Here is a 60948-nt window from a genome sequence, read left to right as displayed (position 1 = left end):
GAGTTTGACTTTTGGGGCAGGGGGGGCACAACATGTTGATGACCCCGAAATGCAGAGTCAGCAATAAAATTAAGTTACAAGAATCTTTATAATAATAAGTTGACAATGAGCATTTTTTTGTTTCCAATCATTCTTGAGGGGAATTCTGAATCAGGCTGCTTAGGCAATACTTTTCGCCAAGATTGTCATCCATTGGATATGGTACACCCCCCGGTAGTTACCCCAGTCAGAAATTGTATCCACTGGGCGAAGCCCTATGGAGGTAGATTTTTGTTTTTATCATTCAATTTTCAGGCATGAAAATGGGTCAGGGGTTAAAAAGGTGAGAAGGGTGTGGAGGAAACATGTTCCAGTACACTGTACACCCCAACAAAATATTGAGCTCTGTCGACCCACACTGTGTTTCAGCAGGGCCGTGCAGAGACCGGTGGAGGGGCGGTTGCTCGTAGATCAAAAGGAGCACATGAACAAGTATTTAATACACCTTAAAACAACATAACTTCAATTTTAACCAGCTTTAGATAATAATTGGCTGCGACTGTGACATACTTTAATTGGGAGGGGGTAACAGTGAATAGAAATCAAAACTGTCATCCACACTTTCTGGCTATGACTCAGTCAGTCTGCCTCTTTCCTTCCTTCAACCTCTGCATCAAAACTTCCTTCCTCAACTTGTTCATCTGAGAACAAACCACATCAGATGGTCACTGAGCCACCAACAGCACAGTTTTCTCAAAACTATTATTTCATAATTATCCATACTTAACAACTCTAGCACCTAATGATTAATAAAGCAATGACATAAAATTTTATAGAAAAATAACATTGTAATTGTGTTTATAATTGTATTTAATACCCGACTATCCTTGCAAACCTGTTCTTACCAGGTCTGCTATTCACCCAGCTGATGAGGTATCCACTGCCTTTAGCAGCCTCATCAACTCCTTTTTTTATCCCTCAATCTCCTTTCCCTACGAGGCATGTCTATGTAATGAAATATAAATATTAAAAAAAAAAAAAAAAAAAAAAAAAACAGACTCCCCGGTGGCTTTTAGTTTTAAAGCTTTCTTAATTTCTTTCTTTCTCAATAACGATGGAGGTAGATTTATGTTTTTATTATTCAATCAAAAAACAAAATTACTTCTATCAAAAACAAAGTTGCTTCAATCAAAATACAGTTATACTTTTAATCCCAAAAAAGTCACTTCAATACAAAAATTGTTTTTGATTGCAAAAATAAATTTGAGACAAAAAAAGCATTTGAAAACTATTTTTCTTGATTGAAACAAATTTTTCCATTGAAGTAATGTTGTTTTGCGTTTGGGCCACATTTTGGCTAGGACATTTGTGTTTTTATTATTCAATCAAATAAGTTGCTTCAAACAAAAAAATATATATAAAAAGAAAAACTTTGCACATGTGTCAATCACCGTTTAACAAAGCCTGAGAGGGTTTGAGTAGACTCAGTATGAAGCATTTAATAAAGCCAAGCATTTTCTTACTATTTTATTCTTGTTTAAAAATAATTCGGTGGGGCAGTAACATGTTTAAAACTGATCATAATTCTTACATTTTGAAGTGCTTGAAAACCATTTATAAATGATACTTTGGTGAAAAAAAGTGAAAAAACATGTCTTATATATATGTATCTTTTTTCCAATGTAAAATCCGAATAAATACATTGAACACACACAAAAAAATGAGGGGGGGGGGGGGGGGGCGCTACTTCGCGGTTTTCACTTATTGCGGCGGGTTCTGGTCCCCATTAACCGCGAAAAACGAGGGATCCCTGTATTTCTGAAAAAGCTTTAAGAAGCAAGAGTCATTCCCACCACTCGTCGGGCCGGTGTTGTGCCAACACCGGCCGTCAGCTCAAATTCTAGCCGAAAATAACGCGTCTAAGGCGGACGACGGGAGCGATGCGATGCGAGGCGACCCCTGAATCCGAGAGCATGACGCTTAATTTGACTCAACAGTGTGTTTCTTTGTTTATATTACCGCTAAATACACAAGCTTGACGCCAATTTAACGGGAGCTATTTGTTTTCATGGGAGATTTGGCTAGCTCTGGCAGTGTTCAACGCAAGCTGCAACGAATGGCATTAACTTTTTTAAATCGCAAAATGTGAAAACGATTGAAACCATTACTCACCAGATTCAATCTGCTGGCAAATACAGGCAAGTGTGTATGCTGCGCTCTGGTCTGCCCCGGTGTGGATAAGGCCTGCTTTTTGTTTTCCCAGCTTTGCAATGCAACCAAAGGCTCGCCGAGCACTCCTTGTTTCACGTAAGGAGTGCGCGCGTTTGGAATAATGGCACGCAGCTTGGGCCGATGATTGGTTCTCGTCAGCGAAGCATATAGAAGGATTTGCTGACTGTCCGTGTCACCTTTTTAAAGAACGGATCAGTTTACGTACTAAGTTAATCACATGATGGTAATAATAATAATAATTAAATAAAACCTCCCGACCCCCCCTCCTCCTCCTTCCAAAGAATTTCTCCTCGGATCTACGCAATTCACGTAGGTCGCCCTTTTTGACTCCAAAACGGCGAATTTCGCCGAAAGGTGAGAGATTTTCATGCCTGAATTTTAAAAAAGTTGCTTCAATTAAAATATGTATTTTTAATTAAAAAAAGTCGCTTCAATCAAAAAAAATGTGTTTAAAATCAAAAATAAATTTAAAACTAAAAAAAATGCATGTGAGAGCTATTTTTCTCTTATTATTATTATTATTATTATTCATTCATTCATTCATTTTACATGCCGCTTTTCCTCACGAGGGTCGCGGAGGTGCTGGAGCCTATCCCAGCCAACTACGGGCAGTAGGCAGGGGACACCCTGAACTGGTTGCCAGTCAATCACAGGGCACAAGGAGACATACAACCATTCACGCACACACTCATACCTACGGACAATCTAGAGTGTTCAATCAGCCTACCATGCATGTTTTTGGGATGTGGGAGGAAACCGGAGTTCCCGGAGGAAACCCACGCAGGCACGGGGAGAACATGCAAACTCCACACAGGAAGGCCAAAGCCCGGGACTGAACCCTTGATCTCAGAACTGTGAGGCAGATGTGCTAACCACTAAGCCACCGTGCCACCTTATTATTATTATTTTATTTATTTATTTTAATTGATTGAAGCAACTTCTACAACATTTAGGTCATTTTTGTCTTTATTTTTCATTCCAAAAATAAGTTGCTTCAAAAAAAAAAAAAAAAAGAAAAAATAAATTTTCAAAAAGAAAAATCACTTCAATCAAAAAATATCGATCATATAAAATGTTTTTGAATGCAAAAAAAAAAAAAAAAAAAGAATTGAGATTAAAAAATTTGGTTTTCAATTGAAAGTTTTCATTGAAAAAGTTTTCTTTGATTAAAGCAATCCTTTTTGTGTTTGGGCCATATTATGGATGGGACATTTGTGTCTAAATCATTCAATCCCCCCAAAAAGTTGCTTCAATAAGAAAAAATATTTTCAATTAAAAAAAAAAAAAAATTCATTTGAAAAATAAAACTGCCCCTTCCCAATTTTTGGGGAAAATTTTATGCAAAGCAAATGACAGTCCAAGGTGCTAGTTGCATGATCTGTTCAAAAAATAATAACAATAAAAATATACTTTTTTGTTCATTTCATTCATTTTTGTTGCAGTTTTATTGCTTTACAACTTATATATATATAGGAAAGTCAGTTTAATGCAATGACACTTTTCGGCCAGTAGGGGGGGCTGGCCCCCTTCGCCCCCCTTAAAATCCGCTTATGTCTCTAATATTTTCAAGTGGGAGAACTTCCGCAATTAGTGGTTGACTAAATACTTATTTGCCCCACTGTAGTTATGTGTGATAGACTACTAGAGCCAAACAGTGATGTCATTAGGTTCATTTCTGCAACCATTTTACAGATTGAAATTCTAATTTAAGTAAATTAATACACTCTTCGTTAAAGGTAGGTATATTTACAATTTTATTCCGGTATTTTATTTAATATCACACTTTTTAAAGTATTTGGACGGACAGCAATTTTGTTTGATGTGTGCATGAAAATAAGACAAACATTCAACAAGCATAGGTTTGTGCTACTAAGTGGAAGCAGGATATAGAGTCAAATTAAACAGTCTGACTTTAATATCGTCTATCAAGGGTAGAATGTTGAGATTATAGAAATAATGACGCTTCCTCTCAGAATACATTAGGTTTATGAAGGTATTGCACACACCTCTTTGTGTTTTTCCCTATGTGCCAGCATCATCGTCTCTAAAATACACACTGAATGAGTCATCGACCAAGGTTTTCAGTCATGACAGGCAACAGGTGGACTGTTCTCTGCCATGTATTCTGTGTTCTTTCCATCCAATGGAACATTCTCAGTGTGTCTCTCATAGTCCCTATCAAACAAGTCTGTCTGTCAACCTGCCTTTATCACAAGTACGACACCATGACTTACAGTTGAAGTTGAATGTTTACATAAAAACATTTCACTTTTTCTCTCTAAAGTCAAATCAGACTAAACCTTTCCTGTTTCAGTACAGATAGAATTACCCTAATTATTTATTTTTCTTAAATGCCACTATAATGAGAGCTAATTTCTCATCGAATTTTAATATTTTCTTAAAAGATCAAAAGTTTACATAAATTTCCTCAGTTTCGAGTACCATTTCCTTTGAACTGAATGACTTCAACGTTCAACGGTCAAACATTTTGGGTAACCTTGCACAAGCATCTGACAGCTCACTGCTGGAATCCTGGCTCAATCCTTCTGACAGAACTGGCGTAACTGAGTCAGGCTTGTCAGTCGCACTTGCCCGCACAAGTTTTTCTGCCCACTCTGCCAATCTGCCCACAAATTTTCGTTGGGATTCAGATCAGAACTTTGTGATGACCACTCCAAGACATTGACTTTTTATCCTCAAGCCACTTTTTGACCATTTAAGCAGACTTGTGGAACTCCACGATTCTCTGACCTCCTATTTCGATTGACCCCACGCCAACTCCCCCAAAAGCGCATACAGTGGTACCGCTACATACGAATTTAATCCATTCCATGACCTGGGTAAGTAGAAACGTATGTCGAGCAGGATTTTCCCATAAAAACACATTATAATTCGATGAATTTGGTCCACAGCCCAAAAACCTAAATCTTTATTAAATACTGCTGGTACAATTACAAACAGCAATTACATAAGCAAAACAAATAAATTATAAATACAAATTGGGGTAATAATGTAATAATAATAATTATGTAACGAATCATGTTCTAACGTGGCAGTTGTGTTTTGCATGCTGTTCCTGAATGCACCGTTTGACTGAGATGATATTGAGCTAAAAACATATTTTGGGAGACTAGAACATAACGAAACTAATGCCAATTTTCGTCTGACGAGACAATAACGATACGGAAATGCGCCATAGTTTCTGTCACATATTTACAATGTTTGACATTTTATGTGTAGTTAGCCTGCGTTGTAGCAGTGTCTGTTTGTGTCACTAATGTGATGTGCTGCACCCCCCCACCCCAACTCACCAGCGTCCTCTCCAGGCTTGCTTGTTTTGAAACACACACGGTAAGATTTGTTTTCTTATCTTGGCAAGAGAGAATATGCAATGCTGCTTTAGCCTGTAAAGGTCTGTGCAGAGTGATCACACACTAAATGTACGTAAATTGTAGCGTTAGCATTAGGCAAATGCTAACGGATAACGGCATAAGGCTAATGCTAACGGCGAGCGTTCTCTTGAACTCTCGTACTTTTTTTTTTCTTTTTTTTTTACATGCAGTTCTTGACTTCCAGGTGGGTATAATCAGAGGCGTAGCAAGGGTCCCCGGGGGCCCCAGGCAACAAACAACATGGGGCCATTCGAGCGTGTGCAAGTAAGGGGGACAGTTTGACTTGGAGCAATAGCATATTTAATAAAAGTCTAATAACGCGTCGCTCTCATGGAGCGCTTTTTAAAAATAAAAATACTATTACTACTACTAGTCTGCAGTGCTTCTACTACATTAGGACATAAAACTACAGTAACATAATACACTCACCGCTGTCTTGCTTCCTTTCTCCTCTTCTGCTTTTTTTCTTTTTTTTTCGCTTCCAGAAGGATAACTTCTCTTCATTTTGCCAATTAAAAATAGGCCAGATCGCCACCCACTCTCACTCTGAGTCACGTGACACTCGCACAGTATAATGAACACAAAGGTGGGGGGGTGCAAGTGCGCGCTGCGTGCACGTACGGTCATCTTGGCCATAAAAGTGGCGTAAACTAAGCACTTTACAGTGACTCATATGGATGTACTTACATTCGTTCATGGACGCACACATTTTAACAGGTGGCCGTCCTCTGCTCGAAATGCGCACCTTACGCCTATTTTCGCTCCCAGAATACCCAGCGCTTGTGACGTAGGACAATAACATACCCAAGGAACCTTGCTAAAAGGAGTATTAAAATTGCTAATAAAATTGTTTAGGATTGTTTAGACCCAGTAATAGACTTTTTCGGAAAAATCACCATTTTTTTCCGTAGTCACATGAATAAAAAGGTGGCCTGTGAAGATCAACGTAAAACAACTCGGCAAGGACTTTCCAGAGAGTACTTGGTGAGTCACTCTTTAAACAATCATGTGGTATTAATAGCTGATTGGACTTTCTTAAACATGTTTAATTTAAGTGACGTGGTTAGTGCTGATTGGGAATGATAACAGAATCGTTAGATAATCTGCCAAATGATTCCATGGTATTGAAAAACTCCCTACACTTGTCGCTGCGACAATGCAATAGAGCTGCGTGTGCTAAATCTGTTGGCCCTCTGGGGCCCCTGCTGAGTGGGGGCCCTAGGCAATTGCCTGGTATGCCTAATGGCACACGACACCTCTGGGTATAATTCATTGAATATAATGTACTGTTTTCCTGCTGAGTGTGGATTATCACCAAATTGGCGTTGTCCTTGTAGATGCTACAATATGCTCGTCTGTCAATCAAAATAGTTGAAAACCTTTTTTTTTGGGGGGAGTAAATTTTTAAAAAAATTACAGACGAAAACATTTTTAGTAAACTAAAAGTAGTCGAGTAAAACTAGACGAAATTAGTCTTGAGTTTTCGTCAACAAACACTAGACAAAAACCAAAACATTTTGAAATGACTAAAATATGACTTAAAAATAAGAATAATAAGTATTTTTGTCCAAAAGATTGTGACTAAGACAAAAACAGCGACACTGTCATATATCGTCGTGGTTCGAGCATGTTGTCATATTTTGAGACAAAAGAAGCCGGATGTCAAAAGGATCAGATGTCAGATTGATTCCAAACCTGCAGCAATTTATTATTGGAATGATTTATACGAAAATATTGAGTGGAAACATACCTTGCTTTTGCCTGGAAAATATCTATTATGAAATAAAATTTAAGAAATCACACTCAAAATACTTCACAAGAGTTATCCTATAAAGACAACAATGGTAAAATTTAAAATTAATATTGATACGTTATGTTCTTTTTGTGCAAATGCAGTGGAAACAGTTTCCCATTGTTTTTGGGAATGTACTTACTCTCACATCTTTTGGGTTGCCCTGAACAATTTTATCAACTCCAAAGTTGAGCCCTCATCAAAAATAGTTTTTAGACATACAGTGGGGAGAACAAGTACAAATACCTGTTCTCCCCACTGTATTTTGTTTGGCCTATCCAACATTGAAGAACTAGAAAAGAATAGAAATTGTGAAGCGAAATAGATAAAAGATATGTTATAAGTCATTTTAATTTTGGCAAAATTTCACTTTCACTCTGTAAAATATGTAAATCAAAGACCACATTTTCATGTTTTTGAAAGAATGTTTTCTTTATAGTGGGACGATTTAAGTTTCTCCTTGAACCCCAAGGCAATAAGGACCAAGAGACTTTGCAAACAATACAGCTTGTGTTGAAAATAACCCAGACCCTTTTATTTATTACTCTTATTTTGTTGTTGTTATTGTAAATTTGCTCAGTGTGTGTGAATTGTTCACCCATGTTTGTAAATTTGTATTTGTGGTGAATAAAGTTTGAAAGATTAAAAAAAAGGATCGCATGCCGATGCAAAATTTTCATTTTAATTATTATTATTTTCAAACACATTTTAACCAATGCAAGAAATATCTTCAAATAGATAAACTAGCTTAGCAAGAGAACTAGCACCGTTAAAATAAGTTTAAAAAAAAAAAAAATAGAATAAGCGGAACATTTCTCATTTGATTAAAGGGGAAGGAATTTCTGAAGTACCCTGTATTTTGAGCTATTTATTTCCGGTAAAACCGGAAGTGGATCCGAGGGTTATGTGTAGGTGACCGATTTGCAGATAGCTGAAACATATTGAAAATATTATCGCACCACAGAGTAAAGACAACCTACTTTAACAAATTAAAGGTCATACTCCATTAGGATACCATGGGAGCTCACCTGGTCAGGCGATATATCACCGAGACCGACACCGAACCAGATCCGGCGAGGAAATTTGAGTTCGACCCCCAATTCGGGTTTCCCGAGAGGAAAGAGCGAGGTAAACACGAATATAGTGTACGATTCGCTTTATGTATGAAATGTACAACGTAATCTCGCGATAGCTCGTATGCTATCTTCCTTTTACCGTTTATTTGGGAGTGTACCACAAACTGCAATTTAGAAAATACTCTTTCGTAGAGTGAAGTGTAATCTTTTAAGTTTAACTTTAAAAATGATAATAGCTGCAATATATTGGTTAGTACTATTTTGAACACTGCTATAACATGTATTTGTGTATATCTAATCCTGTATTTATACAGGATTAGATATACACAAATACATGTACCGACATGTTTGTCAACCCAAATAGACATTTAAAACGCTATAGTGGTCGAGCAGATTTGTTCAAGGGTTCAGGGATTGTCTATCAGGCATGGTTTGCTTTCTCAGAATGAACAGATTCTGTTTTCCTTCAAACTTAAAAACTCTTAACTAGCGCATTTCTCTGCAGAGATGGTGGCGACGCAGGAGCAGATGAACTTGGCCCAGGTGCCTTTGGAGCAGAGGGACTATTGTGCTCATCACCTCCTAAAGCTGATGAAGTGCAAAAGGGACAACTGGCCAAACTTCCTTGCCTGCAAACATGAGAGACATGACTGGGACTACTGTCAACATCAGGAGTAAGTGTGGCCCCTAAGGTTTAGGGCTTGTGAAAGTTTGTATATTATTTCTCAAAGCTTTTAGTAGGACTGAACAATATTGGGGAAAAAACTATCATTGTGATTTCTGGGGGGGGGGGGGTGCTGGAAGCGTTCCTCAGACAGTTTGGTCCATATTGACATGATGGCATCACACAGTTGGTGCAGATTTGTCGGCTGCACATCCATGATGCGAATCTCCCGTTCCACCACATCCCAAAGATGCTCTATTGGATTGAGATCTGGTGACTGTGGAGGCCATTTCAGTACAGTGGACTCATTGTCATGTTCAAGAAACCAGTCTGAGATTATTCCAGCTTTATGACATGGCGCATTATCCTGCTGAAAGTAACCATCAGAAGTTGGGTACATTGTGGTCATAAAGGGATGGACATGGTCAGCAACAATACTCAGGTAGGGCTGTGGCATTCCACTGATACTCAGTTGGTACCAAGGGGCCCAAAGAGTGCCAAGAAAATATTCCCCACACCATTACACCACCACCACCAGCATGAACCGTTGATACAAGGCAGGATAGATCCATGCTTTCATGTTGTTGACGCCAAATTCTGACCCTACCATCCGAATGTAGCAGTAGAAATCGAGACTCATCAGACCAGGCAACGTTTTTCCAATCTTCTATTGTCCAATTTCGATGAGCTTGTGCAAATTGTAGCCTCAGTTTCCTGTTCTTAGCTGAAAGGAGTGGCACCCGGCGTGGTCTTCTGCTGCTGTAGCCCATCTGCCTCAAAGTTTGACGTACTGTGCGTTCAGAGATGCTCTTCTGCCTACCCTGGTTGTAACTGGTGGTTATTTGAGTCACTGTTGCCTTTCTATCAGCTCGAACCGGTCTGGCCATTCTCCTCTGACATCAACAAGGCATTTCCGCCCACAGAACTGCCGCGCACTGGATATTTTTTCTTTTTCGAACCATTCTCTGTAAACCCTAGAGATTGTTGTGCGTGAAAATCCCATTAGATCAGCAATTTCTGAAATACTCAGACCAGCCCTTCTGGCACCAACAACCATGCCACGTTCAAAGTCACTCAAATCACCTTTCTTCCCCATACTGATGCTCGGTTTAAACTGCAGGAGATTGTCTTAAACCATGTCTACATGCCTAAATGCACTGAGTTGCCGCCATGTGATTGGCTGATTAGAAATTAAGTGTTAACGAGCAGTTGGACAGGTGTACCTAATAAAGTGGCCGGTGAGTGTATATTGCCAAAAATTCAGTTTTTGCATTGGTTGCACTGGTGCACCAGCACAAAATTTAAGTGTACTGTGCACACACATTTTTCCTTGCATCACCTTTCACACCATACTTTTAATCTAAACCCACCAAAACATTCATATAATTCATTCATCTTCCTCAAGAGGGTGCTGGAGTCTATCACAGCTAACTCCAGGTAGAAGCTGCCCTGAACTGGTTGTCAGCCAGTCACCATTCAAGCTCACACTCACACCTACAGACAATTTGGAGTGTTCAATCAGCAGGAACCCCGAGAAAATGCACACAGGCACGAGTAAAACATGCAAACTCCACACAGGAAGACTAGAGATTGAACCCACGATCCCAGAACTGAGGTGGACGTGCTAACCAGTGTGCTACCAATTCATTTAAAACAAGAATAACTTGCTTCATTGTAGGGCTGAACGATATTGGGGAAAAAACGACATTGCGACTTTCTGGGGGTTTGCAATATATTGCGATATTAAAACTAGAAAAATTTTGTTAGTTATTTGGTTGATTCATATAATACCGTTTATTCCAAGCTAAGGGGTTTAATTTGTGAATGATGAAGATTGCTGAATATTGAAGCCAGAGGTAGGTATTAACGTAATTATTTACGTAACGTTTTGAGAAAAATGTACTTTTTACTTGAATAGATTACTCCGCTACTTTGGGCTACACTAAAGTCGTTACAATTTTCCTCTTTATTCTACATATTGATTTATTTTTGTCAGAGATACCAACAGTAGCTCCACCAGTTTCACCAATGAGATGTCACAACAATAATCACGACTCCACTATACGAGACTCAAGCTTGCCGTTCTTCTATCACGCCAGTCTGTTCAATTACGTCATTTTTAAAGCACCGTAAGAAATTTGTATTTGCTATATGTGCGGACAAAAAAAAACATTTAACATTGTAAGCAGTTACAGTGTTACTCATTACTTGAGTATTCTCTTCACCAAATACTTTTTTTACTTGTATTTACATTTTTGGGGGGTGATTACTATTAACTTAAGTACGAGTAGTGTTATTTCAAAATAATATTACTCAAGTAGAATTTTTGGCTACTCTGCCCAATAATAAAAAGGTAATAAAAGGGATCCAGGAGGCCATGTCTCTGCACACTTGCTTTTATGACGCCCAAAAAAATTGCACGACCTGCAATAGTACTATTGCACATGCGCACATTGCGATGTTCAAACGATATATCCACCATTTTGGACGTCTGCAACTTGATCCTTTTCGTTGTCTTCTGTGAAGTTTTATGGCAGTTGGCTGTCTCGTAAGGCTTACAGTAATTACTAAAGGAATTGAATAGACAATGGAGACATGCGTATAGCCATAGACTTAATTATGATATTGACGGCGCGGTCGTCAAAGCTGACCAAGTGTAATCACAAAGAGCTTTTTTTGTTGAAAATTCTTGTGAATAAATGCTTATATCCCCAAATTCTATATAGACATGAAGGTAAAACAGTCTCGATTCTTGGTTAAAACAAAACAAAAAACAAAAAACGTGCAGGTAGCATTTATTTTACGCAAATATCTCGAAGTGCGATGCTAGCCTGTCAGGCAAAGTGGCGGCTGCCATATGTAAACAGAGCTTTTCCGGTGAAAATTCTTGTGAATAAATGCTTAAATCCCTGAATTCTTTATGGATATGCACGTAAAACAGTCTCGATTCTTGGGTAAAAGCAATAAAAACCGTGCAGTTAGCATTTATTTTACGTAAATATTGCGATCTATGAGACTAGTCAGTAAGAAAATTAGCGGCCGTCATATGTACACACAGAGCTTTATCCGTGGAAGATTGTGAATAAATGCTTAAATCACAAAATCCCAGATTTTTTTTGAAAAGATATGGACGTAAAAGTCGATTCTTGGTTAAAAGCAAAAAAAAAAAAAAACCTTCCAGGACTATTCATTTTACGTAAATATTGCGAAGTATAATGCCCATGCTGTAGCGGCTAATTTCTCCCATTGATTTTTTTCATGTTTCAAATGCATGCGTGGTACGAAAAATTTAATAATTACCTTGAATCCTCGAACAAATCACTTCGGAGGCAATCCTTCCTGTTTGAATGCGGTACAGCTTCCGTACTTTTTCAACATAAATCTGGCGTTGGATTGCTGCATGTGTCGCTGTTACAGACTACGAAGAACTGAAGCGGATTGTGGGATTGCCCCGTACTTCAAATCCGACCCGTCAATATCATTATGAAGTCTATGGTACAGCTTTACGGACCATGCTTACTCAAGTTTCTAGGACATATGATTGGTCAATGATTATTTGCTAAAAGTCAATTCCCAAAACATGTTTTAATTGCAGCCAATATGCTGCATTCTTTGTCTTCAGCTACGTGATGCGGATGAAGGAGTACGAGAGGGAAAGGAGACTCCAACTGAGGAAGAAAAGAATTGAGGCCCAGGCTGAAGCTGCATAATAGATGACATCTGTCCCCTTGTCTCTGTATATAACTACACTGTTTGCATTAAACAGTACTGCTTAAAATGTCACAATCTTGCTCATTCATTAATTTCAAGATTCTGGAATTTTACATTGCGCTTTATAGCGTGATTCACGTTTTTTTTCCTCATTATTTTTATGGTTATATTGGCAAGGTCAGAGGTTTATTATTGTATATCAAGATTGGGTGTAATACTCCTTTGTAGCAAAAGCAGCAACTTTGTTCTTTTGTGGTATAAGGACATTAGGATTTTGACCGATCATTTGCTGCCAGCCTCCACCATTTTCTTTGAGCAACTAAGTTTGAAAACTAGTTTATTTTGTTAATTTACAAAACAAAGTCACAGGATTATTCTGTGCCAAGTAGATAAAAAAGGAAAATAAAAAAAGGTTGCAAAATGTCCATGTAGGTGAAAAGGTTGTCCTATTTCTTGGCAAAGCTAATCTTCATGGCACAGGTGGCGGTAATCCTGAAGCCTTGCAAGGCATCCTTGGCCACGCCTGCCTGCATTTCACCCTCAAACTCCACAAAGGCGATGTCGTGCTTCCCGGGAACCAGACGTACCTCCTTGAAGCCCGGGAACCTGGTGCCACAACTGACGTCAGGCACTGTCGTTAGCACATGTACGCAAATCTGACTTACTGGTTGAAGAGCATTGACAGCATCATCTCGTTAGTTTCCTCAGGTAGATTGCTCAGGAACAGTATGTAATTTGGCGGGTTGTCAGGAATCTGCCGAGTTGGCGCATGCGTGCAAAGTTAGCCTTTGATGCAGAGACAAAACAACAAGCTATCGTAGCGGCAATGTACCTGCAATGTTGGAATGTGGACTGGAATTGACGGCATCTGAACACAAAGGAAACATTTTTTAAAACATTTTTCAAAAAATGCAAATATTTCCCGTTTTTAACCCATTTAAGCCTTTTTTTTAAATGCATAAAACTTTTTTTTTTTTAAATCTTAGATTTTAAAGCAATGTTTACTATAACAGAAGTAGCTGAACAGGAAAAGTCTGACCATAGCAGCTTTCTTGGCGAGAGCGGCGGCCTCCTGAGGTTTCTTCTTCTTTTCTTTCTTCTTGTCTCGGTCGCCGTGCGCTCCTTTGACCTTGGTAATGACCTCAGAATCCGTCTTGGCATACTGTATCCTCTGGGGGAAGGAAGAAGCAAGCGTGTGGATTAGAGCTGAAACGAATACTCGAGAAACTCGAGTTTAAAAACTGATCCGAGTAATTTTATTCACCTCGAGTAATCGTTTATTTTGACAGCTCTAAGAATCACGTTTTGCTTGGACTACTTTTAATGCGGGACAACGCGCTGATGTCACGTGCTTAGAGGAAAAAAAAAAAAAAAAAGTTACTGCAACCGACAGCCGCTACAAACGATGCCGACGTTGCTAAATACTAGCCCGCACGATGCTACGTTGGTAGGTAGCGTCTGATGAGTCTCATAGAGACCACATGTATGTTGAACTAGATGCGCATAGACAGACTCGGCCGTGTCTGGGCAGCGTTAGTAAACAGCCGCCATCTTAAAGCAGTAGAGCGCTAAGCGCTAATAAATAAAGATTTAATATTACTGTCACTAACTCAAGTAAGGTTAGCCCTGCGGAGGGCTAGGTTTCTATTAATTATGACCACTGTCGATGCGTGGCTAACGTGTCTTACATACAGGCTTTAACATAACATAGCGTTGTGGAGTGATGAGGGTGTAAAATAAAAACTCAATAATGCTAACTATCAATTTTAGCTCAGTAGTCATTGCTGGATAAAACACTAAGTAGCACTGGTCCCTAATGTGCTCCAATACAAGCCTGTATCATACTTTTGTTTTGAACACTGCAAAAACTCAAAATCCTATCAGGACTTACAGTTTAGACTAATTTAAAACTTAACTAGAATTTAAAAATGGCTTGACACAAATAGAAATTCAATTGAAACACGTGGGAAGTGATGTGTGTTATCAAGCGTAACAGCATTTTTGGGTATATATATATATATTTTTTTTTAATAAGATCTTAAGGTTTTTTGAGTGAAAGCAGTGAATTAGTCTTATTTTTAAATTCTAGTTACATCTGGGATGCAATTGCTGGCTGTTTTCAACAATATACATCGAAAATAAAGACATTGACTGAGAATGGTTCAAGATTAGATGAAATGTCTTGTTTTCTCATGTATATTTATAATTGCTCTTCACCTAAAAATATATTTGTTTTATCCGATTACTCGATTAATTGATAGAATTTTCAGTCGATTACTCGATTACTAAAATATTTGATAGCTGCAGCCCTAGTGTGGATTAAATCGTGCAAGGGAACGCAGGCGCGGCGACACGAACCATGGGTTTGTTGTAGAAGGGGAAGCCCTGCAGTTGGCGCAGGGCATTGGTGGCGGCGGCCAGCTCCTTGAACACCACAAAGGCCTGTCCCCTCATCTTCATGGTCTTCATGGCCACGATCTCCACAATCTGGCCAAACTGCGAGAACAGCGCGTACAGAGAGCGCTTCAACTCTAAGCAAAATTTAAAAAAATATAAAAGATGTAAGCCCGTCAGCGGTAGTGATGATAACAAAGGATGGAGCTATCGATTAAGTAATCGATTCATCTAGTGTTGCAACGATTAATCGATTAACTGGAGTATTCGATTAGACAAAAATATTCGAATTAAATTTTGTGGCTTCGAGTATTCGTTTAATTAAAGTGGTGTTGTATTGGTTTATTTTGAATGTGTTTGCATGTAGTTTTATTGATTTGGGTGGCAACAATGAATATGATTTAACTCATTTCTAATGGCTGAAACCAGCTGCTCCCTGTTAAGACCAACATTAGCCAAATTTTTGTTTGAGCTAGTGTTTTTTAATCCCATTCATGATTTAGTTTATAGGTATATTTAACCATTTTTGTGGGAATATGTATCTGAACCATTTGTTAAGAGTATTGTAAAAAAAATTTTTTTTAAAAACCTAGCATTTTATAGCATTAAAGCTAGCGGACTTTTTCTTTGCAAGTTAGCCAATGGTTCTTTTGTTGTACGTAGATCTTCATAAAAAAAAAAAATATATATATATATACCGTTTTAGGCTCAGCTCTGGTATTTTAATTTTTCATGTTCCTTATCCGATTACTTGATTATTCGAACTAACTAGTCCACCGATTAATCGACTAGTAAAATATTCGAAAGCTGCAGCCCTAGATTCATCTTTCAATTAGTTAGAATAATTGAGTAATCGGATTAGGAACTTTAAATGCGTTGCAGAAATAAATTTAGGAGATGTAAGACAAAGGTTTTGAATACAAAATAAAATTTCCGAGTGTTTCTTCAAACGATGTAGAATTGCACTTTCATTTCACAAAAGCAATAAATACATTTAAAACTAAATTAAAATACTTGATCTTAACCTCAAACGGTACGAAAAAATATATAAATGAGGATCAAAGTACAACAAAAGAAATGGGTAACTTGCTTTGCAGAAGTCCACTACCTTATATATAAAATGCCCTTAACAATACTCTTAATAAATCGTTCAAACACACACACAAACTGCTAAGTATACCTCTAAACTAAATTACGAATGCATAAACAATCATTAGCTCAAACAGAAACTTTTTGTATGTTTTAACAGGGAGCAGTTGAATTCAGCCATGTTAGATGAGTTATGGCATATTTACTGTTGCCACTAGAGGGCAGTGTATCCACTCAAATCAATAAAACTAAATGCAAACACTTTCAAAACAAACCAACACCACTATTTAAAACAATCTTCGAACCAGCAAAATTTGATTTGAAGCTTTTTTCTCATCAAATTACTCAAGTTAGTCGATTCATCGTAGCAGCACTAATGATAACCCAATCATTTCTTTCAATATTCGTGTGGCCACAAACGGTTTTGATAGTCCATTCATCACCTATTAATTTTTCCATGAGTCAACCCATTATCACACAATGTATTTATCATCAAGGACTACAGAAATTAGCATATTTTTTTCCATTTTGATGTTATTTTTTTGATTAATAAATTAAAATAGAAAATTTAAAACAAATACTGGTTTTCCCTTTTAAAATTTAAAAGAAAAATGTTTTTTGTACGGCCTGTTTTTATGTTTTGAAAATACATTTTAAAATCAAATGAAAAATGATTTTTTTCCCCAAATGTTTTTGCATCTTTTTAAGTTAAAAAAAGTTTTTTAAAAATTAAAATATTTACTATTAACTCATTCAAAACTAGGGCAACCACAAATCATTTTCCCATTATGATTATTTTTGCAATGAGTCGACTCCTTAATATCATTGACAAATACAGAAAAAGGACAATATTTACAGTTCTTCCCAATTTAAAAAAATTATAAAATATAAATTTGAGAATATTTTACAATGAAATCAGACATGAGCATTCATTGCCAGCACCTTTCAGTTCAAATGCAATCACGCACACGCAGAAAAACAACACATTTTTTAGGTCAGTGTCTCTAAACAACTCATCAATTGTCAAAATAGTTGTCCTTTAACTTAATACTCGATCAGTCACTTGATAGTGGCAACACTAGTCAGAACGTACCTTCTTTCTTCACTCTGTCGTTGATATTGTTGATGTAGATGGTGTGGTTGGGCCGGATATCCATGGTGGAGTCCTAAATTCGTGTCACATACACGAAAAACATTCACAAACGGGTTGATCTGTTTTCAGTGGTCAAGCCCATGCAATTATGATGTGAATTTAAAATGAACGTAAAACAGTTAGGTTTAATTTCTCATTACAAAAGAATGATTTGTTGTAGAACAATAAAAGTGGTGGCTGTCAAGATAGATAAAACACGTTAGAGTTCAGATTAATTAGAACGCACAAATATAATTAACGTGCATGTTTTAAGTCCTACTGAACAACACTTATGTAATGTTAACCGCATTCCGCGCAAAACAGAATAAAAGTGATTTCATTCCATCTCAATGCGCCATTCCCACGTCCATTCAAACCGCTAGCCTAACCGGTTAGCTTCTAAGCTAAACCACCGACTTTTTACAAGACGTTTCCAACAAACTCATTTAAACTCACCAAAGTCATGACAGTGTTTCATAATCAAACCAAATCGTGTTATTTGCTTATAATGCACAGATATGAGGAAAGTAGAGGGGGCTAAAGACGTTAGACAACCTACCTCTTTCCCAAACTCACACACGCTACCAAACAGGAAGCAGTTTGCTCTATTATTTTAATTCTGTAGTGCCACCAACGGGAGAGGAGGTGAACTACAAGCTTATCTAGGCGAACCTTTTTAGACCGCCTAGTCTCTGTCTTTTGTTGTTCTTCTTGAAGAGGTCACTAACTAAAATACGTAGGTTCTTCTACCTTATCCGTGAACGGACCAGAATGAAATTTGTTAGGTTCTCATATACGCATGCTCAGAGTTTTTGTTCTTTTGTCACAGGGCAGATTAAATTAATAATTGTAGCATTAAGGTCACTCTCATACATCATCAGCAACTTCATTTTTGATATATTAAAAAAAAAAAATGCACAAAGTAATGTTTCAGAAGTGAAACTAAGTTTATTGGACTAACGCAGTGCTTCTCAATTATTTTCTGTTATGCCCCCCGGGAAGACGTAAATGTTTCGCGACCCCCCCCCCCCCCCCCCCAAACTCTCTGCCGCCACTGTAAATAGTATAATTTGTCTATAAAATTACTATTACGACAAACATTGTGAAGAAAAAAGTAACATAGATCAACTTACAATAAAGTGCGCCTTTATTAACATTTTGTTTGTAACAAAAAAGACAAAGCGCATAAATTTGCCTAAATTAAAATAAAAAAAAAAAAGCCACTGTAAAAGTACACTGACACACATATTTGACCATTCGATACTGAGAATGTAATTAAATCAATAAATAATAATAAATTAAAATTGATTTGCATCATTAACGCATGAGGACAATATGCCCAAAAATGTGACCAAAAAAACAAAAATGAATAGAAGAAAAATGACCGTGTCATTGGACCGAGGGACAGTTTTTATTTTTGCTGCTCACAGTATCAGCTCCTTTGCAATGTTTGCAATGATGTGGGGTTATTTTGCACTGGGCATGCTAACAGTGCTTACTGGTTTACTGATGTACCACTGACAAAGCGGGACAATTGTTGGCAATATTCAGGACGTTTTAGCTGAAAAACAGTCAAGCGGCTTATCAATGAAATTGGAGTCTAACGTATTTAATTGATTTGGCTTCCCGCTGTTCGCTACAAACATTTTTAGACACAGTAAATAGAGTGGTCTTTCCCCCTCTCCCTCTGTATTAAAAGTCAAAGCCAAACAGCTCGAAAACAGCGCATTCTTGGCGGCCGGGGGAGAACCACAGGTGAGGGCGGTCGTCATGACGATGCCAAGCTGAAAATGGCACTTCTTAGGCGGACAGGCGTCACGTGAGAACCGGAGAAGACAGCGGGTCGTCGCGTGAGCCCAGTGTTCGGCGGCCGGAAAACAGCGCACAGCTTTTCATGGCTCTTTGCTCTTGCTTGGTTCAAAAATACTGCGCACACTCTGAAAATAAGAGCACCACTGTCACCCACTGAGTGGATGTGCAAAAGTATGTTCCCTGAGCTCACATGCGCCACCCCCGGTATCGTTCTGCGCCCCCCTGGGGTACTTTGAGAAGTACTGGACTAACGGAAGATGTGGAATATGCAGCAAAACAAAATTACTTAAGTGCAAAAATTTGGCCACTGTTGTCATTTTGTTGATCTGAAAACTGGTAACTTCTTAGGACTGATTAATTTAATTTGAAACCAAAATGGCAACCTGTTTCAATTTTTTTGTTTCAGGTCTGATTAATTGCATTAATTAGTTGCGGACCTATTGTTGCCTCTAGTTTCCACGAGAGCCAGTAGAGGGAGCCAGGCAGTCATAGTTCATTTTGAACTTACGGAACACAAGCTTTTAAAAATATATTTGAGTACATGAATTACAAAAATATTCAACTTTTTAATTAAAAGTAAAATTCATGAAAAAATCTAAAAAGTGCCACCAACTACTGTATTTAATTATGGTAATGTGAATAAATGTAACTCATTACTTTCCAACCCTGCTTTTTATTAATAAATTATTCATTCAGATGAATGGATGTGAATAACAATTCATACATTTTATGAACATCAACACCTAAATCAGACCTGTATCTAGGTCAGAATTATTTCAATGACCCAGTAAATTTAGTTGGCTTATTTAGTGTTTGCATATGAAAAAAAACCCAGCAATGTGTTATAAAATTTCACATAGCATTCACACCACTTATCCTCACTTGGGTCAGGCATGTTTTTCAGTCAGTGTAGCTCCAGTGTAGAATTAAAGGTGAAACAATAGGAGTTGATGCTCTTAAGTTTTGGGTAGACAGAGGAAGGTTTGCTACGATCAACGGAAGCGGATTTGGATGAAAGTGGTCGTCTACAGGACAAAGGGCAGGATGGGTGATCGGAGAGGAGGGTAATCACGGAATTCCTTTAGGTAGCTGCGATGCTTTCCCTTGGCCCAAACGGTCATCTGAATGAAACCCACCAAAGTGAAGAAGGCCACAGGAAGACACTGAGTCATCACCATGAAGCCTAGCCAAGAGCCCAGCTGCAACAGGAGGAGGAACATGAACATCAGTTTCTTGCTGTCCCTTCACTATGTCACATTAAGCATTTTAGAAAAAAAAAAAATACACACAACCTCATAAGTGTAGTTGGGACAGGAGACCAGTAGGAAGATCCAGGTGAAGGGATTCTTTGTTGGGTAGGGTATCTTCCTGGTCTTGGAGCCTAAATACGGTAATGATTAAAAAAAGTATATCCATTAAATTTATTTCTACTGTTACCTGTAAAAGTATTTATTAGAGGTGCATGATAATTATCGGTCCGATAATTATCGGTTCGATAATAGGAATTATGACGTCATCCCAATAAATCCGATAACAATATATGTTATCGGGCCTATTAATAATATTTTTGGCACAGTGTCGGATTGTGATGTGTGCGTTTGTTTCCACTCCTGTTTTGCCAGTATGCAAAGTTTTGTTACTGTTCTAGAGGCCGCGTTTTTCCTTCACTGAGTTATAAACCTTACTATGTCAATTAGCAAATGTTTGCATTTTACAGTGTTATGTTTACAAGTTCTTCAGAGGCCTTTTGGTTATTGATATGTAATTGCCAGGTTAAAGTTGTTTCATGGACCAAGACAACAGAAGTCTCCTCTCCTGTTGCACCAAATGTTTTATCTGCTGACAAAGCACAATACCAAATTGTGTTTATGTTTGTTAAGCATCGGTGCTCACTGTTCAGGGGAACACATCGTCAATGATATTGACTGATTGATTCTTGATTGACTCAAATTATATTTATTTGAAAAATTAATATGGACAGTTTATTTGAAGTCAAAACTGTTCTTGTCTTAGTTTTGTTCATTATAATAATGTTCATGTCATCATGAAAATTCTGGTTCGGTCAAAGGCAAATCTATATTGAATCAACCACTAGTATTTTTTAGCTACATTTATTAAAAAAACTCAGGTGAATATACATTGAAAAATATTATAGATATTATCAGATATCGTATCGGTATCAGCCTTGAAGAGCAGGAAGTTATCGGTATCGGTTTCAAAAAAATGGATATCGTGCACCCCTAGTATTTATTGTTCAGCAGTTTTATAATAATAAGACCAGTTCAATCGCATATCAACATGTTGAATCTGATTTTCAGAGTTAAATTTAAATCGTTGATTAAAAAAAAAAAAAATCATGTATTTATTTATTTAAAAAAATAGGAAAGTAATACGTTTTTTTTTTTTTATTGTTCAGTTTAAAAAATATATAATTTTAAAAAACGGGGGAAAAAAAATAGTAATTTTTTCCCTGATTTCTGCTACAAGAAACAAAGTCAATGCACATGATTTATTTTTGTGAGCTACACAAAATTATGTGGCAGGCCGGCTCTGGCCCTCGGGCCTTAGGTTTAACACCAGTGTCCTAAAACATGCTGACATACACATTATTATTATCAAAGGCCAGCCACAGCACTCAAGAAAAAAATATTGTCAAAAAAGCCCCTTTTGCACCAGGCGTTCAGGTAGAATAGTGTGTGTACCTGGCGGACGGAGGTTGCGCAGTGCGATGTGGATGGAAAAGTTCCCAATTTGACCAAACTGAGGAAGACAACATCTCGAATCAGAAACTTGTTGATCATGTCATTAATTGAGTGGAAGGATTCTTAATTTCTTACTAGGAATAAGATGAGGCCCAGTCTGATCTGTTGCTCTCCATAAACTGTACAAATAATGAAAATAAACATGGAGATTGACGTTTCAGAGAAACATTTATGCATGAAAGATAATGGACAGTTTGTATGAGCAGTGTATGCGCACTCACTTGGTGGCGTATATAGCGGGTGATTGATGTAATACGCCATCCATGCTGCAAAGCCCCAATAGTATGTACAATTCTGGAGAAAAAACATTTATTGTTAAAAAGTTCCTCAAGTTAACTGGGCACAGAATTACAGCATGTCCCACGACAAGATGACTCATAGTGTTACCTTAAAGATGTTGCGTAGTGGCATGGTTCCATGAGAGAAGCGATGGACAAACAGTGTCTCCAACAGTCTCTTGACGTAGTGGAAAGAGTGGCACATGCAGGCCAGACTGGGAAAAGCAAAAGCTCCGGATTAGCAGCTAATTGAAAAGCAGATGTAGGCTCATGGCCCTATTGTCATGGTAACACAATGCCCTATGTATTCATATCATGTCAGACGGCTAGAAGTTCAATTTAAGATAAAAATTAATAAATAAAATAAATTCTTTCTCTTACCAACTACCACAACATATACTTTGTGAATACGATGCATATACATGGCATAGCAGCAAATGAGTTAAGATATATTTTCTTCAATCAATCAATCATCAACTCAATCAAATTTATTTATATAGCCCTTTACAAAACCCGAAAGCCCCTCAAAGTGCTTTACAACAAAACATGGCTCAAGATACATGAAAATATTATACAATGAATTAAAAAATAAAAATAAAACAAAAAATAAAACAAAGACAGCGCATCGCGATAAAAGTCCAGCAAATAAAACAATAAAACCGATAAAATCCAAAGACACTAAAAAAACTAAGTATTTTCTTCAATACTTACTGCACGACCCAGTGTTTACTGGTGGTAAAATCATATTTGGGAGCATAGATGAAGGGGACCCTGAAGTAGAACATCAGGTAAATGACAAGAGGTCCAGTGTACTCTGTCAGGAAGACCTGAAAGTCACAAGATGTTTCATCACAGCGAATAGAGTACTAAAATACACATGTAGCCTACACATTTATATATGGCGGAAAACACAGACAAGACTGAAAAATCAGTTTTCTGCTCTTGCACTCCTCTTTAAAAGAAACTGCTGTATTTTAAGCCAAAACAACTGTTTTGTTTGTGTTTGACAGAACAATATGTCTATATGCTGCCATAGCAGATTCATGGCGCATTAAGCCCCTGAACTATTTCTAATTTGTCCGTTTTACCAAAGAAACCCCCGTTTACAGACGTCGCACAACAACTTTTCATTCAACCCAGCCATAAAACGAAGGTAATTAATTCTATTTATTATGTAAAATCTCTGTCATTTTTAGCTTTGAATAGTTAATTCATGTATAATATTTTGTTTAAAAAAAACAATTATTCACTCGCATATTTTAAACTTTTAAACAAATTACGTCACAATGAAAAAAATGGTGTCTTTAAAAAAGTCACGGATATCTACCTCATAACTATCGCTTAATTGCATTTTTTTTTTGTTACTGTCGCATTTTTTCCGATATGTTAGATGATAAATAATCGATCCACAGAAAAATTGAAAAAAAATTAAAATGTTTAAAAGGGTAAATATATGAGAAAGAAAATCTCGACCACTCCTTTTTTTTTTGTTACTTTCGCATTTTCCCCGATGTTAGATGATCAATAATCGCTTAATTGTATTTTTTTTGTTACTGTTGCGTTTTCCCCGATATGTGAGATAAATAATCGATCCAAACAAAGAAAAATTGAAAATAAACGTTTAAAAGGGTAAATATATGAAAACGAAACTCTCGACCACTCCTTGATGTCTGCAATTTCTGCATTGCGACCCTTGTTATATTACTATGCTTCACCCATAAAATCCCCCAAAAATCCAGCTGTGGCCATCCATTCACAGCTGTGTCTTGACACTCGGTGATACATGCTACATGGAGTTTTTGGATCAAAACAAGGTACCATAAGTACACGATAATATCTCGTTAAAGTCATGGAGTCTTTAATTGTGCTCTCGCGTGCTCTCACCTCCAGATACGGTCTCGCTGTTTAAATTTTTTTTTTTTTTTTAAATGCCCTCCTGTTCCATTTTTTTCCCCCAGAAAATTGAGATTTTAAACTTTCCAATGATGTTTCACACATGCATATCAGACAATTTTGAAAGTTGGCCAAATTGGGGTTCTCAGAGCGGAACTTCAAGTCACCTGACTGTTTTCTGCCATATATTAACACTCAAGTTTTCATTTTACTTTATGAAGTATTTTTATTTATTTATTTTCCTTTTCAGGCGTGGACAGGCAACAATCCAAACGTACAGCATTCATTTGTGTTTACATTCAATTAAAATCAAAAAGATAAAGGGCTGACGGAAGAAGCCAGAGCTTCTTAGTATGAGTTCCTACACTGTTACATTATGTTGAAAACTTCTGTTTCGCTTCTGTCCCGTCTCTTCTTACTTAGTTATGAGTCTCAAGAGAGACTTGCCATTTAAAATTAGCCCCCCATCGCAGTACTGATATCATATACAGTGCTATTACCGCCTCTTTAACAGGCTAATTACGACAACATTAGAATCCTTGTGTACATTACATAGCAGAGATTCTCCTCCAAGTCTCGGAAGAGGCAAAACATGAACTCCAATATCATCTCTCAACACTACTTAACCATTATTTGACTTTGAAATTAGTCAGACTCAGAGCTGTTCAGGATTTCAGGAACCTCTGCTTGGTGGTTCTCCGCAAAATCCGTACTTACCGTGACCCAGCTTATTTGAGCCCCCAGGTCTCGGAAATAAAATGTTGCTGTGGTTCCCACTGGAAGCTGTTGCAGAACATCTTCATCCTTTAGAGATTTCCCCTCTGAAACATACAGTTATTTTAGTTGACGATGGATTCTGAGTGAGTTTGGAGTGTGGAGAAAAACGAAAAAAGTTTGGCTATCTTACGATTGTGTTGTCTGTTGTCACAATTTCAGTTCCATCGCTACTTAACACGCAAAGAACTAGTGAAATAAGTAAAAAGAAAAAAACCCCTGCAAAATCTACATTATCTGCAATACGAACATTAGCTCACGCTGTAGCGTTGTGAATGGTCTGCTACATGGGAATTTAATTTTAAGGTTTATATTTATATACGAATGTTTTAATGAAGAAAAAAAAAACACTTGATTTTCATTTTGATTTCACTACTTAAATATATATCCTATTTGTACAAAGGGATGTCCCCGATTCGATTACGTGATAGGAAATCGGGCTTGATCACATCATTTTTAGAAGATCGGAATCGGGTGATAAAGATTGTTTTTTTAAGAATTGTATTTAAGGGCTACGAAGCAAAAAATAATAATAATCAAGATGTACAAGTATATTGTCCCAAAAAAAAAAAGAAATTCATACTACTTAACATTACAACACTACAGCGGAGGCAGAAATAAAATGGTAGAAAACTTTGTGCTAGCTGTCACGAGACGTTAACATGGCATCATGCAAGCATGATAATGTCTGAAGTTTAGTATGTAAATATTTTACATTTGTTGTGCTTTTTTTCTCCTTAATAAGATGCTGAGGAATTGGATCAGTACTCTGTATCGGCAGATCGGCAGAAACAGGTGACTCGGACGGGTGTGCAAAATATGTGATCGGGACTATGTAATGTTTTACATGATAAGTTTTTAGATAATTATCACATTCATACATGATAAATGTTCACATCTTAAAATGATGATTATCACATTTTTACATGGTAAAGTTTTGTTTTGCATGATAATTATCACATGATAGGTTATAACATATTTATAAGCTATAGAACATGTAAAATCGTGGTCTAGGCTGTTTTTTTCCCCTTGGTTGTGTTCATAGTTTGTTAGTTTTACAGTAAACCTCAACTGGGAGTGAAAATTAAACAGCCTGAAACAAGTGTGCGAGTGAGAGCAGTTATAACAATGAGTTGTAGCAACCATTATAATTGCATTAGGAAAAAAAAATCCAAACTCAAAAAAAAAAAATTGTACAAGCCCTCAATGTGTTGTTGCTTTTCACCAAATGACTTTATTGATTATAGGATTACTTTGAAAAAAAAACACAAATGACTTACTCGGGTCCAGACGAATGGATTGTCTGGCTGGGTACCACTGAGGATCTAAAACAGAAACAGACAGTCTGAATATTTGCTTTCTCTTAATTAGGATGTATGAGCCAATAGCAAGAACACTCACGGCTCTTGTGGAACATGGACTTGATCTCCCCAATGGTGGCATTTGGTTCCACCTACAGATAAACAACATGACAAATAAATTGACAAAAACACACAGAGGAACAGACAACAATCCAGTTTTCCATTCATGACAGTGATTAGCGGTAAATTTAGCTCTGGCTGTGCCCACACACAACCCGTGAAAGTGAGCAATCCAACAGCTGGTATTCGGGTTTCAAGAATTCTCCAGCCACAGCCAAAACACACGGCATTGTGCCAGGCTGATACCAACCAGCTTGACGAAATAGGAACCCCGAAAACAGCAAACACACACACAAAATATTGTGGACTATTATGAACAACTCACTGGCTATACTGTTGCTTCCATACGCCACCAGAAAAAAAATGACACACCTTCGAGGATTTTACAGTCTTTTGTGGTCAATGCTCCCAATAGTTTCATTTGATAACATCATGATCACAACTACAATTTTTTCTGGTGACACCAGTGAAGTTTCATCAGTATTATCTGTCACTACTGTAACATTCTTCCCATTTAATCTGAAAAATATTCATTTTAACGCTGAATAATAATGGTATTTTTTTTCAACTAAAATAAGTTGTACACATATGCTCTTAAATTAGAGCACTATTACTCTGTTGATTTCCTTTGGCAAACCATCATATATCTTTAGCTATTTAGATTCATTTGAGGCCTATTCTGCACTGATTGCTAATACAAAACACTGCCTCTTCAAATGAGGTGGGGAAAACTGGTTCCCCTGGCGATGGCGACAACCTGGTGGCGTAAAGTTATTTATGCCTGATTGTTTAATTGTTTAAGATGTGACATTATCCTATCGAAATTAGAGTTTGCCTGATTTTTTCAGTTTCAGTACAATCACTGGCTAAATGTTTGCCTTTCTATGTTTGCTGAACCTCCTGAGCCATCTCATTAGCAGACTGTAGCCCAGTTTTGATAAACTGTGGGGCTTCAATTCTGTCCACATCATTATAAAGACCCAGCTCCATTTTAAGCAGGTTGGCATTACTTAAAAAAACTCCCCCTTATGGGTTATGTACAGTATTTGCGATGCATATAATAACCCCTACACCTATCTGGGCCTCATTACGTGTACAGATCAAGGCTGTGTCACGTAAACCCTGACTAACATGCTAAAACATTAAAAAAAAAAAAAAAAAAAATGCAATTCTTTGTTTATCTGGCTTGCACAAGATGGAATAGTATTAGGAAACCATGCAATTAGCGTCTCTGTGTGGCTTGAAAAGCGCTCTAGAAATAAAATGTATTGTTATCATTTTTAATATTAATTAGGCTTCGGGGAGTAAAGATGACAATAAACCTCCAGCATATTACAGCGGTATGAAAAAGTATCTGAACCTTTTGGAATTTCTCACATTTCTGCATAAAACAACAATCATGTGATGTGATCTTTGTCAAAATCACACAGATGAAATTACAGAGTCAGCTTTAACTAAAACCACCCAAACATTTATAGGTTTTCATATTTGAATGAGGATAGCATGCAAACAGTGACAGAAGGGGGGAAATAAGTAAGTGAACCATCTGCCTAAGAAGACTTAAAGAGCAATTGAAACCAATTTTTACTGAACATTTTCAGCCAGGTGTGTGCCCAATCACTGATGAGTAGTTTAAAGCTGCCCTGCCTACTATAAACACACACCTGGTAAGAAATATCTTGATGAGAAGCATTGTCTGATTTGCATCATGGCTCACTCAAAAGAGCTGTCTGAAGACCTGCGATCAAGGATTGTTGATTTGTATAAATCTTGCAAAGGATACAAAACCCTCTCAAAGTCTGGATGTTCATCAATCGATGTTGTTTAGAAATGGAGAGAGTTTTCACTGTTGCTTCTCTCCCAAGGAGTGGCCGTCCACCAAAGATGACGCCAAGAGTTCAGCGCAGAATATTCTGAGAGGTAAAAAAGAACCCTAGAGTGTCTGCTAAAGTCTTACAGAAATCACTGGCACCGTCCCATATCTCTGTGCACACATCAACAATATGTAAAACTATGGCCAAGAATGGTGCTCATGGAAGGATTCCACAGAGGAAGCCACTGCTGTCTTAAAAAAAAAAAAAAAAAAAAAAAAAAACATTGTTGCTCGTTTAATGTTCGCAAAAAGGCACTTGGACACTACACAAAAGTTTTGGTAACATATTTTGTGGAATGATGAAACCAAAGTTAAATTGTTTGGAAGTAACACACAACATCATGTGTGGAGGAAAAATGGAACAGGTCACCAACATCAACACCTCATCCCCACTGTGAAGCATTGGAGGTGGGAGCATCATGATTTGGGGCTGTTTTGCTACCACAGGGCCTGGACAACTTGCAATCATTAATGGAAGAATGAATTCAAAGGTTTATCAGGATGTTTTGCAGGAAAACCTGAGGCCATCTGTCAGACAGCTGAAGCTTAAAAGAGGATGGATCCCGCAACAAGAAAATGATCCAAAACATAGAAGTAAATCAAGTTCAGAATGGTTTCAGAAAAACAAAATGCACGTGCTGGAGTGGCCAAGTCAAAGTCCTGACTTGAACCCCATTGAGATGCTGTGGCATGACCTAAAGACAGCGATTCATGCCAGACATCCCAGGAATCTGACTGAACTACAGCAGTTTTGTAGAGAAGAATGGGCCAAGATTAGTCCTAATCGATGTGCAGAAGCAAAAGCGTCTGGTTGAAGTTATTGCTGCCAAAGGGGGGTGACATAATATTAAATGTGATGGTTCATTTACTTATTTTCCCCCTTCTGTCATTGCTTGCTCACTATCCTCATTAAAATATGAAAACCTATATATGTTTGGGTGGTTTTAGTTGAAGCAGACACAGTTTTATCATCTGTGTGATTTTGACACGGATCAGATCACATTTGATGGTGAGAAATTCCAAAAGATGCAGATACTTTTTCATACCACTGTAGATCTTGCCTATATACTGTAAGTATAACACCATTTACCATTTACCATATTGAAACAGCTACAGTAATGAAATTAATAAAAACAAATAATAATTTCCAAATAACAGCTCTTTCAAGCTGCCTCTCTGAAGAAATTTTAAAAGCAACTCCATAGATTGATCAGAAAAACTGAAGAAGCCTTGCATAAGAGCAGCTAGCCTCAGGTGACAGGGAAGCTAGTTGTAAACATAGCTAATGTAACTCTACACATCAGCAGGCAATGCCCATCCAGGACTAATTTACAAACCTGACAACTAACTACAGTTTATACTTCTGTAAAAAATCATACAGGCATGTTTCGATTTCAAATTAACCACAATATTTTAATTAGTGGACCTGTCTGTTGAAACATTGTATATCATTTTGGTTTATGTGTACCATTGATGTTTTCTTGAAATAACATCGAATAATAATTCATAAATTAAATTGAAACAGATAAATTCCTCAATTTTCTCAGAAATCAGAATCCCAGAAAGCCACAATGTTGGACAATAGACCCTCTGCTGTTGAAAAAATTTAACGTCACCAAACAACAGCTACTGTGTATGCAGCAATTCATATCAGCAGACATGTCATATATATTGACATACGTACATCACCAATTTCATTAAAGTTGAGATGTTGTGGTAAACATACTGTAAATAAAAATATCATACAATAATTTGCAAGTGATGTCCAAACTATATTTAGCTGATTACACTACAAAGACAAGATATTTAATGTTCAAACTTGACAAACTTTATTTTTTTTAGCAACTAATTGTCAAAAAATTTATCACTGCAACACGTTCCAAATGAACTTGAAGAGGGTCATGTTTATCAGTGTTTAGATCACCTTTTCTTTTAACAACATTCAATAAAAGTTTAGAAACTGAGGACACTAATTGTTGAAGCTTTGTAGGTGGAATTATTTTCCATTCCTGCCTAATATACAGCTACAGCTGTTCAAAAGTCTAAGATTTCTGTTGTCGTATTTTCTATTCGAAGTTGTTATTTACCGGTAACTTAAGTTTGATGTTCCAGCCAACGTGGTCACAATCCCTCTCGATTAATTGTTCTGTTTTAATTTTTATTTCACAAAGACAATATTCATATTTAGCATATCATATTTACACTAATTGGGGAACATTAAACATATTCTTTCCAAATTTGGGTTATGTTTGTACCTCATCTATACCTTACAACATTTCGGATATGATCACCATGTGGCCAGAACTCCAAGCAGGCAGAGTTAGGTCACATGTGAAAGTGTGGGTTTACAGTTGCACACTTTCTGATGACGAGTGAGGCAGGTTCACCGTGTTCTAGAAAAGGTTTGACTCTTACTGACATAGTGCGATATTTTTAAAACACAGAGGACTACCATTTGTGTACAAAAAGCATTCACACACATAGCCCATGCAAACAATTATACATGCACAGTGTGTGATACTATATGCAAAAAGTGAAAATAGTCTGAGATGTTGCAGCTCACCTTGTCCAAGAAGCAGAGCTTGTCCTTGGTCTTGGCATCAAGTATCTCCACCTCAAAGAAAACAACAGCCTTTTTAGCTTTTTTAGCAGGTTTGCGTTTGACCGGCGCCGGGGCCAGTACCGGTGCAGCCACTGCCCCGTTAGCCGGCTTTTTACCAATAGCAGCCTCAAGTGCGAGGGCATCCATGTCAACAGTCCACCTTCTGGACTCACTTTATTCTGTTTACCCCACTACCCAAGTGTCAAGCCAAGAACCACTCTGAACCTAAGAGGAGAGGTGCTACACTCAGCTGTGGAAATAAATCCGTCTGCCCCATGCTTGGTGGAAGCCACTCCCTCTTCCTCCTCTACCTCATCCAACCACCCGTCCCTCCCTTGTTGGCCGCCCCTGTCTCATTCCTTCACTTCTGGCCAACGGCTTATTTTAACTGCCAGCCGACCCCTGGAGAGTGGACACATGTGCCTGCATAGTTGCACATTCAGAATAACTATATGCAAACATCTTGTCGTGGGTAATTTCCCAAGCAGGCACCCTCTTACAGAGCTGATTTGATTATGCATTGTATAACAGCGCTCTAACTATTCCATCAAAAACACTCAGTCTAGCCTGTGGCTAACTGGTTAGAAGGGAGAAAGGTGTTATGACAACCAACACCGTTTGACCCCAGCTCTTCCTCTGCCTGTAGCTAAATATAAAATCAACTGCTAACTCTGCATAACCCGCTTGCCAGTGAACCCCCCCATATGTCTATGTGATGATGTCATTAGATTGGCACTGCCATTTGTCTAAAAAACACTTCTTCGGCGGGCTGTGTTGCTTGAATGGTGGCTTCGAACGCTCTTTCAGTCACACACACAGAGGGATGCCCTTTCCTGCCACCCAAGGGTGATAATACCGAAGATTTTCCTAGCTAAGTGCTAAGTTCGGGCATTCCCTTTGGTGAAGCACACCCTTGCCTCTCCACACTCTAATGATCAACAGTTGTGAATACAGTTGCTGTTTCGTATTGGAAGACAAACAGTTAGACCTCGCAACAAGGCGCCCCAGATCAGAAATGTTTAGGTTTGGATCTAAACCAGTCAATGAACAAAGCACTTTGACCTGTGAGCGTATTTTTACAATACAGTGGATCCCCACATATTTACTAGAGGTGGGAATCTTTGGCCACCTAACGATTCGATTACGATTCAGAGGCAACGATTCGATTATAAATCGATTATTGATGACACCCACAACCCCCCCCCCAAGCTATTAGCTGCTTTCAATGTTCCGTACATTAGTTACAAAAATTGTACAAAAAGCCTCTCAAGCTTAAATAAACGACTATTTCAGTATCAAGTTAACAGCTCAAAACATTAAATAAAACACTCAAGTCCCCATTCTGTATCAGCAGCTTTAAACTACATTCAATTAATTTAATGTTGTGAATCAACCCTTAAAATTGTTAAAATTGCTCCCGTTATTCCATAATTTCCCTTCTATCTACTTTAGACATGTGAAAGTTTTAAAACCGTTTTAAAGATTTTGCCGATTTAGGAGTATTTTAGATAAAAAAGTTAATTAGGTTCGCTACAACACAGCCTTCTAGAGACGTCTCCTGCTTTAAGATGGCGGCTGGTTACTAACGCCGGCAAGTCTGTCATTTCGCATCTAGTTTTCAATACATGTGCTGCTAACGCCGTTGAGTCTGTCATTTTGCATCTAGTTCTATATACATATGATATCCATTACCTCCCGTAGCATGATATGGACGTAGTTTGTAGCGGCTGTCGGCAGCAGTCAGGTATTATTGCTTTTTTATCTCGCGGCATGAGTTGAACCAGAGCTGTGAGTTGAGCATTGTCATTACCCGTGTAATGACAAGCATGATGTTTACTCTCGGGATGCAATGCAGTCCATTCTTCATTGCGTCCTGAAGACCGCGCTGACTGTGTTTTAGTTCCGCTTTACTTGACATATTTCCATAATCGGAATTTGGATGTTTGTGAATCGTTCTCGAATCTTGCACGGCCGAATCGCGAATAATCCAAGAATCAGAAATTTTGCACACCTCTAATATTTAGAGTTAGAGTAACCTTTTTAATTTTTGGACAATTTTTGAAAAATGTCTTCATATTGTTTCTCTTTGGGAGGGAAAGAAACCTGTACTTATAGGATCTTGATACCTGGTTATTAAAGAATGTTTAGGCTTTTAAAACGTGGGCATTTGGCATGGGTAAATTCACAAAAGTTCCATTGTCACACAAGGACTAGATTAGATTTACATTCGGAGTTATTGGTGAATGCTTCAATTGTTGTTCTCATGGAAAAGGGGATGAGGTAGATTCATTTACAAACTAGCAGAAAAATGTGAAGCACCGCACTATTATTGTCTGTAGTCAGTTTGCTATCTAACATTTTTGATGATGGCGCATTAACAACAAGACTGTTTTTTGGGGGGAGTTTCTTTAAATAAAAAAAAAAACAAAAACAAGAAATGACAACTTAAAAATTCCTCTAAAATCTTTATATTTTAAAATCTTTACCTATTTTGACCTGGAGAAGCCCTGGGAATGCTGGTCTGTACAAGCTTATTTTTGGATATTTGTAAATGAGACATGTAAGTAGATATGTGCCGATTAGCCGGTTTCAAGGTATACCGCGGTATGAAAACTTTTTCCCCCATCGAAGATAACAAAATTGCTGGTATGGGAATACTTCGGCTACAGAATAGTTACAGATGACTGCAGCTTAAGGGAGGGCCAACCGACATGTAAAACATTATTTGCGGAGGGTAGCTGCCGAGGATGCAATACCTCCAGTATGATTTCATTTACACAAAATTAAAGGATAGTAAACACTGTCATGAACGTTAACTATAGCGTGTTTGTCTAGCTGTGGTAAAACGTGGTGTTGTTTTCTCTAGCAACTGTCTGTGTTGAGAAAGATAGTGTGTGTATAGTGTAACATGATATGAGTCATACACACGTGCTTTTTATAGAAAATAATTCAATTATTTTTGTTCTTATGGTAATAATGTTGAGCTGTGGGTGTAGGCTTACCTAAATACTGCATTTATTTGAATTTCATTTAGAATTTCTTTTTTATTTTTTAAATGTTAACATTATATTGATGTTCCAATTTGCTAATATGTTTTGAAAAATAAAAATCCTGCTCAATTGATTTTTTTTTTATGATTTAAACCCAGATAACTCTAACACATTTTAGGGCTGTAATTGCAGTACCGTGAAACTGTGATATTTTGGCTTAAGGTTATCATAACGTCAGATTATCATCCCAGCACATGCCTACTTGTAAACCCTTCAAAGTTTCCCCAAATGACGGCCAAAATGAAAGGGTTGAGAATTTGTGTATGGAAATATTTTTACATTATACTGCATCATACTAACTTGAAGCCAATTTGTGATGGGATTTTCTATAGACAATTTCACACAAGAACAGTCCCCAGGCCTTTTTTCCCCACACAAAAAGCCAATATCTGTAGAACCCATCATGTAAATGTACACATTTTTGCATTGTACATCGGTTGAGGTCGCCATCCTTACCACACTTAGCATTTTTAGGGAAACTTACCAGATTGCTCGTGACAGGAAAAAGTCACACATGACTATCATTAAATTGGGGTAGGTCGAAACGGAGACAATGGAATGGAATGGATTAGTACACACATAGTAATTGATTTTTTCTTTCTCAACACTTCGACGATACAAAGTTTTGTCACAATGTGTATTTATATAAAATAGCACTCAGTAGCACAATCTTTTACATGTATTTTGGTGTTAGTTTTGTACACAGACAATTCTACAATTACCGTACTTGCTAGTTTTATACATATATTGGATAAAGTGACAGTGTAAAAGGGTTATGGTCCCATGATACTGTTCTCCAAGCCAAGCATCCAAGCATGCCCATGGCCACTTTATACCACCCACACCCTCTCATCCTTGTCTATATAAAGGCTCATGCTAATAGCAACAGTCTGTCTCACTAGGGCATGATGAGCTAAGAGTAAAGAGAGGAGAACTGACTCCAACGCCTCTCGGTATGGTGAACACAAGCAAAGATGAATTCATTTGCCAGAATCGTCTGCCAAGGAAGTTGCAAGGTAAAATACCTGTCAAATCATTGCTTGTGTAATGTTGTTTAAATGTTGGGAGACATTTTTTTTTTTAGGGAACCATTCAACAGAGTTGCGCTAAAGTGCAAGGTAAAAGAGTAGATAATAAAATGGAGCCCCTTAGCACAGTCTGGTGGAAATCTGACAAAATAGAAATACATACAAAATTTTGGAAAAATGATGAATTCATTATTAGTTGTTTGCAGAATGTGTGGAATGGTATGAATGTTTTTTGATCAACTGTAGCAAAATTAGTACCTATTAGCTTCCACCAGCAAACATGAGGTTTTTGATTCCGTGTGAGATAGAAGAACAACATGGCCTCCACTTTAGGAGGTTCTCTAAATAAAATATTGTGGTAGAAATAAAATAAGGAGATTTAGATTTACCTTTTTTTTTAACAACCAGTGATTATTCATAGATACCCACCTCCCCTTTTTCTTTAGCTTTTTGATTAAAGAAGGTAAGGTTACATTGCATATTCCAAGGAGGTAACAATACATTGCATATTCATGCTTCCACCAAAAAGTGCTCTGTAGATGTTAATATGAACCATAATGTCATTTATTTAAATTGTCTTCTTTTTCTTTTTTGAATGCAACTGCTTGTAGGTGCGGGTGAGGGTACTGAATATTTGAATCACTTTCAAGATCAAACTATCAAAGTAAAAGAAAACAAAGCAATAAATCCAACACATCAAATGAGAACGTTTTGTTCATCAAGTCCAGATAGAGCTTTGTGCCGATGTGCTGGTATTTTGGAGTACATTTTACCGCTTAACATTTCTGTATAATTTTATGCTATTCTACACTTTTTCTATCACAACCACAATAATATACTTATTAAGCTAACCATTATTATCCTAATGAAGGTGGATTTAATTTAAATGACTCTTAGGGTGGGTCTCATTCACATTAAATATTCAGGGCTATCTAATGTGATGGCAGATGATGTTTCGAATACAATCCCTCTGAACCTTCGCATTTATGTTTGTTTGTTATTGTCATTTATACTGAGCATTCGCTTGTTAGTAAGAAATGTAAACATATACTCCCACCAGCCACTTTATAACGTAAACCTTAGTAGTAAAGAGTCGCCTTCAGAACTGCCTTAATCCTTCATAGCAAAAATTCAACAAGGTGCTGAATACATTCCTCACAGAGTTTGGTCCATATTGACATAATAGCATTGTCGGCTGCACACCTATGATGCAAATCTCCTGTTCAACCACATCCCATGTAGACGGCATTTGAGCACATTTGACACATTTGTCATGTTGTTGTTGAGCCTGTGCAAATTATAGCCTCAGTTTCCTGTTCAAATTAGCTGACAGTAGTGACACCCAGTTTGGTCTTCTGCTGCTGTAGCCCATTGATTATTTGAGTTACCGTTACATTCTCATCCGACCTGTGGCATCAACGAGGCATTTTCGGTTTCAACAGCTGCAGATTGTCTTGACTAGGCATGTGCCGGTATGAGATTCTGACGGTATGATAACCTTAAGCAAACATATCCCGGTATTACGGTATCACAGTATTGCAATTAAAGCTCTCAAATGGGTTATTTTGAGATATCTGGGTTTAAAAAAACAAACTTTTTTTCCATTGAACGGGATTTTTATTTTTCAAAACATTAGTAAAGTGGAACATAAGTATGTTAAGTTAAAATAAATAAAAACAATAACAATAAGTAATATTCTAAATAAAATTAAAATAAATGCAGTCATTTAGATGAGCCAAAACCCACAGCCACAGCTCAACATTATTACCATCAGGAAAAAAAGATAATTGAACAAATTTCTGTAAAAAGCACATGTCTATGACTCGTATCATGATTACATTATACACACACTCCATTTCTCAACACACATAGTTGTCAGAGAGAAAAAAAGACACTAACACGCTGGCGTTAACTCTCGTAGCTGGTGGGAAACGTTCATGACAGTGTTTACTAACATTTAATTTTGTATAAATGCGAAATCATATTGCCTCCTCGGCAGCCACAGTCAGGTAAACATGTCAATTGGCCCTCCTCTAAGCTGCGGCTGTCTTGAACTTTTCTGTAACCGAAGCATTCTCAATACCAGCGATTTCGTTTTCTTCGGAGGGGGAAAAATTCAGGAGTTTCACCTCCTCCAGCCATCGTGTAGCACAGCTGACTCACTGACGCTGAGCAACAACCGGTGGGAGTGGGTTGAGCCTTACAGCTGCAAGCGAGGGATTTCTCCATGCATTTTTGTGACACAAAAAATTGCTAATACTTCAGGGACGGTATGACGTAAAAATTTTACGGTTTTGAAACCATGACGTTTTCATACCACGGGTTTCTTTGAAACCGGTAATTGGCACATGCCTAGTCTTGATCATGTCTACATTCCTAAATTCATTAGGTTGCTGCCACATGATTGACTGATTAGAAATTCATGTTAACGGGCAGTCTGAGGATGTGCCTAATAAAACTGTTGAGAGTAGATGTTTTGATTCATTTGGGTCATTTATATGCTGTTGTGACATTTCCTCCTTAGGTTCACATTTACACATACCTATGTCAGGAGAGACACTGGCTGGGTCGCTTTCTGTCAAACTGGTTCGATCCTCTGGGGCACCGACTCTTAAGAGAAATGGTTTTTTTTCTAGCCCTTTTTTTGTATTTGTATGTGTTTTTGGTTGCTTCATGTTCATGATTAGGTGAGTGATGCTTGCTTAACTTCAAGAAAAACGTCAAAGAATCTTCTGCACTAGCCAAAGAGGGGCAGTTGAAGCTGGATCGTCTTATCAACTGGATTATTGAGTAATAACATAAGCGACGCCATGAGTCATTCCTGCCAGAGATGGCGGTGATGCTGCACCATTTATGCTATAATAATGCGTGTCTTCAGATTGCAAACGTGTGGTTTGATTGCGTAGTTAATCAACGCTAAATGGTAGCCCTACAATATACGACTAACTTGTTAGAGGTTTACAGTCAGTCAACAATAAACAAGATGATGTCCGCATTCATTAAGCTTCAAAGTCTCGGTCACTGAAGCCAGACGGTGTAAATTGGCGCGTGGCCTGACTCCGCTTATTCGTGTTGCCACAAAAGTACATTAGTGTTGGCTGTAAAATTTCACACAAATTGTTTGTAACTATACGGATAAAAGCTATTTATGATCCGACGCCGGTCAAGTGTTTCATTGTCACTACTCACCTCGTAGTGCTTCATCTTGTCAGTCCCTTCCTTGGTATCAAAAATGATCGACACAGCAACCTCCAATCAGAGAACCAGGAGCCCAATGTGCGGTTTAGTAGGCGGGCTAAACTTTACCTATTAGCCAATTAGCATTCGCGTAAGTCGTTAATATACGCCTACTTTAGCTACTTCCTGGCAAATGAGAGTTTAGTTAATTGAGAGGTTGTTGTAGTTGTATGCGGTTGTGCTAAAAATTTAAATGTCGGCAGTTAAATTTACAATCATACCAAATTATTTGCTTATTAGAGGGATTGGAGGGTAATAGGACAGATGATTTTTTTAAATTTTTTTTAATTGTCTTTATTTCAATTTATTTCTGCCCCTGCTGCTCGAAACAATTTTCATAAATTGAAAGATGCATTTTAATTATTTCACATCAAGTGCATAAAAAGTGGTTGACTTGTTTGTCAGTTTATCGTAAAATAATCCTGATATTGTACTTGGATTTGATCTCATTAAAATGCTGTAATCATTAAACAGTCATTTGTGTGTGGGTGGGGGGATGTGGGTGTGCGTGTGTGTGTTTGTGCGTGTGTGTGTGTGTGTGCGTGCGTGTGTGTGTGTGTGCGTGCGTGTGTGTGTGTGTGTGTGTGCGTGTGCGTGTGCGTGTGTGTGTGTGTGTGCGTGTGTGTGTGTGTGTGCGTGTGTGTGTGTGTGTGTGGAACGCATCGGAATCGAGGTCAGGGCAGAGACCCAGATCTGGACTGTCATTCTTTATTCATTCATGTCATTCTAGTTATTCTTAGCAATATGACTCAACAGTAATGAGTAATGACATCATCAAGCTATTGCATTTGCCCTGGCAATGCTTTGGTAGACTTATATATATATATATATATATATATATATATATATATATATATATATATATATATATATATATATATATATATATATATATATATATATATATATATATATATATTTCCCCCCCCCAATAATATCAGCTACAACATACTTCATAGTTGTGGCCATGTAACTCATAATATCATAATATCAAGTGTTTCTTTTTTTAGGGGAAAACAGTGGACAGGGAGGGGTTGGGGGGACAGAGAGAAAGGAAGGACTAACAGAAGAACAAACAAACCATCAAGAAAAATACATAATTATTGCATGCAACATATTGTACGTAACGGTGATACTGCGATCTAACTTTATTTAACAGAGGACACCGGGGGGACCGGGGGCTAGCAACCAAAGGATATGAGGGAAGATAGGTTGGATAGGGGTGTGTGATAGGAAGGTGAGTGGCCAAAGCAATGCCAGTAATGTGAGGTGGGGAACCCAGTAATAGGACAAATCATCTGTGGGTAATTGAAGTTCTACTTTTTACTATCTAATTGCTAATCCTGCCAACAACCATTTTATTTATCTGAATGTGCCTGGTTGCACCGAGTCTTGCGTATAACAACTTTGGCGTGCCATGCAGAAAGTGAAACTACTGTGCGGGGGCCATCGGGGGTGCCCATCTGAGTCGCCGCCAACCAGCCTTCAGGAAGAGGACGAAGAGATGTGCACCCTTCCACGCCCACCCTGACTACCATCCACCCATCCGGACCCCCAGCCACCGCCACAAACGCCCACCCGGCCGGGACCACAGTGAGAGCCTCAAGGCCCAGGGCAGGAGAGGATCCCCTTCCAGAGGGAGCGCCTCAACCAAAGGTGCCAACAAGCCGTCGACCATCACCAGCGTTCAAGGAGGACACCCGGGCAGAATGAGAAGAAGATGTGGGTGAGAGAATAGCAGGCCATCTTGGGACAGAGGAGGGCAGGAGCCCTAAACTGCAGAACCTGCAAAAATGGGGAGCTATCCAAGTAGTTTTGCAGGTTAGCAAGTTCACACAGTTTAATGTTATGCTAACTCTGATGCAGGTCAGACCTTCAGTCACAAAATTGGTGGTGTTTCCCCCACCTGCACTAGAGTGACATCTTTTTACCTTACAGTGGCTGCTGTTGGCCGAAAAAAAAACTTCTAAAATCCCTCCTCTTTGAAGGAGGTGGCATGTTGTCGACATGAATCTGTCGGGGCTGTGTGAGTGTGCGCGTGTAGCTGTGTGGCAGGAGGGAGCAGGGTGTAAAGTCATCAGCCAATCAAACATGCGTTTGAGCTAAGAAAAAAAATGGATCAGCACATTCAGCAAGGCAAAGGGAATAAATGTAAGTCTGAACATAATTAAAATAATTCACCTAATAATGGTAGAGTCTATTCTATTCTTACAACATGTGGGAAGACAATCTAAACATCCTGAAAAGTTGGTAGTGTTATTTCCCAACTGTCCCATGCAAACCTACGCCGTTGCTCATACTGTCCTTGTTTTAATAAAAGATCACTGTAAAAAACTGTTAAAAAGTGTAATATTTTAGTGTGTTGAATGAGTGATTGAACATGATGGGAGTGGAAAAGAAAAACTAGGGGTGATTTTCCCAGTTTTCCTGCCCTTCCTCGTTATGCCATTAATATCAATTATCACATGCACCTCTGCTCGAGTCATTATGTTCATAGGTATAACTGACATCCCAAAATGGCTGCGCACAGAAACTGCCATTTTTATGTGTTTAAACATTATTTCCGCCATTATCAGAGGTCTAAGAAATTTGCAATAGCCTACTTCAATACTTTGAGCAACTGTCTTTTAAAGCAACTCTTTGTAACTTTTCAGTTTGGTCAATTTTAGCGACACTGGTGGACAAAAGCGGTAGTGTTTTGTCTAAAGTGAGACGGCGTTTCCAATGAGGACAAGTGCTGCATTTCTCATGAGAACCAGCCCACACCCAAACAGTGTCGTAAAATCATCAATGAATCAAAAATCAAACTCCCGTTCACCTGTACATAGATTAAACAACATTTCTGTTTTCAGCGGCTGTGTGAGTGGGCAAATACTAATAAGGTAATGAATCCAGTTGTGGCTAAACAATAGCATCTGACTGTTAGCAACTGTGTGGCTTAGTGTTGCTAACCCCCCACCACCACACCAAAACTCATCAGAGCTGACGAGTTTGGTTGGGAGGGGGCGTCACGCCAGCGAGTGAAACCCGGGCCAATGTTCATTCTGTCTATCCTGTTAGCCTCATTTTTTTCCTCCTCAGACAAAACTTTTTGTCTCTAGTTGCTCTGCCGTCTTTGCAGCATTCGCGCAAAAGCATTCGCATCGACTTTTGTCTTTATAAAAGTTAATTAGTGCCGATGAAAGCGATACAGACCCCCTCAAGATATAAAAGAGGTTTCATTTAACTAGTTGTCAGTAGACATATTATCACAAATGTTATGAAAATACTTTGTAAAGGTTGAAACATTACTAAGTGTTGCTTTAAATTGATGTCATTTATAGTCTACTAGGTTTTGTCTTGCGGTTAAAGGAAGAAATTTTGTGAGGGAGTCATGTGGCGTTGACTTAAAACGGATAGTATCTCTTCTCCCACAAAATTGGGCTGAGAATCAAATGTAAGCGATCGTACTTTCTTGCTTCATAACTTGAGAACAACGTTTGACATTCCTCACCAGTTTGCAAAAATCTGGGCCACGCCCGAAACAAATGTTCAATTCAGCGTTTTACTATGACGTCTGACTGGGATAAAGTCTAGCGCTGCGTAGCTATGGGTTTTAAATGTATTCAAGTCATAATGTTCTCTTGGCTGTGCAATTGGAACAAGCACAAGCTACTTTAAAAATAGTTTGTTTTATGGAGAGACTAAACAGGGGACATGGCGCAATACAGTGCTGGAATATTTCTGACTGTACATGAAGGCATCACTCGGTGACGTATTCACTGGGCGTGGTTTAAATCAGTCGCCATACTCTCTTCAGTGTAGATTGTTCTGGCTTGTTATGGAAATTTCTGGAAGTTTCCGAACGGTTTAAATTGACACTAAACGGGCGTGTCGCAGACTTAAAACGGGGCACCGACCAACGGACTACTCGAGGCTTTTCCAACAGTTTGCATTCAAACGACGGACTTACTGTCGGCCGGTCGTGGGACAGGATGGGGAAAGACTACTACGACATTTTGGGAATTAAAAAAGACGCTTCCGAGGACGACATAAAGAAAGCTTATCGTAAGCAAGCTCTTCGCTATCACCCGGACAAGAACAAGTCGCCAGGAGCTGAGGATAAATTTAAAGAAATCGCCGAAGCTTACGATGTCCTGAGCGACCCAAAGAAAAAGGACATTTACGACCGATTTGGAGAAGAAGGTAAGCTCATATTAACTCGGCGTCTGATTTTAAATAGCAAGGCTGTAATTTTATGTGGCATTGGCAGCCTTAATTTCACACACTCGGTTCAAGTTAAGTCGTCAAACTTAGGTTTCCCGACTGGATATCAAAGCGACCCTCTTCAAGCAGCAACTCTTGTCATAATTCCAGTTTTTTTTTTTTTTGGTTCATCGAATATAAATATAAGCGCATTCCTGACGTGTTAGTCAGAACATAATCCTTCTTCAATTCGTGTCATACTGTTTAACTTCTAGGTTATTAGACCTAGTCTATAATTGTGTGACATAAATATGCGTTCAAAGAAAGCGTCATGACAACTGTAGTTAAAATTTTTGTCTTATAAATTTACGTATGACTGAAGGAACGTGTTCGCTAAACCATGTTATGTTACTATGGCAACGTGCACCTGCAGAAAGTTTCCTATGGAATAGCTATAAATTCCTCCATTGTAATATATCAAACTCCCTTAAACACGTACACCAAAAGTCACTTTAATGCAGTATTTCTCAATTATATTCTGTTACGCCCCCCAGGAGGACGTCAATCTTTCACGCCCCCCCCCCCCCAAACTCCCTGCCATCACTGTATATGGTGTAATTTGTCTATAAAATAATAATTATTTTAAGTACACAGCTGCACAGGCATGTGCCCGTATGAGATTCTGACTGTATGATAACCTTAAGCAAAAATATTTGCAGTTACTCTATAAAATGTTTTATTTTGAGATTTGTGTTACCAAAAAAAAAAAAAAAAAATGAACAGGATTTTTATTTTTCAAAACAACATATTGGCAAATTGGAATATACGTATAATGTTAAGTTAAATTAAAAAATAAAATAAAAAATAAAATAAATATTCCAAATAAAATTCAATTGGCATGCTAATTAGCCACGCCATTTGCCTCGTTAACAAGCCTACGTTACAGAATGTTTTACCACTGCCAGACACACTACATAAGCTGGAGGTAACTCATAGCTAGTGGGAAACATGACAGCGTTCTCTAGCCTTTAATTTTGTATAAATGCAAAATCATATTGGCTTCTCTGGTAGCCACCCCCCGCAAACATGTTTTACACGTCAGTTGGCCCACCGAAGCCGCGGCTGTCTGCAACTTTCCTGTACCCGAAGTATTCCCATACCAGCAACGTAGTTTTCTTCGATGGGGGAAAAAGTTCAGGTGTTTCTGTCCTCCAGCCAAAATGACACTGAGCAACAATTTGAGGGAGAGGAGTGAGCCCTGCATTTTTGGGACCTAAAAAATGGCTACTATCGTACGGACGGTATGACTGAAAATTTAAGTGGTTTTGAAACCCTGGTGTTTTCATACCACGGTATACCTTGAAACCGGTTAACGGCACATGCCTACAGCTGCATAACATTGTGTCCTTTTAAATATTAAAGAAAAGAAAGTAATATAGATCACTTACAATAAAGTATAACTTTATTAACAGTGTTTTTTTTTGGTAGCAGAATATGCCTGAATGGGGGGAAAAAAAGTCAAATCCAAACTGTAAAAATACACTCAAGGTACCTTTTGACCATTTGATAAAGAAAAATTAAATGTAGTAAAATCAATAATACATTCAAATTGATTAGAAACATTTTAGACACAGTAAACAGACTCTTCTTTCCTCGTCTCCTACTGTATTAAAAGTCAAAGCCAAACGCTACATACGTTTTGTCATATTTCCTCGTCTTAGCTCTTCATATCTCCAGTGCTCTTTGCTGTGTGTTCTTGTTTGGTTCAAAAATACTATGTACACTCTGAAAATAAGAGCGCCACTGCCACCCGCTGAGTGGATGTGCAATTACACTGTATTCTAGTACGGCAAAAATGTTCCCTAAGGTCACGTGAGCCAACCCTGGCATCGCTCCGTTCCCCACTATTTGAGAAATACTGCTCCAATGGAACAATAACTATATTTACACATACTGTTTATGACTAATTTGTTGTAGTCATCCCTATCAAGAGTTTGGTGCATTGCTGCCATGTGCTCATGCCAGGAAGCATTCACCCCAAATGCCAAATCTCAATTTAAACCTTCAAGCTGCTGACCTTTAAACCTTATAGTCTTGGCTGACTCAATCACAACCAAACCCTGATATGAACAGAGCTGGGAAATATTAATACGTTGGAATTAATGTGTTTCTACTCCTGATCATTTTCATTTAATTTGCTATACAAGAAAAATGAGTAGCTCCCAAAAAGTCACTATCAGCTTCATATTCAACGTTTGTATATAGTTTTCCTAATTCAGGAAAGAAGCCGAATGTAAGGCAGTTACAAATGTCATCATGTTGAACATAACCCAAGATATGAGGCCTACTTATGTTGTCAAAGCAGTGATTTATTGACATGTTGAAAACCGTTGACCCCAAGGTATTTCAAGCCATATTATTCAGTTTGTGTGTCTCACCTATACAACAATACAAGAGAGGGTGCGGACATATCTTTGAACAGAGTAGTAGACAAGCCAAGCCATTATATATGACTGCTCTTGTTATTACATAAAATTAACATATTTAAGATCACAGGAACGCCTTGGCCAATTAATATTGTTTCTAATGGCATTGGTAGGCTCTTAACAAGGTGGACATAAGGTTTGAGGACAACAACCATAATACTATGTCCCATTTTTGGAAGGGAGGACTGTATTAGAAGTCTTTTCATTTATGTCTTGGGATTCATATTCTGTGTCTGCAATCAGATTATTTACAAGCACAAAATTTGTAATGTGAATGTCCCAGTTGATTGATGTGCAAAGGGGGAAAAAATCCCAGATGGACAGCATCATATTTAGCGCTGCAACGATTAATCGATTAACTCGCGTATTCGATTAGAAAAAAAGATTCAAATTAAATTTTGCTGCTTCGAGTATTCGATTAATTAAAGTGGCATTGTAAAGTTCTATTTTGAAAGTCTTTGCATTTAGTTTTATTGATTTGGGTGGATACTCTGCCCTCTAGTCTGCCTCATTTCACATGGCTGAATCCAGCTGCTCCATGTTAAGATCAACATAAGACAAGTTTTTGTTTGAGCTAATGTTTTTTTTAGGGGTGTCAAACAATAAAATTTTTTAATCGAGTTAATTACAGCTTAAAAATTAATTAATCGTAATTAATCGCAATTCAAACACACACCTGCACAGGCATGTGCCCGTATGAGATTCTGACTGTATGATAACCTTAAGCAAAAATATCACGATTTCACGGTTTTGCAGTTACTCTATAAAATGTTTTATTTTGAGATTTGTGTTACCAAAAAAAAAAAAAAAAATGAACAGGATTTTTATTTTTCAAAACAACATATTGGCAAATTGAAATATACGTATAATGTTAAGTTAAATTAAAAAATAAAATAAATATTCCAAATAAAATTCAATTGGCATGCTAATTAGCCACGCCATTTGCCTCGTTAACAAGCCTACGTTACAGAATGTTTTACCACTGCCAGACACACTACATAAGCTGGAGGTAACTCATAGCTAGTGGGAAACATTACAGCGTTCACTAACCTTTAATTTTGTATAAATGCAAAATCATATTGGCTTCTCTGGTAGCCACCCCCCGCAAACATGTTTTACACGTCAGTTGGCCCACCGAAGCCGCGGCTGTCTGCAACTTTCCTGTACCCGAAGTATTCCCATACCAGCAACATAGTTTTCTTTCGATGGGGGAAAAAGTTCAGGTGTTTCTGTCCTCCAGCCAAAACTGACACTGAGCAACAATTTGAGGGAGAGGAGTGAGCCCTGCATTTTTGGGACATAAAAAATGGCTACTATCGTACGGACGGTATGACGGAAAATTTAAGCGGTTTTAAAACCCTGATGTTTTCATACCACGGTATACCTTGAAACCGGTTAACGGCACATGCCTACAGCTGCAGAACATTGTGTCCTTTTAAATATGAAAGAAAAGAAAGTAATATAGATCACTTACAATAAAGTATAACTTTATTAACAGTGTTTTTTTTGTAACAGAATATGCCTGAATGGGGCAATTCAAACCATCTATAAAATATGCCATATTTTTTGTAAATTATTGTTGGAATGGAAAGATAAGACACAAGATGGATATATACATTCAACATACGGTACATAAGTGCTGTATTTCTTTATTATAACTATAAATCAACAAGATGGCATTACCATTATTAACGTTCTGTTAACGCGATCCATGGATAGAAAGACTTGTAGTTCTTAAAAGATAAATGTTAGGACAAGTTATAGAAATTTTATATTAAAACCCCTCTTCATGTGTTCGTTTTAATACAATTTGTAAAATTTTCAATCAAAAAATAAACTAATAGCCCGCCATTGTTGATGTCAATAATTACTTACACAATGCTCATGGGTGCTGAAGCCTATAAAATCAGTCACACCCAAGCTCCAGCAGAGGGCGGCAAAACTCAGAAAAACACAGCAAGTACACCTTTCACTGTGCTGTCATTTTAATCTGTTTGAACGGGGCATTTGTGCGTTAATTGCGTCAAATATTTTAACGGGATTAATTAAAAAATCAATTACCGCTCGTTAACGCGATAATTTTGACAGCCCTAGTTTTTTTCAATGCATTTATAATTCAATTTATAGGTTTATTTAGCAGTTTTTTTTTTTTGTTCTTTTTTTTGCTGGAATATGTGTTTGAACAATTGTTAAGAGCACTGTAAAAAAAATTTTTTTTTAATTATAGCATTTAAGCTAGTGGACTTTTGCTATGTAAGTTAGGCATTGTTCTTTTGTTGTACATTGATATTTTTTTTTATTTTTATTTTTTTTTATTTTTTTATAAACCATTCGAGGCTCAGCTCAGGTATTTGAATTTTCCATGTTCCCTACGTGATTACTCAATTATTCAAGCTAACGAGTTAATCGATTAATTGACTACTAAAATAATCGATAGTTGCAGCCCTACTCACAATTTAGTCTAACTTAAAACTTGATTAACTAGAACTTAAAAATAGCTTGACACAAATGGAAATTCAATTGACACACATAGAAAAAACACCTAACTTTCAAGTGATGTGTGTTATCAGGCATAATGACATTTTTAGGTAGGATATAAGATTTCTTTTTATAAGTAGAAGCTTTTTGAGTGAAAGCTGTGTTTTTTTTTTTGTTTTTTTTTAAAAATTCTAGTCACATGTGAGATGCAATTGTGAGCTGTTTTCAACAATGTACATCGAAAATACACTGTCTGAAAATGGTTCAATATTAGGTGAACTGTCTTGTTTTTTCTTGTACATATATAATTGCTTTTTACCTAAAAAAAAAAAAAAAGTTCTATGATCTATCCGATTACTCGATTAATCGATAGAATTTTCAGTCGAATACTCGATTACTAAAATATTCGATAACTGCTGCCCGAATCATATTTATATAATTCGTATTTGTTTTTTATTCTTTCATTCAAGGACTGAAAGGAGGTGGACCATCTGGTGGTGGCGGCGGTCCTGGCAACTTTAGCTACACGTTCCAAGGCGACCCACACGTCATTTTTTCAGAGTTCTTCGGTGGTCGAAATCCTTTTGAGCAATTCTTTGGTGGGCGCAATGGTGGCATGGATGAGGACATGGACACTGATGACACCTTTGCCCGCTTTGGAATGGGTGGTAGCGGCTTCCCTCGCTCCTTCAGCTCAGGTATGGGAGGCTTTGGCGGTCACAGTAGTGTTGTGAAGAAACAACAAGACCCCCCTGTGGTCCATGATCTTGGGGTGACCTTGGAAGAAGTACTGTCTGGTTGCACAAAGAAAATGAAGATCTCGCGCAAAAGGGTGAATCCCGACGGGCGAACGCTTAGGAGAGAGGAGAAAATCCTGGAGGTTCAGATAAAGAAGGGATGGAAGGAAGGCACTAAAATCACGTTTCCCAAAGAAGGGGATGAAACCCCGACAAACATTCCAGCTGATGTGGTGTTCGTGTTAAAGGACAAACCGCATGCTGTGTTCAAGCGTGACAACTCTGACATTGTTTACACAGCCAAGATCTCACTTCGAGATGTAAGTTGATCCTCCATAGACTTTTACCAGAATCCCAAAATGACGTAAGTATATTCTTGATACGTGTAACACGTGTTTCTTCTGTCATCAGGCCTTATGTGGCTGTACAGTCAACGCGCCTACACTTGAAGGCCGAGTCGTAACAGTGACATCAACAGATGTGGTGCAGCCCGGGATGAAAAGGCGCATTAGCGGAGAGGGGCTGCCGTATCCTAAGCGTCCAGACCGTCGAGGTGACCTGATTGTGGAATATGAGGTGAAATTCCCTGAACGGCTCAGTCAAAGTGCTCGGGACACCATCGCCTCAGTTCTTCCTCGGTCGTAAACGGGCCAAAATGGACTTAAGCCCTTTCCCCACATTGAAGCTGCCAATGTTATTTTTCTTTTAGTTTATCACCACATGGGAGACAATGTTGTAGTAATGTTCTCTAATACAAATGGGATGTAATGCCCACTCACCCATATTGTAAATGCCACATTGGAATCTGTAAGATATTACAGGCTTGGTTGTAAATATAGCCAATATTATTTGGTGTTAAGTTTTATGAAGATTATATTTTTTGGGTATATTTGTGTATAAAGAGTGAATCTGAGGCATTGTTAAAAGGAATAAAGAATGGGAGTATTTGATTGTCTGTAATGCTTTTATTGATCATTTTGACAAGTTACAGTTGCATGATGCTTTCTTTGAGTTAAATGTGAGAATGTTCATCTTTTGTAGAGCAGGCAGGAATAAAGACATATGGCCTCAAATAATATGCATTAAAAGAACTGGGAAGATATGGATCAAGTGCATCCCAGCAGAAAGAATCTTGCTTTACAATTTGCAAAACAGAAGTGTGCAATAGTGGAGTAAAACCTCATTAAAAGCCAACATTTCCAAGAAGTAGATTTTAAATGCCAAAACTGATTCAGCCAATCCAATGAGAGTATTTCATAGACCGACATTGCTATTGATATGTTTTACCCGAAATTTCCGATACCATTGCATGGCAATATTTATCTTTTTTTTACATGTGAGCTACTTATGAGTTAGTCGTGTGTATTTACAGTGAGGGGGAAAAAAAGTATTTGAACACCCTGCAAATTTGCAAGTTCTCTCCTAAGAAAATGATCGGCGGGTTTGAAATTTTCATGGTATGTGCTTGTCCACTGTGAGAGACAATCTAAAGCAGGGGTCCCTAAACTACGGCCCGCGGGCCGGATACGGCCCGCCTGCACATTTGGTCCGGCCCCCTGAACAATTTTTTTTTTTTTTTGTCAATAGTGTTATTCATTTTCTGGCTTTTTTCTGTGAAGAACCCAGAGAGGGTTATTTGGTTATTATCAATTAATAGTGTTATTATATTATAGTGTAGTATAGTATAGTATTGTATAGTATAGTATTGTATTATATTTTGGGCTGTCAAACGATTAAAAATTTTAATCGAGTTAATTAAAGCTTAAAAATTAATTAATCGTAATTAATCGCAATCCAAACCATCTATAAAATAGGCCATATTTTTCTGTAAATTACTGTTGGAATGGAAAGATAAGACACAAGACGGATATATACATTCAACATACTGTACATAAGTACTGTAATTGTTCATTATAACAATAAATCAACAAGATGGCATTAATATGATTAACATTCTGTTAAAGCGATTCATTGATGGAAAGACTTGTAGTTTTTACAAGATAAATGTTAGTACAAGTTATAGAAATTTAAAACCCCTGTTAATGTTTTCGTTTGAATAAAATTTGTAAAATTTTCAAACAAAAAATAAACTAGTAGCTCAGCATTGTTGATGTCAATAATTACACAATGCTCAGCAGAGGGTGACAAAACACCAAAAAACACAAGTAACAAATGGACATGACACTGTGCTGTCATTTTAATCTTTTTGAGCGGGGCATGTGCGTTAAATGCGTCAAATATTTTAACGTGATTAATTTTAAAAAATTAATTGCCGCCCGTTAACGCGATAATTTTGACAGCCCTATCTATTATATTATATTATTATTTTTATTTTATTTACTTTTGTTCCGTGAGGAATTCAGAAAGGGTTATTTGATTGTGGCTTTCTGAAAAACAATACATTTTTACATTTAGGCACTCCTGCAATCGTCACACTTTTTCTGTTACAAACTGACCTGGCCCCTCATCAGAGAAGGAAAAAGTTATGTGGCCCTCACAGGAAAAAGTTTGGGGACCCCTGATCTAAAGGGGAAAAAATCCAAAAATCACTATTATTTTTTAACAATGTGTTTGTATTATACTGCTGCAAATAAGTATTTAAACACCTGTCTATTAGCTAGAATTGTAAGCCTCAAAGACCTTTTAGTAGACTTTAAATAAAGTCCAACGAATCAGTCGTGTAAGTGGACTTTTTGAGTCTGAGTTTTTGACCTGTTTGAGGCGGATATCTGCATATTAACACTTGTCCACCCCATACAATCAGGAATACTCCAATTCCTTAGATGGTAAAGACCAAAGAGCTGTCCAAAGACACCAGAGACAGACTTGTAGACCTCTACAAGGCTGGACAGGGTTACGGGGCAAATGTGAAGCAGCTTGGTTATATTAGATCCACCGTTGGAGCAATTATTAGAAAATGGAAGAAGTTAAACATGACTGTCAATCTCCTGCGGACTGGGGCTCCATGCAAAATCTACCTTTTAGGGTCTCAATGATCCTAAGACTGGTGAGGAATTAGCCAAGAGCTACACAGTAGGAGCTGGCCAATGACCTGAAAGGAGCTAGGACCACCATTTCCAAGGTTACTGTTGGTACTAATACGCTAAGACGTCATGTTTTAAAATCATGCATTGCACGGAAGGTTCCCCTGCTTAAACCAGCACATGTCTAGGCCTAATTTAGTTTGCCAATGACTATTTGGATGATCCAGAGGAGTCCTGTGAGATCAAAATGGAACTTTTTAATCTTAATTCCACTAATAGCGTTTGGAGGAAGAAGAATGATGAGTACCATCCTAAGAACACCATCCCTACTGTGAAGCATTGAGTTGGTAGCATCATGCTTTGGGGTTGTTTTTCCACCATATGGGACTAGACGACTGCACTGTATTAACGAGAGGAGGACCAGGGCCATGTATTGTGAGATTCTGGGGAATAACCTCCTTTCTTCAGAGCATTGTAAATGGGTTGTGACTGGGATTTCCAACATGACAATGGCCCGCAGCAGAAAAGCCAGAATTACCAAGGAGTGGCTTCGTAAAAAGGATATCACGGTTCGGAGGGGGCGTAGCCAGTCTCCAGACTTAAACCCAATACAAATCTTTGGAGGAAGCTCAAACTCAGTGTTTCTCATTGACAGCCCAGAAATCTGATTGATCTAGAGAAGATCTGCATGGGGCAGTGGTGCAAAATCCCTGTTGCGGTCTGTGCAAACCTGGTGAAAAGTTACAGGAAACGTTTGACCTCTGTAATTGTAATAAAGGGCTACTGTACCAAATATTAACATTGATTTTCTCAGGTGTCTTGTTTGCAGCAGTATACTGTAATACATTTAAATTGTTAAAAAAAATCATACATACACTGTGATTTCTGGATTTATATTTTTTTTCTTTAGATCGGACAAGCACCTACTATGAAACTTATAAACCCACCCATCATTTCTAAGTGGGAGAGCTTGCAAAATCGCGGGGTGTTCAAATAATTATTTTCCTAACTGTACGTACAGATTTTGCTGGGAAAAACAGGGAGAATGTTCTGTTGCTGTAGGCGACGGGTGGGTAGACAGTTCAAAACTGTGAAGCAGCCTTTGTCTATGCCTAAGATGAAGAAACCACTAAGTTTATTTGAGCAACAATTTTTCACATGGTCAAATATATTAAGAGTTTCGCTCTTCCTTGAAAAGATAAGACAAACATTTGCACCTCTGTCTTGTTGTGTGGCTTCATTCACCATGACAAATCATGAACTAAATCAGTCAGCTGGTTGCATTCATTCAGCATTTGAGAGATAACTTTTATTAAAACCAAAAACAACACTATTGGATCATAAAATTCAAATTTTAGTCATGTTCTAAGTAGATCATATTATTATCTATGTTGGGATGATCTAACAAATTTTCCCATTGTTAAAAATGTTCTTTGACATAATTCGTAATGTCCTTCTATAATTGATAATAATAGCTTTTGAAAGAATGTTACTCAATTGTATTGTGTTTTTTTTCTGTTTCAGTACACGCAAAATTGCAAGGAAGTTTATCAATTAAAACAGTTATTCAGTAGAACACTACACTCCACGTCAGGGGCGCACTGGTAATCTGTAGCTTCTGAAGGATCACAGAACGGCCGGTGCTCTGGATGGCCGGCGGCCGCCATACATACATCACTGTTTTTATCCCCCCTATCCCTATGATTATCTACAGTTTGCATCCAATCCGACAGGTGGCAGCAATGCGCCTGGCTGTTAACCTTCAATCCGATAGGAGAAGAAAGAAAAAAGGACAGAGTAGCCTACTTTCGTCAAGCCTTACTCCTTGTGGAAGCAAAATAACGACGAGCGTGGATAAACAATATGGATGGTGGTGGCAAAAAAAGAAAAGATAAGGGTGGCGCGTAGAAGGTTAGAAAAAAACTGAAGAAACTTGAGAGCGAAGCATCGAAATGTCACAAGTTGACACACATGTTCCCAAGCAGCAGTCTGGCTGCAACGGCCACGCCGGCTGGCAAAATCCCAGCCCCCGGCGATGGTGAGAGTGGGTGATTTATCATAAATCATACCATGTTTTCTTTGTGCTTCAGGCAGTCTCCTGCCTTTTCTGGTTCTACATTGAGACTGTGCTGTTAATTTCACACAGAGTATTCAAGTTAAAATGTATGGCGGAAAACACAGAGAAGACTGAAAAAGCAGTTTGTGCTCTTGCACTCCTCTTGAAAAGAAACTGCTGTATTTTAAGCCAAAAGAACTGTTGTGTTTGATAGAACAATATGTCTATATGCTGCCATAGCAGATTCATGGCGCATTAAGCCCCCGAACTAATTTTAATTTGCCCGTTTTACCCTGAAAACCCCCGTTTACAGATGTCGCGCAACCGCTTTTGTTTCAACCCAGCCATAAAACGAAGGTAATTAATTATATTTATTATTCAAAATGTCATTTTTAGCTTAGCATTATCAATTGATGTCTAATATTTTGTTTAAAAAAAAAAAACTTTAAAAAATTATTCACTCGCATATTTTAAACGTTTAAAAAAAACGACTTAAAAAAATTATTCACTTGCATATTTTAAACTTTAAAACAAATTACGTCACTATGAAAAAATGGTGTCTGTAAAAAAGTCACGGATATTTACCTCATAACTATCGCTTAATTGTATTTTTTTTTTGGTTTCTGTCGCATTTTTTCCAATATGTTAGATGATAAATAATCGACCCAAACAAAGAAAAATTGGAAAAAAATGTTTAAAAAGGTAAATATTAGGGCTGTCAAACGATTAAAATTTTTAATCGAGTTAATTACAGCTTAAAAATTCATTAATCGCAATTCAAACCATCTATAAAATATGCCATATTTTTCTGTAAGTTATTGTTGGAATGGAAAGATAAGACACAAGATGGATATATACATTCAACATACGGTACATAAGTACTGTATTTCTTTATAATAACAATAAATCAACAAGATGGCATTACCATTATTAACATTCTGTTAAAGCGATCCATGGATAGAAAGACTTGTAGTTCTTAAAAGATAAATGTTAGTACAACTTATAGAAATTTTATATTAAAACCCCTCTTCATGTTTTCGTTTTAATAAAATTTGTAAAATTTCCAATCAAAAAAATAAACTAGTAGCCCGCCATTGTTGATGTCAATAATTACACAATGCTCATGGGTGCTTAAGCCCATAAAATCAGTCGCACCCAAGCGCCAGCAGAGGGCGACAAAACTCCATAAAACACAAGTAACAAGTTGGCATTGCACTGTGCTGTCATTTTAATCTGTTTGAGCGGGGCATGTGCTTTAATTGCGTCAAATATTTTAACTTGATTAATTTAAAAAATTAATTACCGCCCGAGAAGGCGATAATTTTGACAGCCCTTGTAAATATATGAAAAAGAAACTCTGAACCACTCCTTGATGTCTGCGATTTCTGCATCGCATACTACCATGTTTCACACATAAAATCCCCAAAAAATCTAGCTGTGGCCATTCACAGCTGTGTCTTGACACTCAGTGATATATACATGGAGTTTTTGGATCGAAACAAGGTAAGTATGCGATGATATCTCGTTAAAGTCATGGCGTCTGTAATTCTGCTCTCGTGTGCTCTCACCTCCAGATAGGGTTTTGCCGTTTAAATTTTTTTTACCCTTCTGTTTAAAATTTTTCTTCCCCCAGAAAATTGAGATTTTAAGCTTTCCAATGATGTGTCATACGTGCATATCGGACAATTTTGAATGTCGGCTCAATTGGGGGTCTCAGAGCGGAACTTCAAGTCACCTGAGTGCTTTCTGCAGTACAATAATGCAATGTGTAGTTCTTCATAGCTGCTTCATTTTTCTCTCAGAGTGCACAAAATTGATGCAGTTTACAATAAAATGTAAAAAAATATATATATATCCCTGGGGGCATGCCCTCGGACCCCCCTACAGGGTCTGTGTTTCCCTTCGTACAGCGATTGTTGTGAGCTGTGCTGAGTCAAAAAAGTCCAGGGCTGCTTTTTAGTCCCAGTCCGCTCCTTCTCCAAGTGACATTTTGCGCATTTCATATAGTTAACATTTAGTTAACTGATATGACAATAAGTCCCCAAACTTCCCACCATTATTTTTTTTCCAAAATTAAAAACACACTTTGCAGTCACCATTTGAGGAACATACAGTGTATAACAGTAAACATACTAGTTTAGGTCCAGTACCTTGGCCATGTTCTGTTGGATCCCACTCACAAGAAGTGTTTCCTCCATTTTCTAGCAGGGGTGAAAGTGGTTAGAATTTCTTGTCGGAACTCCCAAACGTGAAGGTCGTAGGGTTGCCACCTTTCAGAAATAAGAAATACGGGACAGCCCCAAAACTCCTAAAATGTATAGAAATGTATCTATTAATTTATTTTCCATAGAAGTTCAATACGGAATGCAACATTTAATTCCCAATTTCGGACCGTTCCTTATTTCAAGCGATGGGTGGCAACCTTAGAAGGTCGCCACGGAGCCCGAAGTTTTATTATTTATTAGTTTGTTTGTTTGGTTTTTTTTTTTTGGGGGGGGGGGGTGTCAAAACTCCTGAAATGCAAAGAAAACTGTTTTGGTCAGTTATTTCTATAACACATACAAAAACTGATTTTCATTCAAAATTGTATTTTTATTCAATGATTTGCAAAATAAATGTTAACAAAAACAGCTATAACCCCAACCTCCATCTCCTAATTTTTATTTTTCCTCATTTCCTCACATACTAAATGCCAAATCTAAATTTTAACTACTTAAGAACATAGGATGTACAGTATATTAAAATCGAAGATAATGTAAACATTTACTTTTTTTTTTTTTTTTTTTTTAATAATAAAGATATAAGTACCATACATTCAGAAAAATAAGCCGAGTGAAATGGAATATATTTTGAAGATCGCACACACATTGACTTTTTTAAATCCTAAAGAAATGAATAAATAGCTCTTAAAGATTTGATCCATTTTCTGTAGCATTTCCCTTTTTTTGCTGTTTCAGAAAACATGCACATTTGAACCAATCCGAGCTAACTATCTCTAGTGATCACATGTCAGTATGTCAGCCAAATGAACGGATAAATGAGTCCAGGCGTTTTGCTTTGCTACATGGATTCGCACATTGACGTGACTCGTCATCGTCAGACTCAGATAACTGCAGAAGCTGGGGAAACCTCCATGCCGTCTGTGGATTAAAACAAATAATAAATATCGGTGGAAACTGATTACGCTACACAAGCACTTTGTTATGCTTGTTGTTAACACTTGTGTATGTAAATCTGATGTTGGTCATTGTTTTCTTCTTGGAGATGAAGTGCATGTGTGGCAGCTTTGTATTTTATTTTATTTTTTTTACATAGCGTTTTGACAGTTGCCGTCATATTTTGGGAATCAAGGCACCGTATACCGGCCCTGAATCTTATACCGGAACTGTGTTCCTGACCGTTCCCGCCCACTTTCACCCCTGTTTTCTAGTGAGTTGAAAGAACCCCTTTATAACCTAAGAATTACCTTGTAATTTAGGTTTACAAACTACATCTTCCTAGCACAAGATTCTGTACTCAACTCATTGCTTTGTAATTTTAAATTCGCTAACAAAGTCAATCTCCGCGACCCTCGTGAGGATAAGCATTTCAGAAGATGAATGAAAGAATAAAGAAAAGAGTGCATCACGAGCAACAGATGCCAGTGAGGAACTTGACCAATAATATCTTTTGCCTGTAGAACATGCCTCATAAAATAAGCTTGAAACTGTGCAAATTAAGATAGTCACAAGGAACATGTAACAACATTTTCCAAGAATAATTGCAGTTACCCGTGACACAGTCAGCAGACAGCTGTACGAAGCCTCTCAGCCTCTTTTCAGGCGATGCAACGCGGCACACATCCTTCAGCAAAAGCAAACGCTCAAAACAGTCATGTTGGGGCAGAAAGATGGTCATGAGCAAAGTGAAATATTGTGGGAGGAGGAAAGGCAATATGACTACTCCTACTGTAAATTCTTTGTCTTGGACACCCTTGAGAAATAAGCTAATAAAAATCCTTGTAGTTTATCATTCAGGCACTCATGTTATATGGTTGTGCTTCATCAAGTGGCAAGTCTGAACCACTGGGCTTTTGGACTGCACCGTTTTGTTACCATTCATTTTGAAAAAGGATGAACTTCCTCCAGGTTATGGTGTTTTGCTGCTTCTCAGGTTAGTTCTTTATATGAAGCTTTTTATCACAAACCAAACACCTCAATTATTTTTGTGAAACTTGTATAATGTGACATTTTTAAAGCAATTGTTCTTCCAATGATACACTGCAATCATGTATTGAAATTCCAATGTGCCTTGGGAAGAGTTATCATATTGTACTAATATTATTTACACACAGTACCTTTGCAGAACGTTTACAGAAATGCAAAAAAAAACCCTGCTTTTGGCAGTTATACTTATAGCACACAATAAAACACATAAGGTTTAACGCATGCATTAGGCCACTGCATTACACTTATTGAAACAAGGCATACATGATAAACTGATTTTCATTCAAAACTGTAATTGTTCAACAAAAACACTTTCCAGTAAATCCCAACCTTCATCTCCTAATTTTTATTTTCCCTCATTTCCTCACATCTAAATGCAGAACCTTAATTTTAACTACTTAAGAACATAGGATGTACAGTACATTAAAATTGAAGATAATGTGAGCATTGACTGATATATAATAAAGGAACATACATTAACAAAAATAAGTACAAATCACTTATATTATGCACAGTGAAATGGAATATATTTTGAAGATAACAAAAACATTGACTTTTTTTTTTTTTTATATATATATATCAGGAAATAAATAAGTACCTTAACATAAATGGACAAAAATAAGTCCAAAGTGCACATTAACTATTGCCATTGCCAAATGTATCACATTTGAGACAAGCATTGGACCTCATTGCTGTAAAAAAAAAAAAAAAAAAAAGTTTAAAACTTTATTGTGTTCAATATCACTTTTGTTATATTTGTTTCACCACATGAACTGTACGTACTGCTTACTGTATCATGTATGATAAAAATTAGAGAACATATATATACTAATTTTTTTTTTTTTTAATTGTTCAAATGTTTATATTGTGTCTGAGGACCACATAAAGCTTTCAAATTTCTCAGGCATTGTAACATGGAATATGTTCAAAACCTCCCCATCAGAGCAAATAAAATAAGCCTCTTTTCTTTCTCTGAAAGATCTGATAAATTTCCCGATGCAGCGCCCATTTTTATATCGCATTAAATTGAACAAGCTTCTTTTTTTTCTTTTTTTGCTGTCCCAGAAACATGTGCATTTGAACAAATTAGAGATAACTATCCATGCTGATCACATGTCAGTATGTCAACTGGAGTCCAGGAAGGGTGGTTCGCTGCGCACATCAACGCGACTCATTAGGCTCCCACTGAGACAAGTAATGCTGGACAGAAAGAACTCTGTGGAATAAATCAATAATACATATTGTTGGAAACGGATTATGCTACACAAGCACTTTGTTAAGCTAGATGTTAACACTTGTGTATGTAAATCTGGCGTTAGTAGATTGTTTTCTTGGAGATGCGTGTGTGGGAGCCTGGCAGTTTTTTTTTTTTACATGGAGGTTTGAAAGTTGGCGTCATTTTTTCGGGATCAAAGCACCGTTCCACCCCCGCATTTTATACCGGAATGGCGTTCCGGACCGTTCCGGCCCACTTTCACTGCTAGTTTCTGGTCAGGTTACTCAGGTAAATACATATGTTGTCACATACAGTTGTATGAAAAAGTATCTGAACGTTTTGGAATTTCTCACATTTCTGCATAAAATCACCATAAAATGTGATCTGATCTTTGTCAAAATCTCCCAGATGAAAAATCAGTGTCTGCTTTAACTAAAAACACCCATACATTTAAAGGTTTTCATATTTTAATGAGTATGCAGACAATGACAGAAGGGGGTGGGATAAGTAAGTGAACCATCACATTTAATATTTTGTGCCCCCTGCCCCCGCCCAGTGGCAGCAATAACTTCAAACAGACGCTTCCTGTAACTGGAGATCAGTCTGGCACATCGATCAAGACTAATCTTGGCCCATTCTTCTCTACAAAACTGCTGTAGTTCAGTGAGATTCCTGGGATGTCTGGCATGAATGGCTGTCTTTAGGTCATGCAACAGCTAGCATGGTACACCAGACTCACCGCTGTTCCAGCTATAGAGTTCAGTGTATCAAATTTCCAGGGCAGAGCAAGCCTCAGCAAACAGACAGCAGAGTGGACCAATCAGCGACGGGCGGACGTGACGTTGGTAAAGCGACAAAAAACTAGCGCGAGCAGAGAATGGAGAAGTTTATTCAACAGGGCTAGCGCGAGACAGACTGTTGTCAATGACTTGTGTCGATATGTTTTTAGTAATTTAAAACAGATTTTACAGCGGATTGGAACATATTCTCGGCTCTCCCGTTTGCCATCTGTGTTATTGTGGAGACTACTTCCGATGCGCAAGAGTGACGTTGCGCGTTAAGAAGACGTCACGCAAATCATTGAATCTGACTGGACAGATGATTTCGTTCGGCTCGAGAGGCCATTAAGGAGCTGGATCCCAGACTATTCTCACAGTGTTTGAAAAATACAGGGAGGACAGTCTGGCTGTGCCAGGCAATGCCACAGCATGACAATGGGGTTCATGTCTGGACTTTGACTTGGCCACTCCAGAACGTGTATTGTGTTCTTCTGAAACCATTCTGAAGTTGATTTACTTCTGTTTTTTGGATCATTGTCTTTTTGCAGCATCCGTCCTCTTTTCAGCTTCAATTGTGACAGACGGCCTCAGGTTTTCCTGCAAAACATCTTGATAAACATTTAAATTCATTCTTCCATTAATCATTGCAAGTTTTCCAGGCTCTGAGGTAGCAAAACAGCCCCAAATCATGATGCTACCTCCACCATGCTTCACGGTGGGGATGAGTCGTTGATGTTGATGTTGGTGAGCTGTTCCATTTTTCCTCCATACATGATATTGTGTGTTACTCCCAAACTTTTCAACTTTGGTTTCATCAGTCCACGAAATATTTTGCCAAAACATCTGTGGAGTGTCCAAGTGCCTTTTTGCGAACATTAAATGAGCAAAATGTTTTTTTAGACAGCAGTGGCTTCCTACGTGGAGTCCTCCCATGAACACCATTCTTGGCCATAGTTTTACATATAGTTGATGTGTGCACAGAGATATTGGACTGTTTCAGGGATTTCTGTAAGTCTTTAGCAGACACACTTTTTTACGTCTCTGAGTATTCTGCGCTGAACTCTTGGCGTCATCTTTGGTGGATGGCCACTCCTTGGGAGAGAAGCAACAATGCATAACTCTCTCCATTTGTAGACAACTTCTCTGACTGTCGATCGATGAACATCCAGACTTTTAGAGATAGTTTTGTATCCTTTCCCAGATTTATACAATCAACAGTCCTTGATCGCAGGTCTTCAGACAGCTGTTTTGACTGAGCCACAATGGTTCTCATCAAGACAATTCTTACCAGGTGTGTGTTTTATAGTGGGCAGGGCAGATTTAAAGCATTCATCAGTGATTGAGCACACACCTGACTTAAATTGTATGGTAAAAATTGGTTTCAATTGCTCTTTGTCTCCTTAGGCAGAGGGTTCACTTACTTACACCCCCCCCCCCCCCCCCCCCCCCCCATCATTCTTTGCATGCTATCATTAAAATATGAAAACCAAGAGGCCTAAAAGTGTGTATAACCTTGAATGTTTAGCCTGGTAATCTACAGTACAGAATATACACATTGGCATGCAGGTCGAAGTAAAGGATGACGTTACATCATCCATGAATTGGTTGATCGTAATAATGTTTCTGTGTAT

The 60948-nt window shown here is 37.8% G+C and overlaps 4 protein-coding genes across 7 annotated transcripts; 2 read left to right on the top strand and 2 right to left on the bottom strand.

Moving 5' to 3' along the window:
• The first annotated feature begins 8249 nt into the window (after nucleotides 1-8249).
• ndufb7 (NADH:ubiquinone oxidoreductase subunit B7) lies at nucleotides 8250-12931 on the top strand. Its single transcript, XM_057844658.1, has 3 exons — nucleotides 8250-8523; nucleotides 8977-9145; nucleotides 12758-12931. The coding sequence occupies exons 1-3, from the start codon at nucleotides 8412-8414 to the stop codon at nucleotides 12843-12845; spliced, it is 369 nt and encodes a 122-aa protein (XP_057700641.1). The 5' UTR covers nucleotides 8250-8411; the 3' UTR covers nucleotides 12846-12931.
• Nucleotides 12932-13186: 255 nt separating this feature from the next.
• Nucleotides 13187-18109, bottom strand: snrpb2 (small nuclear ribonucleoprotein polypeptide B2). 3 transcript variants are annotated; one of them, XM_057844656.1, is made up of 7 exons: nucleotides 18021-18109; nucleotides 17423-17495; nucleotides 15205-15377; nucleotides 13886-14017; nucleotides 13679-13714; nucleotides 13512-13600; nucleotides 13187-13452 (listed from the first exon to the last, which is right to left on the bottom strand). In XM_057844656.1, the coding sequence occupies exons 2-7, from the start codon at nucleotides 17484-17486 to the stop codon at nucleotides 13293-13295; spliced, it is 654 nt and encodes a 217-aa protein (XP_057700639.1). In that variant the 5' UTR covers nucleotides 17487-17495; nucleotides 18021-18109; the 3' UTR covers nucleotides 13187-13292. The 3 variants fall into 3 exon arrangements, with proteins under 3 accessions (XP_057700639.1, XP_057700640.1, XP_057700638.1); XM_057844657.1 differs by having other exon boundaries at nucleotides 17423-17497; nucleotides 18025-18109; XM_057844655.1 differs by lacking the exon at nucleotides 18021-18109 and adding an exon at nucleotides 17918-17999.
• A 588-nt stretch (nucleotides 18110-18697) lies between these two features.
• On the bottom strand, nucleotides 18698-38209 carry tecrb (trans-2,3-enoyl-CoA reductase b). 2 transcript variants are annotated; one of them, XM_057844521.1, is made up of 12 exons: nucleotides 38144-38209; nucleotides 30838-30888; nucleotides 26382-26433; nucleotides 26261-26305; nucleotides 24924-25027; nucleotides 23025-23140; nucleotides 22423-22528; nucleotides 22257-22329; nucleotides 22111-22154; nucleotides 21976-22033; nucleotides 20566-20654; nucleotides 18704-20472 (listed from the first exon to the last, which is right to left on the bottom strand). In XM_057844521.1, exons 1-12 carry the CDS (start codon nucleotides 38156-38158, stop codon nucleotides 20299-20301), a joined length of 927 nt encoding a protein of 308 aa, XP_057700504.1. In that variant the 5' UTR covers nucleotides 38159-38209; the 3' UTR covers nucleotides 18704-20298. The 2 variants fall into 2 exon arrangements, with proteins under 2 accessions (XP_057700503.1, XP_057700504.1); XM_057844520.1 differs by lacking the exon at nucleotides 38144-38209 and having other exon boundaries at nucleotides 18698-20472; nucleotides 30838-31152.
• A 3740-nt stretch (nucleotides 38210-41949) lies between these two features.
• On the top strand, nucleotides 41950-49037 carry dnajb1b (DnaJ heat shock protein family (Hsp40) member B1b). Its single transcript, XM_057844594.1, has 3 exons — nucleotides 41950-42376; nucleotides 47811-48397; nucleotides 48489-49037. The coding sequence occupies exons 1-3, from the start codon at nucleotides 42166-42168 to the stop codon at nucleotides 48720-48722; spliced, it is 1032 nt and encodes a 343-aa protein (XP_057700577.1). The 5' UTR covers nucleotides 41950-42165; the 3' UTR covers nucleotides 48723-49037.
• The last annotated feature ends 11911 nt before the right edge of the window (nucleotides 49038-60948 follow it).

Source organism: Corythoichthys intestinalis, chromosome 8 (genome assembly GCF_030265065.1).
Source record: "Corythoichthys intestinalis isolate RoL2023-P3 chromosome 8, ASM3026506v1, whole genome shotgun sequence".
Taxonomy (NCBI): domain Eukaryota; kingdom Metazoa; phylum Chordata; class Actinopteri; order Syngnathiformes; family Syngnathidae; genus Corythoichthys; species Corythoichthys intestinalis.
The sequence above is the reverse complement of the archived record's forward strand: the minus strand, read 5'-3'. Positions and strand labels throughout refer to the sequence as shown.

Coding starts and splice junctions, on each gene's coding strand:
- ndufb7 (XM_057844658.1), top strand. CDS start 8,412: ATGGGAGCTCACCTGGTCAGGCGATATATCACCGAGACCGACACCGAA. Junction 8,524..8,976: donor TCCCGAGAGGAAAGAGCGAG/GTAAACACGAAT, acceptor ATTTCTCTGCAG/AGATGGTGGCGACGCAGGAG. Junction 9,146..12,757: donor GACTACTGTCAACATCAGGA/GTAAGTGTGGCC, acceptor CTTTGTCTTCAG/CTACGTGATGCGGATGAAGG.
- snrpb2 (XM_057844655.1), bottom strand. Junction 15,378..17,422: donor CGACAGAGTGAAGAAAGAAG/GTACGTTCTGAC, acceptor AATTTTGCTTAG/AGTTGAAGCGCTCTCTGTAC. Junction 13,601..13,678: donor TCCACATTCCAACATTGCAG/GTACATTGCCGC, acceptor CCAACTCGGCAG/ATTCCTGACAACCCGCCAAA.
- tecrb (XM_057844520.1), bottom strand. CDS start 31,023: ATGGATGCCCTCGCACTTGAGGCTGCTATTGGTAAAAAGCCGGCTAAC. Junction 22,155..22,256: donor CCCGCTATATACGCCACCAA/GTGAGTGCGCAT, acceptor TTATTTGTACAG/TTTATGGAGAGCAACAGATC. Junction 20,655..21,975: donor GCGCAACCTCCGTCCGCCAG/GTACACACACTA, acceptor TACCGTATTTAG/GCTCCAAGACCAGGAAGATA.
- dnajb1b (XM_057844594.1), top strand. CDS start 42,166: ATGGGGAAAGACTACTACGACATTTTGGGAATTAAAAAAGACGCTTCC. Junction 42,377..47,810: donor CGACCGATTTGGAGAAGAAG/GTAAGCTCATAT, acceptor CTTTCATTCAAG/GACTGAAAGGAGGTGGACCA. Junction 48,398..48,488: donor CCAAGATCTCACTTCGAGAT/GTAAGTTGATCC, acceptor TTCTGTCATCAG/GCCTTATGTGGCTGTACAGT.